Raw genomic sequence first — 60482 nt, 5'->3', positions numbered from 1 at the left:
TGAAACTCAGATACTCTGAGGACTAGGCTGGGGCACCCTGGACCTGACCATCACTAGGAGACCCCCCGGTCCTAGAGGAGCACCTGAGCAGGGGAGAGGACAGCAGACAGATTGCTGCTGGCTGAACGGGACCCAAGGCCTGAAGGGGTCAGGGTCACAGTTTGGGACTGGCAGGGGATGGAGGAGAAGGGACGGATGGGGAGAGGAAGTGTGCTGGGGGTGGCCGGAGACAGCAGCTTAGACTCTGTCATAGAGATGGAGAGCCAGACTGACCATGAAGTGGGCGACACTGGCCCAGGGAAGGGGTCATCTGTATAGTCCAGACGACCATGGAACCCAAGTCCAGCCATGAGCGCAAAGTCACAGCAGAAGCTGAAAGGATGAGGGAAGAAGCTGACCTTAGTCCTTTGTCTGCAACCATCCCCCAAAGGCACAAGAAGGCTCTGGTCCCCAGGGAAGGCATCAAGAGGCAAGATGAGCCTTCTGGCCCTGTGCTGACCCTGAGCAATGCTGGCCATCGAGTCTTCTACACATACAGAGAGTCCCCGCTCTGACCGGGGCAGGTCATGCTGACCGAGGGCCTGACAAGCAGCCTCTCCCAAGAAGCAGCCTTGCCTGCCCCCTCCCTGGCTCCTTCCAGCAGCCACAAGAGGGTTCTCAGAAAGCAGTGGGCATCAGCAAATCGGGGGCAAAGTGTGAGCAGAAAGAGTTCAAGGAAGAATCCTTCTGCTCTGACCCAGCAAGGTTTATTGAGCACTTAATATGTGCCAGGCCTGGACTGGGTACAGGGGCCACAGAAGGCAGAAAGGCAGGTCCTGAGGCTCCAGGGGAAGGGTGGTACCCAGAGATCCATGAGCCAGGCAAACCAGGGTGGCCCAGGAGCCTCGGTCAGCAGAAAGGAGGTTAGGAGGGCCAGGGAGCCGGGAGCTGCCTGAGACAGGGGGAGGGCACAGGCGGAGAGGTCTGCACGCACACTGGATTGAGGGGAGACCAGAGACCCCAAAGCCCATCTTCCACACAGCCAGGTTTCAGTGGAGACGCAGAATGAGGGCCAGGGGCCATTTTCACCTTTTAAAAACCACAGACATCCGGCATGGAACATTGGAGCCAAGCTTCTGGGAGAGACAGAAGCCCTTTGGGCGCCCCTCCTGACGTCAATCGGGTTCTCTTTTGTGTCTGCGGCTTTGACAGGACGAGGCCAGATTAGGGGGCCGAGCTGAGCGAGTGGGAGAGGAATCCGAGACCAAGCGCCACCAGTGCCTGGGACCTGCAGCCCATGCACAAAGCTCCTAGGAGTGCTGTGAGGCTCCCCTGGTGACAGTTGCAGGAGCTGGGGAGGATTTGGTTCCTGTGTGGCTGACTGTGCCTTCATGTGGCCCCAAGGCTGAGCCCCAGTATTAAAGCCATGCCCATGCAGTTCCAAGGCCACATGTTAGAGACACTGCAGAGGGTCACAATTGCCACTGGGGAGCAAGGGAGCACTGTCCAGCTAAGACTGTCGCTTGCCCATGCCACTTCCCACCCTCCAAGGAATGTAGCAGCCTCCATCCAGGCGAGCCTTTGGGGTCAGAGATCAACTGGTGTGGGCTGCAAGCAGGGACACAAATACAGGAGGGAGAGGACAGGGCCACCTTCAACACACCCTATCCACATCAGTTCCCACAAGGGCCCCATCCCCAGCACAAGCTGTGTCTTGTTTGACACCAACCTTGAACCCCACCCCAGACTAAACTCTTACTTGGACTCTGAAACACACAAATCGAAACACTAGACTAGGTCCCAGCTGAGCCCTGAGCCCAACATGACCTGAAGTCCAGCTCCACCCGTAGACTGAACTCCATCCTGGAAATACAGGCTGATCCCTGAGACTGGCACAGTGTCAGCGGTGACCCTGATCCCAGCCCCAGGCCTAGTCTGGATGTGGACCCCAAGCCCAGACTGAACCTGACCCCAAGGCAACAAGCCCTGGCCCAGCAGGTCCTGAGCACCAGTCAGATGGGGCCTGAGGTCCTTAGGACACTGCGGCCACCCAATCCTCGGACGCCAGGAGAATTCAGGACACTGGCACATTGTGTTCCCAACCCTGGCCAGCACTGCTGGGTTTACCAGAGCGGGTCACAGCCTCTGTGTGGACAGATGAAAGGGGCTGGACAGGCTTGTCCTAGAGGACATGGACCCTTCCAGACCTTGCAAGGAAAGGAGGATGGACCTCCTTGCAAGAAGGGAGGGGACAGAACCACAAAGTCCCCTCCTCCATAAGGGCACAGGCCATGTGGGGTGCAGCCACAGATGCAGGGGCAGGAGGTATGGGTGTAAGACCAGGGGACACAGAGCCTGAGGCCGCCCTCCATGGTCCTTGCCAGGGGCCTGGGTCCCAGGCAGCCTCTGTGAGAACGTGAGCTCCAGGCAGCCGCAGTGCAGTGGCGGGAAGAGATCAGCAGGAAGGAATGCGTCGCCCCGGCCAGCGGACAAGATGGGCCGCCCGAGAAGGCGCGCAAGCTAGGAGGGCTTGGAGATGGGAGCTTGGAAGGAAAACAGAGATGTGCGGTGGCAGCCGGCCAGCCAGCGCCGGCCCAGCCATTGTTCCCAGCCCCGGGGTCAGGTGCACCGGGCTGCGGCCCAATCCACCTCGGCACAGCCCCAGACTTTCTCAGACTTCCTCTCTCCTGTCCCAGACCCTCACCCTGAGGCCCTGCCTGGCCTCCATGTCCCCAGTCACCTCAATGGGTCTGTCTGCCCCTGCCCGTCGCATCTGCCCTCCTGCCCCAGATTCGAGTCCTTCTCTAAGCCTCACCCTGTCCAGGAGCCCCTGGACTCAGTGGCCTGGTGTTAGGGGCTGACCTGGTTCATATCAGTCACTCTCCAGTCACAGTCCCCAGGTCAATGTATCAGTGTCACCTGGAACTCATCAGAAAGGCAGGTTCTCCACACCTACTGGGTCAGGAACCCAGGGAATGGGCCGGCAATCGTATAGGAGTCCTCTGGGAGAATCTCAAGTCTGAGAACTGCAATCTAGGGCGTGACCCCGGGCAGCTCGGCAAACGTCACTAGAAGTGCTCACCTCACCAAATGAACAGACAAGGGGTGTGTGCATTTCACAAGGGGTGTGTGCAGGCGTGGTTTTAGCCCCAGATCCAAGAAGGATGCTTCCTTCTTGCCCATAGGGTACCCACGCCCTCAGGAGGAACAGAAGAATCCTGAGAAGGAGCAAGTGCTTGGACTGCTGGCCCTGCAAGGTCAGCCTCCTGCAGGTCAGGCCGGGGCTCAGCCATTCAAAGGGATACAGAAAGCTGATGACAGAAGAGCTCCAGGGTAACGTGGGGTGCAACCCAATGGGCTAAGACCGACAGCCAGGAGGAAGGGTAGAGCTAGGGAAGCCCTGCATCAGGCAAAGGGTTCAAGGTGCGATCCTGCAGCAGCAGAAGTGACCAGAGGCCTGGGAGCCAGGCTGAGCCTCCATCCTCAGCCCTGCATGCCGGCTCAGATGCTGATCACCTGAGCACCGCTCTGGATACCTCCAAAAATCCCCTCCCACCAGCCAGGCCAGGACCCAGAGTCTGACACAGCTGAGCCTGCCCATGGGGACACCAGCTATGGGGAGGTGACAGGAAGCTGCAGGGTGAGAGCCCAGCATGTTCTGAGTCTTGTTAATTCAGCCTAGAAGCCTCCTCTTGGATTGCTTCTGAAGCCTGATCGCCTGTTCCAAAACTGCAGAGCCGCTGGAGGGCTTCCCAGCTGCCTGGGTCTCGCCCAGCACTGACTACAGGTGACCTAACTCTGCCTCGGGTTTCCAGAACAAGTTAGAGACACGGACAAGGTCAGTCTAACCTCCTTGTCCCGACTGTCTTCGGGGCCTAGAGAGAGAGGACAAATCGTGTGGCCACATCTCCACACTAGCTCAGCACTGGCAACATGGCGTGGTCAGTGTCACTTGGTCCCAAACACTCAACATAAAAAGAGAGGCATTTTACCTACAGCCTGCTTCTCTGCAGGGTGATGTGATGCTTCAAGTCCACAAACCCAGGGTTAGCTGGGAAGAATGTGCACATCCACCATCCCAGTGCTCAGGGCCTGAGGCAGGAGAATGGACATCTCTCTCTCTCTCTCTAACTTCTAGGAGATCTCATCTCTGCCACCATCATCTCTAGAAAGGTATTGGGAAGGCGCCTCAGACGAGGGCCAAGCTCTCTCAGCTGGGTGGGAGGCTGGCCCCATACTCCTCCAACCAGAAGGAGGGGTGGGAATCTCCTGGCTTCCCCAGGGAACCTCCTGCCCTGTCCTTTGCTGGACTTGAATTCCCAGGTGAATTCATATCTGCCACTGACCACAGCCCTGTCCAGCTGCTCCCCCCAACTCTGTCCTTCTGCAGCTCCAGGGCCTCTGGGACTCTGGTCCTCTTTGGGGTCAGGAGAGAAAACACTGCTATAGCTCCTTCCCTCCCACTCAACTCCTGGCCACCTCGAGAAGTAAGACAATACAGGGAAATGTTTGTACCCAAACAGCCCTGCGCTCCAGGAACTGCACAGCCCTGCCCAGGAAAGCCAGCTCCGGGGCTCCACCCAGTAGACGGAGGCTGCAGGGGCAGCCCGGCAGGGGGTTACCAAACCCAAAGCGGTCCATGTGGGTAAGGAACAAGGCAGGGCAGTGCCTTCCTGGCTGCTTCAGAAAGATGGTCCTGTCCTCAGTAGTGAGACAGGCAAACACCACATTGTCAGTATTTATCTGAGAGCCAGGACCCTGGATTAATCTGGCCCCGAGATAACAAAAGTAGCACCTTGACTTGATTTGAAAGGGCATTCATTCACTCAGCAAGCACTCTGCACTCAGGGCTGGCTGGGCCACTGGGGTCCTTAGTCCCAGAGACTCTCAGAGTAAGGAGAAAGGGACACACAGGGAGTCGGAGGCACTGCCCTGTCCCCCCGCAGACTCCCCCAAGGAGCGCCAGCTTTGAGTTAGCCAAGCTAAGGGCTTGGATGCAGGTGCGGCAGTGGTGACACCTGTTTCCTGATGCACTGCAGCTGTGATGCCCTAACACAGACGGGTCAGTGCAGTTTGTGAAACCAGAAGTCCCTATCCCCACACTTGTTTTATTTTGCCGTACTGAGGATGAACCCAGTGCCTTTGCACAAAGCTGCACCCCAACCCCTTCCATCTTTTGACTCTCTAGGCTGCTAAGTTGCCTGGACTGCGCTAGAATGTGGCAATCCTCCTGCTTCAGCCTCCCAGAGTGCTGGGTGACAGACCTGGGTCGCTGTGCACCTGCCTGTCCCCTTTTTGGAAACTCAGATGCCCTCTGTCACCTCCCCACCCAGCTGCCCTGCCTGGTCTCTCTGATTTGTCCCTCACTGATCTCCATATGGAGCTGAGGTGACGCCAGCCAGGTGTGAGCCCACATTCAGGAAGAGCAGAAGCTCGGCCCTTCTGGCTCAGGGTGCCCACACCTCCCCTGTGACACCAAGGCGCAGCCCTGCAGATGGACCTGCGGGAGTGGGAGGGGTAGAGGGGAAGTCACTGCTGACCCTCGAATCCCACCTGGGGCCCAGTGGGGCTGGACAGTGGCCAGCCCTGCTGGCCTCAGAGGACACCGGGGCGAGACGGGCCGGGCGGAGGCTGTTGGGGCAGCTGAGGTCACAGCGGCCAGCCTGTCTGTCACGGGCCCTCACGCCCACCTCGCCAGCGCGTGCCAGACGCTGTGTGTTTTTGTCTTTTTCTCGGAGGGGGAGGGGTGCGGCTCCAGGCCCTGAGTGATGAGTTAAGTGACAGCGAATCTGAACCACATGGAGGGGAAAGTGTTTTGGTAAAAGCAGTGGGGATTTCATCAGCCCCCACCCCCCAGACAGGACAAAAATAGTCCCGGCCAAACAGACTCTGACCCACGGGCTGGCCCCATTTCACCGCCCCTCGTCCTGGAGAGAGGCTTCGGGTGGCCTCTTTCCCTCGATCTGGGTTTCGTAATCTTTCCTTGTTGTTTTGGTCGCCTGTTTGTTGACTGGCCTGATTTGTTTGGGAGAATTCATTCCCCAGTAAACTCACAGGCACTCGGCCTTGGAGGGAGAGGAGGCCAGGCAGGGAGACATGTCTCTGTGTGTGTGTGTCTCTCTCTCTATTCCTAACAGGTCCTACCGGAGCTGGGCTAAAAGTAGGGCTCAGTGGGCCTGGCCAAGGAGACAGGCACAGCCACAGCTTCGTGACCAGCCCGGGGACTGTGCTGCTTTGAGACACCTGAGGCAAGGAGTGTGCTCTACCTAGGTGAGAGCTGGGAAGTCGATCAGTGTGTCAAGTTCAGCCAATTCCTCCACAGGGGAAACTGAGGCCAGGGGCAGGTTGTGAGTGACCACCTGGCTGTACAATCAGAACTCAAACCAAGCAAGTGTTCCCTGACCCACGGGCTGGCACTGAGGTGTCCAGAAGGGGCTACAAGTTGAGACAGTGGTCAGCACCCTTCACCCCAGTGCATCCCGGGCTTGGAGAGCAGAAGCAGCAGAAGGTGGTCCCCAGCACTCCAGGCTAGCCCAGGAGGAGGCTGGGACCCCACCTTCCTGAGCCCCTCACCTTGCCCAGGGCTGGGTTGGCTGTGGGAACACTACTAGTGACCCCTGGGGACACTAATGGAGCAAGCCACAGTGAGACCATAGCCTCTGCTTCCCTTAGCAGACCTGGCCACTTGGAGCACATTGGGAAACCTCAGCCCAGGCCGGGACCCCACCATCCCACCAGGCACGGCCAGGTGACAGCCCTGGGTGAGCCAGAACTGCAGGGACACAGCGGCCAAGGCTACCTGAGGACCAGTCTCCTGTCGCCGGGACTCGGGCAGGGCACATCCTCCAGGGCTAAGACCACAGCTCCACAGCCCAGAGTCACATTCATCTCAGCCTCCAGGCCTCTGCCCAAGCTCCTCCGCCCGAGTGCCCAGGAAGGCCAAGACCTCTGGGACTGCAGGATGGGAACCACGTCACACCTTCCTGCCTTAGCTTCCCAAGCCAGACCAATTCAGGGCCCCCTGGGAAGGACGACCTGCGTAGTGTCACATCCTTGCTGTCCTCCCTAGCCCTCGGGCCACCCAAGGATATCATTCCCCTTCCCCATCCCAGCTTGCAGGGTCTCTCTGCTCTTTTTGTCATCCCAGCCCGTGCTTCAGGCCAGGCTGAAGTCAGCAACAGCTGGAGAGCAGGGATGCCATGCTGGACTCTGGGGAGCTTGAAGCTACCCCAGCTTGCAGGGAGGCAGCAGGAGCAGGGACAGGTTCTGCAGGCGTGCTGCCTGCTTCCAATCCCAGTCCTTGAACCTCAGTTTCCTCATCTGTGAAATGGGCTGCTGATGGCCACAACTGTTTGCATGCAGCAGCTGAAATGAGTTGACCCAGTGGAGCCCCCAGAGGGGCATCTGGCCCGAAGAGGCCTCCATCAATGTTCCCCTCATTTGTTATTTGTGTCTCCAGCCTACATGGTGTTGACTCACATTTTCCGCAGCAGGGAGGCAGAGAACGAGGCACGAAGCGCTGCGGTTTCTCCATCCTGCGCTCCAGGGCCCTGGGCTGGACGTTCAGTGCATAGGATTCCGTTCCACCCGGCCAGCGATGCTCTGATAAGGGCTCCACTAAGAGGTGCGGACAAACCAGGCTCCGAGAGCACAGCCCAGGCCTCATGCAGCCCCCAGGCAGAGGCCACGCGGCAAAGGCCCCAGGTCCTGGGGCTGTGGGCTGCTCCTTTCCTGTGGCCCTCTGCAGCCCTCGTGCCCAGCCACTCCTCATGCCAAGCATCTGGCCACCGGCCACCCTGCTTCAGCCTTCTTTCTTCAGAGGCTCGAGCTTCAAACTGAGGCGGTTATAGCACAGAACCCTAGAATCTTGGGAATCACAGGGCTTCAGAGTAGCACCAGGGGTCGTCCAGCAGCCGTGGGCCCCTGTGGGAAGGATCTGTGCCGCATTCCTGACACAGAGCAGCAGTGCCAGCTCGGATCTCCCCATGACAGGGAGCTTACTACCTCCGAGCATCAGTGACCTCAGACTCCCTTGGGCTTCCCCTCCTGGTCAGCCCAGTGAGGTCGTAAGGGCTCTCAGCCCACCACTGAGGAGCAAGTAAGGGCATCCCCTGTGCACTTCCTTGGTGAGCCTCTGCCCTGGGCTGGCCTCTCCCCATGTCCACCTATTCTCTCTTTTCACCCAGCTTGCAGCCTCCGAGTGACATCCAGCCCCATCCTGCCAAGCAGGTGTGGACTGGGAAGGAGGAATGGAGAGGGACACACCAGGCAGGGACAGGAGGTGGGCTCCCTGACCCCAAGGCTCCAGGGATGGGGTGCAGACTGACAATCCAGGGGGTCCCCAAGGTTCTTTCAAGTGAGGCCAATGGGATGCTCTCTGGTGGGCTGGTGTGGAGTGACAGCTGTCAGCACTTAGGGCAAGGGAACATGTGTCCAGCACAGGTCAAAGCAAAGCTGTTTCTAAGGCCATCCCAGTACGGGGGCTGAGAGCCACAGTATCCTGACAGCAGGGTGAGGCTCTGCACGCAGGACCCCTGCCTCAGGCTAGGACCCCAGGCACAGCAGCTGCCAGTGGCCGGCCAGGCTCCAGGCCTCCAGATGTGCAGCCAGCATCTCTGAGACGGGCGGAGCACAGCCAGGGGCCCAGATGGGCCGAGTTAACCCTGCCACGGCTCTTCGGGTCCAGATGCTCTGCTTCGCCGGCAAGCCGGCTTTGGTGTCCAGATGTGGACCTGGGCTAAGGGTGGAACACGCTCCAGATGTGTGCATAGTAGTGGGATGGCTGCAGAGCCCAGCTGCAGAGCTGAGGCCCAGGGGGCTCCCCTCTACTCAGACCAGAGGCCCTGGGAGCATCTCTACTCACAGCCTGCCGGCCCTTGGGCCAGGAAGGCTTTGAAATTCACCAAAACTGAGACTCAAGCCCAGTGTGGTGGTGCCTACCTGTAATCCCAGCACTCGAAAACCTGAGGCAAAAGGATCACAATTTCAAATCAGCACTGGCAATTTAGTGCCTTAGCAAAACCCTGTCTCAAAATAAAAAAAGACTAGGGGCTGGGGATTTAGCTCAGCGGCATAAGCACCTGCCTTGCAAGCAGGCGGTCGTGGGTTCGATCCCTGGTACCGATAAAAAGGAAAAAGACAAAAAAAGAAAAATAAAAAAAGACTGGGGAAGTAATTCAGTACGGAGGCCTTGGGCACGGAGGTGCCCGCCTATGATTCCAGCACTCCAGAGGCAGAGGCAGGAAGAGCTCAGTGAACTCAAAGCCAGCCTGAACTACATAGAGAGACTGTCTGAAAAAAGTGAAGGGCTCAATCTTCAGTACTGCAAAAGAATAAAACAATAGGACCCAAAAACTCAGCCTCAGGAGCCAGCAGAGCCAGGAAAGACCCTCACTCTGGAGCAGAGAAAGAGCCCTGGACACACAGCTACTCACAGGCAGAGGTTCTGAGGAGAGCGGAGGTTTGGAGTCCCCCTTCCTCACCCTCACGGGATCGAGAACCCGGATGTCGGGCCTGGTGGCTCTGCCCTGACTGCAGGTGGTGGGCACAAGGGACAGGAAGAAGCAGGATTCTGCCCCGGGGGTTCCCAAGGCTGTACTTTCAAACTGAACCCCCGGCCTCCATCCACACAGCCAGGTGGGGGTCCCCGGAAGGTGCCCAGGAACCCAGCCATAGATCGACCTTGGGCAGAGTCTGAGTCCCTGCGCTGTCCCAGGCCTCATTCCTCTGCCTGGACTCTGTGAGCCCAGAGGTCACAGCGATGGCAGAGATCACAGAACAGAGGACAAACCCACCTGACCACAGGAGCCGTAGGCCCACAGACACCCCCAGGAAACAGCAGCCCCTGAACCCTGCTGAGAAGACAGGTGACCCCAAAGGGCCACGAGGTATCTCATATTCCTTCTACCCAACCCAGGCTGAATGGGGAGGCTGAGGCAGGAAGCACTCACAGGTGACGTCAGGCAAGCACCCTGGGGAGGGCGCCACACTCATCTGCTCTAGTAGCTCCACCTGAGGCCAGGCCCAAGAGCCAGGCCTAGAAAGAGGGAGAGGAGGGTGGGGGAGGCTGGCATGGCTCTGAGCTAGCAACAGGGCAGGAGACAGGGGAGGCGGGAGGGAGGCTGGCACTCAGCCCCCATTGTCCCACATAAGACTCGGTCCCCAGGGACCACCCCACCCTCAGAGGGGGCTACACATCCCCAGACTTCCTCCTCTGTAGCGAGGCACCTGCCAGGGCCTCAGCCCTAAATTCAGAGGCCCTAAATTCCCACTGCTCTGCCCAGGGCTCCCCCACTTCAGGCTGCCCTGAGTGGCTCCCAAGGCTTGGCCATCCCTTGGGTCGGACGGGGTCGGGAGCTGGGGATCAGTAAAGGGTCAGGGACCGAGGAGGGGGCCCTCGACACCACACCGGGGCAGCCAGGCCTGTGTGTCTTGGCCGGGCGGGACCCCTGGGCCGCCAGGTATGTAACAATTCCAGCCATTTCCTGCCCTATTAATGAGAAAGGAGCTGATATAAATATACGCTCAGCATAAATAAATACAGCCAGGCTGGGCTGCATAGCAGACAGATTGCGTGGAGCTGCTGGCCGGCCTGCCAGCCCCCCACCCCCAGCAGGCCAGGCCCGTTTCTTGCTCTCAGGCCTGACATCGACAGGCTGACCGCCCCAGCCCCCTGTCCAGCCTCGGCTCCTAGAAGGTGGGAAGCCCAGGAGCGGGACCAAGGTCATCAGGGTCCCAGAGGGCCCCCCCACGCCAGCCCCAGTACACCTGGCAGCATCTCCGAGTGGTCCTAGCTGCTGTGACTGTGCCCTGTTCACAGCCAGGGAATGGAGGCTCCCAGGGTTAAGCACTGTGACCTTGACCTGTCCAGGCCACATAGCCAATAGGCTGTGGGCACAAGATCAAAGACTGAAACTTCTAGACCCCATGACCTCAGCTCTGTGCCCCATCCTTAGAGACAACTGTGGACAGATTCTATCCTTCCTCCCAAGCCCTGGTCCCAGAATGCCAAGACCCTAAATGGGGTACACCTGCCATTCCAGCACTCTGGGAAGCTGAGGCAGGAAGATCTCCAATTGGAGCCCAACCCAGGTAACTTAATGACTTAGTGAGACCCTGGCTCAAAATTTTAAAAAATTAGATGTGGGCTGTAGTTCAATGGGAAGGACCTAGGTTCAGTCCTCAGTAAGACAATAGTAAAAGGAGACAGGTGCTTGTTGAGACCCAGGAGCGTTCTCAGCTCAGCTAGTACGCCTGCACACAGCAAGCGCCAGCCCAAACTACCGCGCTCTGCCACACTCAGAGCACGGACTGCACGCCTAACTCCCCACTTGCTGAATCTCATCAGGGGTCACCCCACCTACCCCACACTACACATGCATGGAAATTGAGGCCCTCTGGGCTCACACAGGGAAACAGGGCAGAGCTGAGATCCTCCCAGGTGAGGCACATCCAGGGAGTCAGGGGTGTCTGCCTATGACGGGAAGCCAGCTTGCCTACCTGGGACACGGACCAGCAATGTCGGCCCTGACACAGTACCACAGCACCATCACTCCGCTCACCCACTGCCCACTGCACTGGCCCCGGCCCTTGGGCCTGGAGGAGAGTGGGGGTGAAGCCAGTTCTTGCAAAACCAGCAGAATCACTGGTAAAATCACTGGGGGCCTGAGGCCGAGGGTCCGCCAGTGCTCCCCAGCTGGATTCGGTCCTGGCTCACAGGGAGGAGTGAGCTTTGAGAGCAGGGAGGGGAGGGAACTTCAAGGGGAGGGGTAGAGGAATGGATGGGTGGATGGCTCTGCGGACTGGTTTGGAAGTGGGTGGGTCAGCAGGTGGGTAGCTGTGTAGGGATGACTGAGTGGCCGGCCTAGCTGCACTCGCTCAGAAGTAACCACTTGAAAGCATTTTCTACATCTGTGTAATGTGAAGCCCTGGCAACCCCAGAGGCTGGAGTCCCTGATCGCCCATCTCCCCTAAACCCTTGGGCAGCACCAGTGAGGAGAACCTGCATGGCCTGCAACAAATGTGGGGTTCTGGGAAACACTGAACCTGGAGGCCGGGGCTGCCTCTGCCCTTCACTTGCTCTGAGACCCTGGGAAAGTTCAAACCTGAAGCTCTGCCTTGTCTGTAAAATGCTGCTGATCAAGCCAGACACCTGCATTGCTAGGTTTAAACAAAATGATGGCCCAAGTGTCTGGAGTGGCTGCTCCATGTAACTTCCTTCAGAGCAGCCCTGGGGATGTATGCATAGGTACACGTACATGTGTGCACATGTGCACACACAGAGCATCCCTCTAGTCTAGCAGGAGGTGGGACTAGGAGGCCATAGACCCACCCACTGCAGGAGAGGTTGATGGCAAACATTTATTGTCCAGGATTCTCAGGTTTCTGCAGGAGGGCTTGACCCTCAAGGGTGGAGGATGACACAGGGAGCAGAGACCTAGACAAGGATCCTGAGGACCCCTGGGCCTGGACCAGCTGGGTCGTGTGTTCAAAAGCCGCCTGCAGCAGGTGGGAAGCCAGGCAGGTGGTCCACGTGATGAGGTAGGCCAGGTGCCAGCACAGACATCTCGGCAGCGCCAGGAACCCGAGCACCAGGTGGTTCCCCAGTAGGGCCTGGTAAAGGGACAATCAGGTGACCCCAAAAGCCCCAGGGCCCCAGGCCCACCCTCTGCAGCCCAGTGACTCCACCCACCCACCTGGCGGGGCAGCCAGCCCAGGAAACACTGGGCTCTCTGGAAGAGCCTCCAGGCCAGCAGCAATGACAGCAAGGCCACCAGCATCAGGCTGTGCAGACAGGACCAGAGCACGCCCCTCCAGGCGGCCACACACAGGCCCAGCCACTCACAGATGCCCAGGCACTGCAGGGCCAAGATTGGGGCCCGAGCACAGCGCAGCCCAGCCTCCCCAGCCAACCGGGGTCCCCACAGCAGCAGTGCCAGCCCCACCCGCAGAGCCTGGCCCAGGGCACAGGGAGCCTCCCCGGGGGCCTGGCGGGTGGGCACATAGCAGGGACCCCGGGCCTCCCGGGACAGCTCCACCACCCAGTCCCGGAAGAGGGCGATCTTCAGCAGCAGCAGCCGGTACAGGTACACACGGTTCTGGACCAGCTGTGGAGAAGGGGACACTGGTGTCACCCAGGGCCTCTGCCCTGGGCTCTGAAAGACATTGCCCCAGCCACAGAGCTAAGACAGAGGAGCCCTGCTGGAAGGAAAGAGACTGAGGGGTCCTGGGAGGAGGACAGGAATGGGATACAGGTAGGAACTCAAAGCCTAGCTCAAGACCTGAGACCTGGGATGAGAACGCTGGTAGAGTCCATGTGGTCCTACCAGGTCAGTTCTATAGGACAGGAAACACTCAGAGAGGTGAAGTCATTTGTCTAAAGTCACACAGCTGAAGAATGGCACAGCTGCTAGGCATGGTGGCACTTATCTGTAATCCCAGAACTCTGGAGGCTGAGGCAGGAGGATCACTGTGAGTTTGAGGCCAGCCTGAGCTACATAGTGAGTTGAAGGCCAGCCTCAACTACATCAAGACCCTGTCTTAAAAAAACAAAAACATATACTCACATTTACTTGAAGAAAAAAAAAAAAAAAAAAAAAAAGAATTGCACAGCCAAGAGCCTTCCCACGGAGCCCCAACCTCCACTTTCGTTGAGAAAGGGTCTCTCTCAGTTGCCCTGTCTGGGCTCAAACCTGTGATCCTCCTGCCTCAGCCTCCCACAGTGCTGGAGTCACAGGCGTGAAGCACCACTCCCAGCTAATCTCTCATTTCTGTCCCACAGAAACAGATCCCAATGCTGTGTCCCGTAGCTCGGTCAGCAGGGCAGAGTGATTTGGGGGAGGCTCCCAACAAGAAGTCCGTGTCTTTGAAAAGATAGCCGGGAAGGGCAAAGCTCACACCACCAAATGACTGTCCACGAGGGAAATACTGGCACTGTGTTTTGGGGTCAGATGGGTCAGTGGGATCCAACAGCTAGGAGGTGGCTTGGGGTTGGCTCCGCGCCTGGCCCCAGCATCTCGCTTACTCACCAGCGCCCAGAGCCTGGCGCCCTGCAACAGGACCTCGGGGAGGCCAGCTCTGCCCTGGGCCACAGGCTCCATGTCTGGCCTCCTGCAGCCCAGCCGGCTGGGGCCAGGTGACCTCACAGATGCCACAGGGCGGAGCCAGGTTACTGTGGGACCCAGTTGCCACAAAAGTCCCCTCTCCCTGGTTCCTCCTGGGTCCAGGCAAGACCTGGCTGAATCACTGTGGGGAGCAGGTCTGGCCTGGCTCAGAGTAGTTCAGGCTTCCTCCTCAGAGGGCCCTGGGCAGGAGTTCAGGACTAGCACTGACAGAGGAGGGGATCTGGGGGAGGCGACCTGGTTCGCAGAGGTGCAAGCAATAAAGGCACATTTGGCAGTGAATCCATGAGCAGTGTTTGGTCTGGGGCAACTGAGCTCAGTCTGGGACCCCTGGGAAACAGACAAGAGCACACCTCAAAAACACCCACCCAAGGGGTATAGGAACGGAGGCTGAGGCAGGAGGAAACCAAATATAACACTTGAAAGGCTCCCTCTTCAGAATGCAGTTGCCTCTTAGGTGGAGCTCAGACTTGGAACGGTCCTGCCTCAGCCTCCCAGAGAACTCCAATTACAGACATGCCCCGCCTCACACAGCTGCAAATCTTTAGGAAAGACAGGAAGCCAGCTGCCTTTTGCCTCCGGGGAAACTCTCTGCCTTCCAAAGTGGTTTCGCAGATAGCCCGGAAAGCCCAGGACAAACGCCATGCATCGTGTGTCATCTGCACGATGTGCAGAAATACAGACTTACGGAGCGTGCGACCCAGCGGAGGCAGAGTTGGGCAGGTGGTGCAAAGCAGACAGGCTCCTCTGGAGATCTAGGGCGGGGCGCATGGAAGTGCTGCCCCCTGGTGGCCATCGGAAGCGGAGACAGGAGGAACACAAGGAGACCCACAAAGCCCAGTCCCTAAAACTGGCTCAGGACCCAGCAACCTAGCCCAGGAGCTGCAGACCCAGGCCCCGGTCCCACCAGCCGAAATCTCAGCGTCACTGTGTCCCCTCCCCTTCTGCCTGACCTTCCGGCCCAGCCTTCTCTGAGATCAGGGGCCATGAGCCTCAGCTGCTCCTGGTTCCCGCTCAGAGCAGAAGACCTACATGGGGTGACATTGGCCCCACCAACCCGATTTGAGATCCCTCTCCTGGGAGCACCCCCGCGCCCCAGTCCAGGCCTCTCTCACACCCTTTTCTCTGTCCCCATAGCACTAAGTTAAGGGCATCGCTGCGACCTTGGAATTTCACCTTGCAGGGTGACAGAGAGGACAGACTGGGATAACTCAGTTATCACCGCTTTGCACAAAACCAGGGGCTCAGGTCCTCAGGCGCCTCCCTAGGTGGACATCAGCGCCCATACCCAGAAGCCCAAGTCTCCTCCCAGGTCCTGCCCGCCACAGGGCCCTGCAGGTACAGTACCGAAGTGTGGCCACTCGGGGGCAGCAGACACCGAGGAGAGGTGCTGTAAAGTTTTCGCGTTTTGTGCCTTGCGCCTGCGAGGGAGCCACTGAGAAATGGTAACCCTCAGATGACAAGCGCAGTAAAAAAAAAAAAAGAGAGAGAGAGAGTGAAATGGTAACAGCCCTTTAGTTCAGGGTTCGGTGTTAAAACTTCATTTTATTTGTGTCTTTTTGTTTTTGTTATCCTCTTTAATTTTTTTCTTTTTATTAGTGTTTGTGATATAGAATCAACACATTTAAGGGGCGAACTGTTACGTGTACGTTATCACATCTTGACCCTTTTTATTTTCCCTTCCTTCTCCTTCCCAGAACATTTTACTTCCAATCTTCACCAAGTTTCCCCGACAAGTACACAAAAATGATCAATGTGGCTTTATACTTAAGGAAAAAAACATATTTGTTTTTCTTTTCTTTCTTTGCTAAGGTGGCTTTGATGGCCAGGCATGGTGACACGTGCCTGTAGTCCCAGCAATCAGGAGGCTGAGTTGAGAGGATTATTATGAGTTTGATGCCAAAGTAGGCTACATAGGGAATTCAGGAACAGCCGGAGGTGGGGGAGACAGGTGACTGTTTGGCAAGAGCAAAATCCTGGGGGCTGGGGATTTAGCTCAGCGGCATAAGCACCTGCCTTGCAAGCAGGCAGTCGTGAGTTCGATCCCTGGTACCGAAAAAGACAAAAAAAAAAAAAAAAAAAGAGCAAAATCCTGAGTTCAAACCCTGATACCAAAGAAAAAAGCCTGAATTACAGTCAGATCCTGCCCCCAAAAAACCAAAAACAGAAAGAGAAAGAAAGAAAATTGCCGAGAGTAGATTTTAAATGATCTCACCTAGGTGTACACTGGCTCTTCCTGACAATGAAAACAGAAAAGGAGGAAAATCAAAGGACCTAGTGGAGCACAGAGAAGCAAACTAGGGAGCCCACAAGCTTAGGAGACCTCAGCCAACCGCATAGGATTAGTAAGAGGGGTGGAATGTGGATCGAACCCTGCTCAGACACTGCCGGCCTGGTCTGCAAACACGGAAGCTGCCCCAGGGGTCTTCGGGACAGGGAGAGCTCCACACAGCCCAGACCCCGGCAGCGAGACCCTCCGGTGCGGAAATCAGTGAGCCAGGGGAGGCGGCACGCCCTGGAATCCCAGCACTCTAGAGGCTGAGGCAGGATGGTCACCAGTTCAAGCTCAGTCTGGGTAACTTAGTGACTTAATGAGACCCTGTCTCAAAATAAAGAAGGCTGGGGGTGTGGCTCAGTGTGAAGGCTCTGGGATCTATGTCTAGTGTTGCAAAAAACGAAAGGGAGACGGGGTGGAGATTTAGCTCAGCGGCATAAGCACCAGCCTTGCAAGCGGGCGGTACAGATAAAAAGTTAAAAAAAGGTGGGGGGGAGGAAGGAAGGAAAGACGGAAGGAAGGAAATCTATTGAACAAGGGTGTCCAGGAAATGCTCATGTGAGGCTGAATTCGCCAAGGAAATCCTCGCCCTCACTCCGCAAGGTGCTGTCTGGGTTTCTGTCACTCCACGGCATCACACTGGTGGGACAGTTCCCATCCCGCCTGGCGCCAGCCCCTCTGAGAGCCCCCTGGCCACACCTCAGGAACTGACCCACTTTGGAGCAGTGTCTGGAGAACTGGAAGACCAAGTGCTAGTACACGCAGGGTCTGAAGATTCGGCAAAAAGCAGCCAAGCTCACCGTGACATGGAGATGGAGGATTATGTTCCTCCCAAAGGTGACACACAAGGGGGAAGAAAGACCCCACCCTGGCTGTGAACAGCGTCCAAAGGTCAGAGGAAGACGCCCAGGCTGAGCTATCAGTGAGGTGCCTGGATGCGGCAGAGCGGCCACTGACATGCGCAGAGCGTGCACAGGGAGCAGCTGCCCAAGGCAGAAGCCAAGTGGGAAAGAGAATGCACCGGAAGGGCGGGAACCGCTGCCTACTGTAAAGCTGTGTGGAGTGTGCACCCAGGTGACACTGTGCCAAGAATGTGGGTTCCAGTGCAGTTCAGCGTTAGCTTCATTATAAAAACTACAGATTGGGCAGGGCGAGGTGGTTCTCAGCTGTAATCCCAGCCCTTAGGAGGCTGAGGCAGGAGAGTCACCACGAGTTTGAGGCCAGCCTTGACCACATAGTGAGACCCTGTCTCATCTGGCCAGGCTTGGGACTTCATACATCAGGCCAAAGATAATGAGCTGGATCACCTCCTGTGAGCAGGAGCAGGGCTCAGCAGGGCACGGGAGAGAGCAGAGCCCTGGGCCTTGGGGACTCTGCCTCCCCCACACCTGTTGTCCCTATTACTCCGGCCCATGGGTCCCCACAGGCCCCCACTCCCCACACATGCACTCACCCTGTCCTACTTTCCCGGCCCTCGAATCCTGCCTTCCCCCCAACCCACGCCCTGTGGCAGCTGTATGTCTTGCCTGTGCTGCTGATCACAGCTTGGTGATGCTGTCAGCTCAACCCACACCCTCGGCCACAGCATGGCGACACCTGCGAGATCAGGTAATAGTGGCTACATGAACAGGTGGGCTTAGTACCACTCCAAAAACTACGTACTTTCCTTTCCTCAGCTCCTGCCCTTGCTTAGGCTGGCCAGCTGGCCCCAGGGACCTCCCATAAAAAGCACAAAAGGCTTTAGGGTTCCAAAGCTTTGGGCTGGAGGGGAATAAAGAGGGAAAAGAAAACAGCAGAAGGCTTGAGCCCCAGAGCAGGCCCAGCCGCAGGCCCAGCATGGGGACAAGGCCTGGACCCTTTGCGGGGAGAAGCCGGTGGGGTCCACATCTGGAGGAGCACAGCAGCACCAGAAACTCCAGCTCCCTCCAGGGTCCCCCATGGCAAGTTGAGTCCCCCACTGAGCACAGGAGCCGTCCCTGGAGGACCTGCACTGGGGCCACCAGTGGGTGCCTGCCCAATAAGTAGCCATTGGTCCAAAGGGCAGCAGAGACCAGGACATCTGAGCCCACCCCAGCCACTGGCTGGGTGTGGCCATGTGACCCGTGGTCACCAGGGTGATACGGAAGGCCCAGACTGGAGCTCCCCACATGGCCTTTGTCAAGGACTGTAGTAAGCCGACCCATCTTCTTGTCTATCCTCTCTCCAGTTGGGTCGGGAAGAGTGGCTCTCAGCTATGGCCCTGCTGGGCTGGTGTCCAGTTATTTGCACAAAGATTCATAGTGCACTCCCCTTCCGCCTAGGAGCCGAGGCAGACATCTTGGCTAGCCACACTGGAAATCGGGGTTTCCCGCACCATCCCAAAACTGCAGCAAATGGCCCTGGTCCAGATTACTTTGGTGCTCTGGGCACGTGGCTCAGCTGAAGCATGGCAAGGTCCTGGTTCCAGGATGATTCCCAGGAAGGAAAAAGGAAGGGCAAGGGAAGGAAGGAAGGAAGGAAGGAAGGAAGGAAGGAAGGACCAAGGCATTAATCAAACCAAATGTTGCAACCACTGTGTTAGAGAAATCTTGCCATCCCTGTGCTGAACACAGGAGCGTTTCCTTCCTTCTCGCCATGCTCCTGGGGCCATGGGGAGGACCCGGGGCACCTGCCCGCGCAGCCTGCCGTCCTCTCCAGCATAGACTGGAGTGGTTTGTGTCTCAGGTCCCAAAGTGGAGGACTCCATGTCCCTCCACCTACATCAGTCAGGAGTCGACACATAGCCACACCCTCCTGCCAGGAAGACCTCCGAGGCCCTGGGGCAGCACTGAGTTCTCAGTCTCATTTTTCTCCCTCCTCTGTAACACTGGGCAATGCTGGCCACTCCTGTCTTTTTGAACCCCTGTTCTGGGCACCCTGTCTCTCTCTCTGGTTCCCTGCTGTGCCCCAGCCTCTCATCCTCCACCTGCTCTCATAGGATGGAGGCTCAGGCGTCCCCTCCTAACTCTGTGTGGGATTTCACCTTTGCCTGGGGCCTCCATCACCGTGGTTATGCTCAGGATTCTCAACCTGTCCCCAAAGGCATGGCTCCCTCCTGGGCTTGAGTTTCCGGCTGACATTAAAGAGAGTCTAGGAGCCGGGGATTTAGCTCAGCAGCATAAGTGCCTGCCTGGCAAGCGCAAGGTCGTGAGTTCAGTCCCCAGTACCAAAGAGAGAGAGAGAGAGTCTAGGGGCAGGGTGTGGTGAGGCACCTCTGTAGTGCTAGCACTCTGCAAGACTGAGGCAGGAGGGTCACTCATTTGAGACCAGCCTGGGTAACTTAGCAACTTAGGGACATCTTGTCTCAAAATAAAAAAGGGTTGGGAATGTAGCTCAGTGGGAAGGCTAGGGGTTCAATCCCCAGTAATGGGAAAAGAGACAGAGAGGGGGAATATATCCTGGACTTCTTCACCTGAGCACTGCAGACACCTCAAATTCAACATCTCTAAGTCAGTCATATCCTCATTACCCCAACCCTGTTCCTTCTCCTGGGCTTCTTGTGTTAATCAAACTGAAAGATGACAGCTATTGTATTTAAAGAACCCCAAAAGCTCAGCAGCTTAATACGGTGAAAGTTTATTTCCTATTCTGTTCATGTCACAGTTGGCCCAGGACAGCCTGGAAGGCCGCTGCTCCACGTGTCACCCGAGTTATCCTTTCCAGTTAATAACACCTCCACCCTAAGGCTCTGCAGAAAGCTGGCACCACTGTGACAGCCCCCACACTGTGCCAAGCCTCCCAAAATAAGGTGAGCCTTACTCAGATTACATGGGCCAGCACTGCTTCTCACACGGTGGCTAAGGAGAAAGCTCCTGAGAGGTGGGCTGATGCTCACAGAGTCTGGGCCCCCACCCCCAGCAACCTGATTGGAAGATCCTCAGGGGTGGGCTGGGGGGGGGGGGCGGGGTGGATGACTGCCCCTGGAGAAACCCAAGGTGAGGCTGAGGAGGATCCTGCAAGATTAGATGGAACTGAGCACCAGCACTTCCATCTCAGTCTAGTCCACCTGCCAGCTTGCCACTCGCTACTTGTGACTCTTTAAATTATAAAAGCAAAACAAAAATTAAGAGCGCACCTTAATTCCAGCACACTGGGAGCCTGAGGCAGGAGGAGGATCAATCAGGCCAATTTAGTTAAATCACGAGACCGTATCTCAAACTTTTTTGGAAAAAAAATTTTAGTTAGGAATGTAGTTCAGTCCAAAGCCCCTAGGTTCAATAAGGGGGAGGGGGAACCATTCTTCAGACCCGCACTAGCTGCATTTCAAGCTCTCAACAGCTGCCCGGGTTCCACATTTACATCATGAAGGGGGTGGTAAATAAATCTCACAAAGCTGATACTTCCCGGGCTGGAGGAGGAACAAGAAGCTTGAGTTAATTGGCTAATGTTAGGAGCGTGGTGTCAGTGCAATCACTTTGATTGGGTGTTTTGTCTTAACGGAACAAATCATTATCAAGGGCGTCAGGGGTGTGGCCAGGCTCGCTGTGAGGTCCCACCCCGAGTTCCGCAGACCCTGACCTTTGGCTAATTAGACCCGGGGTGAGTCCTGACCTCTCTTCCCTGCAAGACCTAACCCCCTTCCGCTGCGAAGCTACCCAACCCCAATCGGAACACGACGTGAGAGCCAGTTCCTCATACCTCACCCCTGCCCGGCCCAGCCAGTCCTGCATCCCCCAGGTACAAAGGTCTAAAGCCGCCTGTCTGTGCTCGTGAACTGGGCTGGCGGTGGGGGAAGTGCTGGCTGACGTGAGTCTGGGGACAGGGAGCTGGTGTCCCCACAGAAGGATGGCTCAGGAGGGTAGAAGGCTGCCTGAGGTGCTGGAGCAGGTCGGGGCTTCACACGGCATCACCCAAAAGCTCCAGTTTAGGACCGCTGGGCTCCCATTACGACCAGGTAAACCCACCTGGGTCCTCGCTTCCGCGTGCGCAGCCTTGACTTCTCTTTCTGTAAAGTGGAAAGAGCTGGCCTGGCATCCCTGGCACTGTGAGGATGGAAGTGAGACCTGGGTGAGAATCTCCCAGTTCTGCCCCTCCCAGAGAGGACAGGACCCTCCCTCTCTGCTCCTCACAGTGGCCCTGCAACCTCCTGAGATGGCAATGAACATGCAAGGTCTGCCTGGAGGAGCGGCCACTGCACGCTGAGTGCAGACCAGGCGGGTGAGATCCCTGAGAGGCTGAGCCCCAGCAGACTGGGGATCCTGCATACCCAAGTCTCCTCTCGCTGTGTCCCTGGCAGGTCCAAACCTCTAGCACACACCCCTTGGCCCGGAGGGATTCTAGCACACACACACACACACACACACACACACACACACACACACACGGCACCCACACTCACACACACACACACACGGCACCCACACTCACACTCCGGGCACTGGTGGTGTTAGGCTCAGCACTCTGTTCCCAGGATGTGGCTGCCCAACCTCATCCTGGACTGTCTCACCCAAACCCTTCTACGCCTATCCCCACTGCCCTGATCCTGGATGTGGCCTGTGATACCCACGTGGTGGCTGCTAAGGTGAGGCCTCCCCAGGTACCCCCACCAACTCCTCAAACGCCCATTGCTCAAATTTCCTGAGCCCAGGACTCTGCCTCCCCTCTCAGACTCCTTGGTCCCAGTCACATGCATTGCAGGGCCACTGTCCTCCCAGGCTGCCAGGGACCCTACTGGGAAGGGGCAGGACCTGAGCTGTGACCCAGTGCCCTGACCCCAGCTGCAGGCTCGGGGCTTCCTGAACCTGCATGGAGTGGATGGGAGCCCAAGGATGCTGGAACAAGCCAAGGCCCTGGCTTCTACCAGCAGCCCAGCCTCTGCACCCTGGGCCAGGAGCCTCTGCCTAGCCCAGAAGGTATTTCCTCTCCCACGCTAGATACCCCAAGGCCTGCTCCATGCCCAGCTTCCCAAGAATCGAGCCCCATTCTCTTGCCACTGAATCCTTATCCACCCTGCTGAGTGTTCCATGAGCCTGTCACTGAGCTCTACAGCAGAGTCTGATGCCAGCTCATCTGCCTCCTGCCCTGGATCTGGGCCCTGAGACACAGATGCGAGCCCCACCATGGGGCACAGCCTGTAAAGTGATCTGAGGCCACGCTGCAGACCAAGCACCATACCGCAATCTCTCCCCACCACAGGGACCTCTGACACGGTGCTGATGGTGGGTGCCCTCAGTGACGGCCAGGTGCGGTGCACTGCCATTCCAGGGCTCCTCCGAGTCACCAACCCAAGTAAGGTGCATCCTGGCCCTCCATGGACACTTTTCCCTCCACACCCCATAACCAGGCCAAGCGAGGCCCAAAGTCCTGCTCAGGGTGGACCCTCCTAGCCCAGCATCCCAGCCACCATCTGCCACCACAGACGCACTGGCACAGATAGGGCAGACAGGTGCCCAGCTCACCTTGGCCATAGGCAGCTGAAAGTAACTGCCCCCTCCTTTTGGTCTCTTGTCCCCCACACCCATCAGCAGATGGGGAGGCCCCTCTCCATTCCTGTGATCCTGACCCCCACAGGATGGCAGAGCTTGGGAGGCAGGGGTGGGGAATCAGGCCCCAAAGGCCTTTGCTTCTCTCCTGGCGCGCAGTTGGCACACAGTAGAGGCTCAGTCCTGCCCCTCTGTCCTGTAATGCATCGCTTGGGGTTAGCTAAGTCTCTTTCCTGGTCCTAGTTCCCCATCTGAGGACCAGGGCTGTCCAGTGAGGTGAGGTGGTCACTTCCCGCAGCTCTGCACACTGAGCAGATGCTGTGCTCATGGTGGTCCTGCTATGTGCCGCTCTGCTGTACTCTGCTCTGGGCAGCAGGCATGGACTCTGCCCTCTGAACCCCCAGTGCCAACCACCGAGGCCTGGAAAGACCCAGCAAGCACAGGGCCAGGCCAGGGGTGAGTCTGTGAGTCCTTGAGGACTCCATGCTGGAGAATTGGGAGCAGAGGCCTTGGAGAGCCCCAAGGGGACCTCTGCACGAGAGCAGCCAAGTCACAAGGACCAGGAGGCTCTGGCCTGCGGAAGGACAGGGTCAGGAGGTCAGCAGGTGAAAACACTTCCTGTCCCCCACATTCCTGAGTCTTGCCGCAGGCCTGGCAGGGGCTGGGCTGGAGCCTGGACAGGCCCGGGCAGGCCTGCGCTGTTGGCAGTTCCAGCCTCGGTGGGGTCACCCGGGAGACACGAGCCTGGGTTAGGAAGATGGGATTCCCATCGTGTGAACTTTCAAGGGCCAGCCCTGCCGGCCCAGCCAGGATGGCCAGGGCCCCGTCCACCCACCATGAGGGACAAGAACCCCTACTGCAAGGATTCATTTCCCCCCAAACAATGCTTTGCTCCTGGCCCAAGCCCAGGAACCCTGACCAGACACAGCCATGCATTTGCCAGCTTCTCTCCAACATGGGCACCGAAGGCCACACTGGGCACACTGTTGGTGCCTGGACAAGGGAGGCAATCCTTCCTCCCTTCAGGCAGTACTTAGTGACTGTGAGCGTGTTGCACATATACATGCAAAACTCCGGTCTTCCTGAGGGACAGAATAATCCTCCACTCTCTGCCTTGCTGGGAAACTGAGGCTCAGAGAAACACAGGGACTTACAGGATCCAATGCCAGGGTGCTTCTTTCCTGTGTCTCCTGACCCAGCTATGTCCTCCAGTGGAGGAGCATGGTGAGCAGTAACAGGGAGGCCACCAGCCAACACTGGGTCAAGAATTGCTGGGGTCAAGGACATTTGGGCTTTGAAGGGTGCATAGGAAATCATTCAGATGAGGAAAGCAGTGTTCCTGGCTGAGGGGGAGGTGAAAGAAATTAACCTGGAACAAAGCTGGAAGTGTCCACAACCTTGAAACCATGGCAGGAAGGGACGGGCCTGAGACTGTGGCCCTGGCACTCCCCCAGGTCACTGCCTCCTGTCCACCCATGCAGGTGGCCTAGTGTGTCTGACCACCAGAACCAACCCATCACAACCTTCCATGCAAGGAGACCTTGGAGGCCACCCTGGACAGGGTGGAGGGGGATGGGAAATGGGAGTGCCTGGTGGCCCAGCCTGTGGACTGCTGGGAACTGGCCACCTCCACTCTCGAGGCGGTGCCTGGCACCTGTGCCGAGAATGGCTTCATCTAGGGCATCATCTACCTGTACCAGAAGAGGGGGTGAGGTCCAGTCTCCAGCCCCCGACTAGCCTGAGACCTTTGATGCCCTGCCCCTGTCCCTCTGGAATGCTCTACCTATTAAAGGAACTACAGCAAGGACAAGAATACTCCTGAGTCTGCAGTTCTCTGGCTCCAGGAAAGAGGGTCATAGGCCCCTGCATTACCAAACCGGCCCAGTCCTCCACCCAAGATGCCTGAACCCAATGCCTGAGTTTTGCAACAGTTGTTTACAGGCAGAGCTACTAATCTCCAGCCCACCTCCCCAAGCACCAGGTTTACAGATACTTGTGGGAGGAAGAAACTAGGGGATCTCTAGACAGGTGGGGTGGTACACGCTGCAATCCCAGTTATCTGGGAGGCTGAGGCAGGAGGATCACAAGTTCAAACCCAACCTAGGCAACTGAGTGAGACACTGTCTTAAATAAAATTTAAAAAGGGGGTCTGGAGATTTAGCTCAGTGGCATAAGCAACTGCCTTGCCAGCACACAGTCATGAATTTGATCCCCCGTACAAAAAAAAGGGAGGGCGGGAGTATAGCTCAGTGTGAATCCCCAATAACAGGAAGGGAGGGAGGGAGGTGGAATGGGTGGTCTGCTGCATGGACAAGGCAAGCAGAGGGAGAAAGGAAAATGTTCAGTGGTCTCATCCACCTTTGTGTGCTCTAGACTGTCTGACATTAAGGGCCGATCACCCACCCTTGGGAATCCTCACACCAGAAGTGTCAGCTGTAGTAATGCAAGCAGGATGGATTCTGTTTTCCTGAGTTTCAAAAGAAAGAACAAGAGCTTTGATTTTTACATTTCAGCCAGAGGGCTTGGGATAAAGCTCTGTGGTAGAGGCAAGCTGGAGGCCCTGGGTTCGACCCCTAGCACTGCAAAAAATAAAATAGTAGGTTATGGGATGGGGGCACATGCCTGTCATCCCAGAACTCTGGGAAGCCGAGGCAGGAGGATCATACGATCAAGCCCAGTCTGGGCAACTTTAGTGGTGAATTTAAAAAAAATTTTAAAGGATTGGGGATGTAGCTTAGTGTCCCTAGTTCAATCCCCAGTATCACAAAAGACAAACAAATAATTAAAAATTTAGAGGCCAGGGATATAGCTCAGCACAGTGTCTGCCTGGCAAGCGCCAGGTCCTGAGTTCAATATCCAGAACCAAAAAAAAAAAAAATCAGTGACTGGCTAAGGCCTTATCTTAAAAATAAAAATTAGAGAAAGGAAATGGGTCAACTGTGTTACAAAAGAAAAATGTGTTGATTCCACAGTGACCTGTGGGTTCAAAAAGAGAGGAGACAGGGTAGAAGTGCAGGACCAGAGGGTTGGCACCGTGACTTCTGCCAGGAGCTGACCCCTCACCTCTGACTCACCATGGGGACTCTGAGGCTGGGCCACACAGAGCAGGCCCTCCCAGCACTCTGGCAGAGGGAGTTCCCAGCTGCAGAGCTGGGTCAGTGGAGGCTGGGGTGCCGGTCAGCACCATGAGGACTCCTCCATCGGGGCCATTGTAAGGCTTCATGAGGGAGTGGCCCAGAGCCGGGCCTTCAGGACCAGCAAGATTCAGAGGGTGGAGAAAGAAAAGGGACATTCCAGGCTGAGGGCAGGACACCTCACAGCTGGGGCAGAGCGAGGGCGGGGGAGAGGGGGCTTGAGAGTCCCTATCTGTCCTTCCTGGAGTCCCCAACCTCCGAGGATCCTGGGTCTGGTGCTCTAGGTCTTCCCTCCCTCCAACAACCAAAGGGCTTGGACAGGGTCTTTTCAGAGGTCGATTTTCAGTTCCCTGAAACCAAGCTTGAAGGGAAGTCCTGGTAACAGCAGCCGTGCCCCAGCCCCACGCCACCCACCTCCAGGGCTGGATTGAGAGACAATACGCAGTCCTCTGTGCACAGCTTCATTTATTGTAGAAAATAATAAAATAACAGTGATGAATAGGACGTCTTAAATTACAAAAACAGAAACCAGAGGAAGGCAGGAGGCCCTGAGACCCTCCCCCAGGCTGGCCAATGTCGGGCCCTCCCCAGGTACTACCCAAACCTGTTTCTTCCACCTTCACCCCTCCCACAAACCCGTCCAGCCAGTCCAAGCGCCATTCCAAGGGCAGGTGGATGGCCCACCGTTCTCGTGGGTGGTACAGGTTTCCACCGTGGGAGATTTCCACGTCGTGATCACAGATCCACCTGGTCACCTGCCAGCCACCGTCCGTCACACCAAGACATGGAGCACCCAGGAACATGGGAGAAGCATCCAGAAAAGAACTTGAGCTACAGAGGGATGAGGGCAGAGAAGGACCGGTGTGGGTGGGGGGCCCACGGAGAGCCTGAGGTCAGGGCTGGGCTGTCCTGGCCAGCAGGAGCCAGCTCCCCACAGCACCAGCACGCTTTGCTGATTCCACCGGCCATGCAGAGCAGGTGTATGGCGGATCTCTGTCTGTCCATCCTGGCCAGGGAAAGGAGAGGCCGTGGCGAGGCAGCCAGGGGCCAGAAAGGGCCAAGGGCTGCTCTGTCCCTGCTGGCCCATGTGCCAGCAGCCAGAAGTCTGTGGCAGGGCCATCCTGGGGTCCCAGGCCGAGAGGTGGGGTTCAGGCCGAGGAAAAACAAAGCCGGAAGGGACAGCGTGAGGCGCGGCTCTACACGTAGTTGCTGTTTGCAGCAGATCGGGCTGCAGAGTACTTGGCCGAGTAGGGCTTCTCGCTGCGGGGCGGGCAGCTGCAGCACAGGAGGGCCCCGCCGAGCAGCAGCAGCCCCGAGGCGGCCCAGCCGATGTAGAGCGAGGCTCCCATCTCCCGCTTCTGTCCGGAAGCCACCAGCGGGTTGTAGAAGTCCCGGATGACGTTGTTGGCCGTCCAGGACACGGGCACCATCACCAGGAGGCCAGCCAGCAAGAACACCACGCCTGCCCCGATCATGGTCTTGGCTTTGATGGTCTCGTCCTCCAAGCAGTTGGTGCACTTGCCCCCGACCACAGACAGCAGCATCCCCACCGCCGCCACGATGATGCTGATGACCATGAGCGCCCGGGCCGCCTGCAGATCCTGCGGCAGCGCCAGCAGGGAGTCGTACACCTTGCACTGCATCTGGCCGGTGCTCTGCACCACGCAGCTCATCCACAGGCCCTCCCAGCTGGTCTGCGCAGTGACGATGTTGCTGCCGATGAAGGCCGACACGCGCCACATGGGCAGCGCACAGCTCAGGATGACGCCCAGCCAGCCCAGCACGGCCAGCGCGATGCCCAGCACCTGCAGCCCCATGGAAGCCATGGCTCAGCGGGATCAGTAGGGATCCTCGGGGTCTGTAGGGATCCTGCTCTGAGGGCTGTTGGGTTCCTTGTGCGAAGTTTGAGCTCCACCTGGGGAAGGGAAAGCCTTTCCCCAAAAGGCCAGACAGACAAAGCCAGCCGCCTGCCGCCCTCAGCAGGTGTAACCCGACCAGTTCCAGCCGCCGCTGCTGCCGCCACTGCCACCAGCTGCCACTGAGCAATCAGGACACAGGTGCAGTTATACAGCTCAGGAGGAGGGGCTGGGAGAGGAGGGACTTGATCCCTGGGGCCTCCCCCTGACCAGTTTCTCTGGATTCCTGAGCCATGGCCAACAAAGAAAGGTACAAAGGCCCCAGCCCCAGGCCCCTGAGTCACCACCTGTCTGAGAAGAAACTGCCCTCTCCCTCTGTCCCCATGCCCAAGTTGAGCTCAGCCAGGAGACAGACACTGAGTCACAGACTTGGGGCATCTGATGTTCTTAGAGACAGATAAGGAGGGGTGGCAGCCTGGCTCGGCCAACTGCGGGACCAGGGTCCTCACAGCCCAGCACGGTAGGAGGAGCAGGCGGGACCCTTGGGGGACAATCTGAGGTGGAATCCTGGAAGTGTCAAAGAGAAATTCCACCTTGATGACCTTATCACTTTCGGTCGTTATCACCTATCACACAGCATTACCTGCTATTATCATTTTGCTTTTTACTGTCATCATCTATATATCTGACCTCACCAGCAACTTTCCTGGAATTGGCCAGAGGAGATTTGGGGGATGAAGATCTGGGAGATGGAGGCGCCTGGGTCCAGCACTTGTTTGACCCCTATTTTGCTCACCTACATCCCCGGCTCATCCAGAGGAGATGGGTTTTGGGGTGATGCTCTTTGTGGCCAGGGCAGAAGAGATAGAACCCTGAACCTGCTTGGCCAGAACTGGGTGGGGTTGGCAAGCAGGGCCCAGGCCCCAGGGGATCATCCGCCCAGTGAGCAAGTATGTTCACACTGCAGAGACACAGAGTCCGATAAAGCCAGCCCAGGTGCAGGCCAGCCAGGCCCAGCACGGAGATTCATGAGACTTCAAAGGGAAAAAGAGCTCAGGTTGGGATGGCTGTGGGGCACCGGGGGAGCTGGACAGTGAAGAGGTGCTGTGTGCCAAGCTCCCCTCCAGAGGGCAATGCAGAGGGTACTCCAAAGGGTACAGTGGGCACCAAGTAAAGCAGACCAGCATGATGGGGTCCTCATCAAGTTTAGTGGATAGGAGTGAGCAAAGCTCTCTTTGGAAGACAGGAATTCAACTGGACCAGACATTGGGCTGGCAGGGGTGGGGCCAGGGTGAAAGGGTCACAAATGTCTCTCAAGGGTCCCCAGGCTGTGTCCTGGGCATGGAGGACAGACATGAGCAAGGACATCAGGTGGGAGGCTGAGGAGTTTTCCATGCACCTCCAAGGGCAATTCAGGAAACAGGAAGGAGGCAGAGAGGCCATCAGGAATCGGAGATTAGGGCTGGGGATTTAGCTCAGTGGTGTACGCGCCTGCCTTGCAAGCAATCCCGGTACCAAAAAAAAAAAAAAAGTACAAGGAATCAGGAAGGGGTGGTTCAGGGTGAGGGACCTGGAGCCAAGTGACTCAGGACCAGGCTCTCTGGCATCCCTGAGTCCCACCACTACCAAGCCCTGGGGTGACTATGAATCCAATGGCTTTTTTTTTTTCTTCTGAGACTGGACCTTGGACTCGCTAGTCATTAAGTTGTCCATTAAGTTACACTTCCCATCCTCCTGCCTCAGCCTCCCGGAGTACTGGGATCACAGCACAGCACTGTGCAACCACACCCAACTTCTGTGTCCAGCTCCGACCCAGTCAAGTGGCCCTTGAGCTTCCCCAGGGAGACCCGCAGACAGTGTTGATGGGCTTGCTCTGTGAGCATTGGGCACATGGAAGACACTGGGTCACAAAGCTAGCACAGGCTGGCCAGGACAGTCTATTACAGGTAGGGAAGGTAACACACACACGCATCTGCTTCTCCCCAGCCAGCCTGGGGCTCCCAGAGGACACAGCAAGGTCTCAATTAACTGCAGCAGGCAGACTCACACAGTAGGTGTGCAAGGGACTTCTGAGGAAGGAACGGGAGGCAGCACCCGACAGCCAGGCCCTTCCCCGCCCCCGCACACCTGCCCCACCTACCGGGACACACAAACAGGGACAGTTTCTGCTGGGCCAAGCCTCCCTTCCGGGACTTTCCTTACAAGGGCTCTGAGGAACCCTAGGATGGCCTGCGGGCTGATCACTGAAGAGATAGCACCCACCTGATCTTCAGGAAGCCTGTCCTGCCTATCACCTCATCTCAGCCTCTGGCCTCAATGCCAGTGGTAAACTGAAGCCCAACAAGAAGCCTGGTTTGCTCAGACCCTACCTGCCCCTTACCTGCAGCTTCCAGGGCCAGGACACAAATAGCCAAACACCTACCCCCACCCGGCACCCCTCCTCCACACTTCCGGCTGTGCCTTTCCTGGGACTCTGGCCAACAGCATGGGGGCGTGGCCTAGAGGGACCCCCACTCTCCTGCCTCGGGCCCAGCCCCTCAGTCCAAGCCCGGAGCTGAGGTAAGGTGGGCTGGCGCTCCATGATGCCTGCCTACTGTCTGCTTCCTCCCACCCCCTCTCCACATCCCCTCCTCCACCTGCAGCTCCCCTGCTGGGACTCCGCCCAGGAAATCGGAAATCCTCCTCCCTCCAGCTACCAGCCTCACGGGGCCCTACCTCACTGCTACTGCTGGCCATCTCTATAAACTTGAGTCACCAAGTGCAGAACTGGCACTTCCTTTATTTTACTGCTTCCCCACAGATACTGTGCAAGTTAATACCGATGGGATTGTGTCATCTGGGCTGGTTTTGGTCAATGCCCCTTCCACCAGATCAGTTCAGCCGTCCCTGCCCACTACATAAATCCACTGTCTATATCTCTCTCTCTCTCTTTTTTTTCTTTTCCCAGTGATTGAACCCAGGGACTTTCCAGTGAGCACCATCATGAGAGACCTTTTTATTTTTTATTTTAAGACAGGGTCTCATTCAATTGCTAAATTCCTCCTGCGTTGAGCTGGAATTTATGATCTTCCTGCCTCAGCCTTCCAGAAAGCTGGGGTTAGAGGTGTTCACCACGACCTGCAGCTAGTGCAGCTTGATTTTAGTTGTGTGTGGTGGAGGGATGATTTTTGGCTAACACCGGCTCATCTAGCTTTTAGGTATTGTATGCCCAGGAGACCCGGACAGGTGACAGCCACAGGAACAGGAACCACGCCTGCTCAGAGCAGGAGACACCTGCGGCCTCTGAGGGGGCACAGCCCAACACCCAACACAGGCACGGGTGCAGAAGGCTCAGGGTTCCAGGAAATTTTGTCTGCACCTCTTTCCTCGGGGTTCCTCTGGTAATGCAGAATCAGTAAATCAATAAAATAGTGAAATTAAAGAAATCAAAGGAGCTACTTTGAACAAAAATAAAGGATCTTTTCAAAAACAAACTTTTTTTTTTTTTTTTGCAAAATTCATGGAGCTCAGCACTCAAATCTCCCAGCCCTCACAGACAGGGGTTAAGATCCTCTATCTTGGGCCAGGGATTTAGCTCGGCAGTTCAAGCACTTACTTGGTAAGTGCAAGATTGTGAGTTCTATCCTCGGTACCAAAAAAAAGGAAGATGATCCTGTATCTTGTTTTCTTTTTGTTTTTGTTTGTTTTTATTTTTTGAGACCAGGTCTCCCTATGTAGCAGTCCAGGCTGAACTCAGACTCCTGGCAATCTTCTGCCTCAGCCTCCGGACCATGTATCTTTTTGAACCATAAATAACACCATTAATTATAAAATTTCACAAAATAAAGGGCCCATAAAAGGATATCTGGAAACATAAAATGAGTTTCCTCCACGTGTACCGTGTTTCCTGGTCCTTTCTGAGCCCTGATCCCTTGTTTCTCTGGGAAGAGCCTGACTCTCCCAAACAGCTTTGGGACCTCACTGGGCTGGACCCTGGACTGGGAACTGTCAAGCCCCAAGGCAGAACAGGGTGGCTTCTTTGTGTCTCTCTTTCGAGAGACCCCTGCACCCCGGGGTGGGATCCAAACTCTGCTCCTAGCAGCCATGATCACTGGACAGTAGTGACCACCTCTGGACCCATCTCCTCACCTGCAGAAGGTGACAGCCCCAACCTGGCCACCAGGCGCTCTGTGAAGAACCAGGTCCAAGGCCCCAGAGCTAGACCTGTGTGGCCACTGAGGTCCTTCCAGGACAGGGTCCAGAGGCCAGAGCCCTGGCCCTCATCCCAGCAGCCTGGCCTGCCACCCAGACTGGTGGAGCAGGTGCTGTCCCCGGGATGGGCCCCACACGATGGAGACATCAAAGCATTTCCACGGAAGGCAGAAAGGCCACCCTGCCTGCCGGCGGGAGTTTCAGGGCACAGGTACACTTCTGGCAGGGAGACAGGGCCCGAAGAAGGGCTGTATGAAGAGGTCAGGGGTAACCTGGTGCGGTGATGCAGCCCTGTCATCCCAGCCTTTGAGAGGCTGAGGAAGGAAAAGCACCATGAGTTCAAGACCAGCCGGAACTGCATTGTGAGATTCTGTCCCCACCCAAAAGAGGAGACCTGCCTTATTTCAGAGGCTCCTTCACCCGCTTCCACTCTCCCTTCTGCTCCCCAACTTCTGGGGAGGCCTTGTTTTCTCCAGGCTCTCCCAGGCTGGTGCAGGGAGAGCACATAGAGGCCACAAGATCCCTGCTAACCCTCTGGTCTGACCAAGAGGCTGTCCTTTGCAGCCCTCCCATAGTCAGTGAGCAAACCTTTTAGAAGCATCTGCTATGTAAGGGCCAAGCACCATGCTGGGTGCCTTCCTATAAAAGGAAATCATCCTGTCTTCCCAGAAAATGACACAGGGGCATTCCCTGTCACTCTAATTGTCGTTGGAGCCCAGAGAACTAGCACTGTATTCCCCTTGCCCCCTGCATTGCTCTTTGTGGATGTGCCTTTCAGGGAGGGCACACTGAGCTTGGTCTCCAGAGGCATTGTGGGGGCCTAGGGGGTGACCCTCTTCTTGGAAGATGGGCGGGGCACCTGATGATGCTGGTTCACAGAGCTGCCTTCTGCTTTTGTGACATAGGAGAAGAGCAAAAGAAACCAGCAGGCTGAGCTCAGGAGGGATTCCCGGTGCGTGGCCAGTGAGTCAGCCGTGACAGGGTCAAAGCCCAGGAATCCAAGATCGAGAGCATCTGACACCCAGCCCCCCCCCCTCCATGACTCAGGTATCAGAGCGCCCCACCCTAGCCCAGGTGCGGGAGAGCCTGGCCTGGCCACCCTGTCCCTCACATCCTTCTAGACCCCGCAAACTGGCGCAGCTAGGGGCCAGGAGGCTGGGGTAGGGCTGGTCATGGCCAGGCTCCTGGGGAGGCTGGATATATAATTGTGCAGGGTTGGGGCTGGGGATTTAGCTCAGTGGCATAAGCACCTGCCTTGCAAGCAGGCGGTCATGAGTTCAATCCCCGGTACCAATAAAAATGAAAAAGACAAAAAAAAAATTGTGCAGGGTTGGGACTTTTGAAGGCACCCTAGTCCCAGCGCACCACATTAACATCCCTCCCTGGCAGCCCTCTCCAACTCGGCCAGCTGGCACCCTGCCGTGCGTCTTCCCCCTCCTTCCATCCCTGAAGCCCCTCCTGTGCCACACACAGTGCCTACCTTGCCCCAGGGTGTGTCCCGGGCCCCCGAGTTTCTCCTGTCAGGGTCAGCTCATGCACTGCCATCAAGCAGGCGGCAGGGACTCCCCCCAGTGCCATGCTCCCCTCTGACTTGCCAGGACACCAGGAAGCCCCTCCCTTGGCCATGAGCCCCAGGAGCCCTGGAAACCGCTGGGCTTGAGTCCTAGTGGCCCCTTTGATCTGCTAGTGCTCTTTGAAGCCACTTTGAGGAATCAGGACTGCTCTTTGGCCATCAATTAAAAACAACCACCTGTCACTGGGTGGTGGCACATGTAAACCTATAATCCCAGCACTCTGGGAGGCTGAGGCAGAGAAATCTCCATGAATTTGAGACCATCCTAGGCAATTTAGCAACTTAGTGAGATCCTGTCTCAAAATAAAAAATATAAAAGGACTAGAGATGCACTCAATGCAAAGGCCCTGAGTTCATGCCCTTATACTATAAAAAAAGAAGTAAAAATCTACCTCTGCCTAACTTCTGCCTGACCTGCTTATTTACTGGTTATGGGTCATGGAAGTTCCAAGGGGCAGCGTCATCACAGGAGCACACAGACAGTGGTACTTTCCCCGAGGACCCGGAGGGGCTGCCTGGATCCCTCAGGGTGATCACCCAGATGATGCTGGACCCGCTGGGGAGTCTCAGCTGCTCCACCTCCCAGCTCACATCTAGGCTGTGAGCGCCTGAGGTTGGGAAGAGCGGCTTGTTTTTCTCCGAGGACCCATGAACAGCTTTGGGGGACAACAGAATGTTCATCCACAACCAGCTACAGAATGGGATTCTAGTAACAGAAAGAATAAAGCCAGGCACAATGCCAAACACTTGTACCCGCAGCTATTCAGGAGGCTGAGGCAGGAGCATCACAACTTGAAGTCCAGCCTGTGCAACTTAGTGAGTTAGCAAAACCCTGTCTCCAAATAAAAAGTAAAAGACGCTGGGCGAGTTACTCAGCACAGAGGCCTGGGGTTCAAACCTCAGTACTGGGGGGGGGGGTGCCGAGGGAAAATCTGAGAAACTGTTCCAGCAAGAAGAGCCCAGGCAACCTGAGGACAGAATGTGAACAGGGTCCTGCATAAGATCTTGGCATGGTCCTGAGTTCTGGGGTGTAGCTTAGGGGGACAGCACCTGCTTGGCATGTGTAAGGCCCTGGCTTTCACCTCCAGTAAAAGAAAAAAATGTCTGTTAAGCCAAGTGAGGTCACCTGCACCATAGTCCCAGTTATTCAAGAGGCTGAGGCAGGTGAATCAGGTTTGAAGTCCACCTATGCATCATAACAAGATCTCACCTCAAACATAAAAATAAAAAATGTTTAGTTCTACTTTTAAAAGAACAGGTCAGAGGAAGACAGCAGAGAGAAAGAGCCTCTCTGAGGTTTGGTGTCCAGACACTGGAATACAGCAACATGAGGAAGAGGAGAAGGAAGTGGTTCCTCGGGAGCAAGGCTGTGAATCGAGAATTAAACCCACAAGGAAAACCAAGAGTCAGCCCTCAACAAGGGAGGTGGCAGCCAGCCTTTCTCCCTGGCCCTGACTCACCGCGTGGGAGGGCAGCTCAGACCTGCAAAGCACCTCTTCTATGTCTCTGTTTTTCCCCTTAACTCCTTATAAATTTTCTCCCCTGGGGGTGAAGTTGCCATACTGAGGGCATAATTGCTATGTACAATTTTCTGATTTGTTTTAGGGTTTGTTATATAACTACAAATCTAGTCCATATGGTTAAAGGTGGCAAATTAATAATTACCTCAGTTTGTCATTTTCTAGGCTGCATTGGACACTATTGTTCTATTGTTTTGGCTGTGGTACTACTTTGCCCACGGGGACACGGTTGTTCTAATCAGGTATTCTTCCTGGCAAGCCAGGAGTGAGATGGCCTAAGGATCATAAAACTACTGTAGACCAGTGCCAAAAGCCAGGAGTTAGGCGACCTGGGCAGGAGTTTCTCCTCCCAGGTAAATTAAAGAGGTAACATCTTGTAACAAACTCAAATCCCAAAAGCCAGCTACATTTCGAAGACATCACTGAGAAGCAGTCGTTTCCTAAGGGTTCTCAGTACTAACAATAATCTACCCGCCATAAGCAAGTACGTGCATCAGCTCAGGAATTAAACTTTAAGAAAAGGAAAAGACCAACATGCGACCCCAGATGTCCAGTTCAACAAAGACAAACCCAGAGGACAGTGAGAGGGACAATACAAAAATCCACACTGGGGCTCTTCCTAAAGTGGTGACAACAGAAGTAACAAAGCAGATGAAGGAGGCTCTAAAATAAATCAAACCGGAAATAATTTCTCAGAGAACTACGGGAATGGTGACCGTAATGCAAGACAGGGTGAGAGACTCGAGCCAGTGCAGGTACCAGGGATTGAACTCATGACTGCCTGCTTGCAAGGCAGGCGCTTATGCTGCTGAGCTAAAGCCCCAGCCCCTGCCAGTGCAGATTTAAAAAACTAGACCTTAGGGAAATGATGGAAACCATGAATGCCCAGCATAGGAAAGAAATGAAGTCCATGAAACAGATTCCAACAGCTCTCCAGGAGGTTAAAAATTCCACTGAAAGTGTACACAGCACAATGACTCCATGTGAGGAGAGAATAACAGATCTAAAAGACAGGATGGCAGTTAGCAACTGTGAAAAGATTTCTTTAAAATAGCAAGGGAGCACGGAAAACCAATCCAACAGCTGCTAGATGATGCAAAGAATAACATAAGATTGATTGGAGTCAGTGAAAAAGCAGGAGAAACTGCAAATGACATTTTTTTTTTTAAAGTCATGGCAGAAAACTTTGCAAACTGGAAAGAATTTGACATACAGATAAGTGAGACATAGAGAACTCCAATTAACCATGATCCCCCTACTTAAATAGATAGATAGATAGATAGATAGATAGATAGATATGTGTGTGTGTGTGTGTGTGTATAGAGAAAGAGACAGAGAGACAGAGAAAGAGAGAGCACACAAGGCACATTATAGTCAAGATTTCAGAAATTCAACAGGAACAGAGTATTGAAAGCTGTTAGAAAAAAGAAACAAACCACCGGTAAAGGTGTGGGAAGAGCTGAAGCTGAAGATTGATTACGTCTGGGGCCAGAGCAAGGAGTCTGAAGAACAGAGAACCCCTGAGGCGAATCACGTGGCTACACTGCTGTAATCTCAAGGACACAGGGTGCCCAGACGAGCCATGGGGATAAGCTCGCAGGCAGAGAGGTCTCATGTGACACTCAGCCTCCCACTGTATAAATAAGCCGCTGCAGCCGTTGGAGCTCTTGTTTCTTCCTCTCGCCCCTTCTCTTTCTCTTCCGGCTTTGTGCTTCCCATCAGGAGAGGAGGGGGGCTGCACAGGGCCTCAGCTTTCTGTATTCCAGTTCTTCCTTTTTCTCCTTCCTCTCGCCATCCTCACCCTGGAAACATCGAGAGCTGTGTGGGACACAGCATCAAGGAAAGCCCATCAGGATCACAGCAGATTTCTTAACACAAACCCTCAAATCAAGGAGATCTTGTAATCCACAAACGAGCCCCCAAACTCAAGTTCAAAAAATGAGGCAAAAACATATTTTTAAAAGCAGCGCTGATTTATTTTATCCTGGGCCCAGCGACACAGTGCAGTTGGAGATTGCAAAAGCTGTGTGTTGTTCCTCTATACTTGCAGCCTTTTTGTACATATCAGTTTACAAAGTAAGAGGTTATGGGCGTGGATCAGGAAATCTGCTAATGAGGAAGACCTTTGTTTCCCTTAGTAGAGGATAGAGTAGTCTGGCAGTAATTAACAATTCTTTGTCAGTTTATTTTAGCACCACATCTGTTATTTGAATAGGGCAACAATGGTTAACATATCAATTAGGTTAGGTTCCCAGGGATTCACAAATCTTTACAGAGGAGAGCATTGATTAACATATCAATTAGGTGGGGGGGGGACCCGCATACAGAACAGTACAGCCACATTACAGGTGTTTTGGTATAATACAAATATAACGAAGCTCTTTTTGCTAGTGTACAACAGGAGAGTGAAGTATTTCAAACCCCAAAAGAAAACAATTTACAAAAAGAAGAAGAAAGAAAGAAAACAACCTCCAGCTGGGCATGGTGGCACATACCTGTAAATTTCAGCACTCCAGAGACTGAGGCAGGAAGATCTCCTGAGTTTAAGGCTAACTTGAGCTACATAGTGAGACCCTTTCTCAAAAAAGGATAAATATGGGGCTGGGAATTTAGCTCAGCGGCATAAGCGCCTGCCTTGCAAGTGTGCGGTTCTGAGTTCGATCGATCCCTGGTACCGATAAAAACGAAAACGAAAAAGATAAATATATGTTCACCAAATATCAGTGGACCCAACTACATAAAACAAATATTAAGGGACATGAAAAATCAAATAAGCACTAATACAATTGTAATGGGTGACCTCAATACCCCACTGTCACAAATAAACAGATGAACTAGACAAAAAAAGTCAAATATCAGAACTGAATCAAACTTTTGAGCAAATGGACATAGCAGATGTCTGAATAGTGCTCCACCCCACAACATCAGAATACACATCCTTCTCTGTGCACATAGGACATCCTCCAAAACAGAATACACACTTGCTCATAGAATGTGCTTAAGTAAATGCAAAGAAATTGAAATTATCCCATGCATACTCATCAGACCACAGTGCAATGAAATTGGAAATCAGTGGCAAAAGAACTTCATAAACACATGGAAATTAAATGACACCCTCCTGAACAATCGATGGTTCACAGATGATATTAGAGTTATGTTTCTACAATCAAATGATAATGCTACTACAACATACTGGACCTTATGGGACATGATGAAAGATGGCCCTACAGAAAAAATTTAGAGTGATGAATTCCCACATCAGTAAAACAGGAAGCTCAAACAACCTAATGTTGAACCTCAAGCTTCTCAGAAGTCAAGTTCAAAGCATATGAGAAAGGAAATTCGACAGTTCAGAGCAGAAATCAATGCAACAGCGACTAAGTAAACAAAACAAATCAATAACAAAGAGTTGGTTCTTTGATAGATTAAGTAAAATTCACAAACTCTTAGCCACTCATCAAAGAAAAGAGGAAAGGCATAAACGCCTGCCTTGCAAGTGCGGGGTCGTGAGTCCCATCCCTGGTACCGATTAAAAAAAAAAAAAAGAAGAAGAAGAAAGACTTAAATCCTTGCAATTAGGATTAAAAAGAGTGAGATCACAACTAATACTGCAAAAATCCAGCAGATCACCAATACTTGCCTCAAGAACCTGTATTTTGGAGATTTAGCTTAGCGGCATAAGTGCCTGCCTTGCAAGCAGGCAGTCGTGAGTTCGATCCCCAGTACCGATAAAAATGAAACACACACACACACACACACACACACACACACACACACACACAAAAGAACCTGTATTCTGATAAGGTGGAAAACAGAGAAATGGACAAATTCTTAGATGCATATAATTACCAAAGCTGAATCAAGAAGATGTACAATTTCTAAATAAATCAATATCAATCAAAAAAAATCAAAGATGTAATTAAGAACCTACCAACAGACCAGGGATATAGCTCAGCAGCACAACACCTACCTGGCAAGCACAAGGTCATGAGTTCAATTTCTACTACAAATAAATAAATAAATACCAACAAAGAAAAGTCCAGGTCCTGATGAATTCATGCTGAATTCTAAAAGAAATTTAGAGAAGAGCTAACACAACTACTTCTCAAACTCTTTAATGAAATTAAATCAATACTCCCAAATTCATTCTTGGAAGCATTACCATCATACCAAAACCAGAGAAAGATCCAACCAAAAAAGAGAACTACAGTAACTTTTTTGATTTCCTATTAACTTGATTTGAAGCCCTGTATTGCTCTCACCATCTTGTTTTGACTGATTTTACTCTATTCTGTTTTGTTTGATAGTATCAAGTTTGAAGGTATAGGCAACTACTTTGAAGGCAATAAGATTCACTATGATGCCCATTATGGTTTGACTATTATCTTCTTTTGAAATCCTGTAATGTCTCCAATGTTTAGGTTTTATTGATTTTGTTCTGTACTGTTTTGTTCAATTTTATTATACGTGGTGATATAGGCAATTCTTTTTAAGGTAGCAAGAGGCATTATGGTAACCTTTGTTGATCACCTTGTATTCTGTTTTTACATCATGTACTATGTCCATCCTTTGTTTTGACTGACTGTGCTTTGTTTTGTCACATTTGGTTTTATCCTCTTCCAAAAAAAAAAAAAAAGGTAGTAAGAACTGTGGGAGTAATAAAACCCAAAATGTGTAATTGTTATTGTAAAAAAAAGAGGAAAAGAACGTGCTCTAAAGGATACAACTGCAAGTGTGTTTAGGTGTGTAAGATAGATGACCATATTACTAAGTTTTTGTTGGATCATTGAACACAACTGTTTGCAGTCTCACTGTTTGAATGTCCACTTTTTATGCTTTAATTTTGTAACTTGAGTAGTTATTTCTAAGATGACAATATGTAATCTATTAGCTAGTGATTTCTTACTATTTATTTTCTTGAAATTCTGTATTACTTGTACCCTTTTACTGTTTTGGCTTTTGTTTTTCTTTAAATAAAAAATTTTTAAGAAGAGAGCTATAAGCCAATTTCCCTAATGAACATAGATGCAAAAATCCTCAATAAGATATTGGCAAAGAAAAATGCAGCAAATCATCAAGAAGATTATACACCATGACCAAGTGGGATTCATCCCAGAGATGCAGATATGGTTCAATACATGTAATCCACCATATCAACAGAGCCAATGACAAAAACCACATGATCATCTCAACGGAGAGGGAAAAAGTGTTTCATAAGGTCTAACACATGTTCATGATAAAAACACCACAGAAAATTGGATAGAGGGTCTTTATCTCAATGTGATAAAAGTTGTCTATGACAAACCAACAACCAACATCATATTGAATGGGCAAATACAAAGTTTTCATTCTAAAATCAGAAACAAGGGGCTGGGGATTTAGCTCAGCGGCATAAGTGCCTGCCTTGTAAGCAGGCAGTCGTGAGTTCGATCCCCGGTACCGATAAAAAGGAAAAAGACAAAAAAATTAAAAAATTAAAAAATAAAATCAGAAACAAGATAAGGATGTCCACCGTCACTACTCTTATTCAATGTAGTTCTGAAAACATTAACTATAGCAATTAGACAAGAGAAAGAATTAAAAGGAATAAGGATAGGAAAGGAAGTTAAATTATCCTTATTTGTGGACGACACAATATTCTATATAGAGGATCCCAAAAGCTCCACCAAAAGTCTCCTGGAATTAATAACCAAATTCAATAGTGTAATAGGATACAAAGTCAACACTTAAAACTCAATTGCATTCCTGTACATGAATAACAAACTCACTGAGAGAGAAATCACAGAAATGCCTTTTACAACAGCATCCAAAACATGAAGCACCAGAATCAATCTAATGAAGGCAGTGAAAGACCTTTACTTTTTTTTTTTTTTGGTGCCAGGAATTGAACTCACGACCTTGCACTCGCCAGGCAGGCACTTATGCCACTGATCTAAACTCACTGCAAATCTTTACATTTAAAACTACAGTATTCTGAAAAGAGAGATCAAAGAGGCCATCAGAAAATGGAAAGATATCCCTTGTTCTTGGGTAAGAAGAACCAATATAGTGAAAATGGCCACATGTTCAAAATTGTTATACAGATTTAATGTAATCCTGATCAAAATGCCACTAGCATAGCTCACAAAATTAGAAAAAACAATCCTAAAATTCATGTGGAACCAGAAGAGACCTAGAATAGCAAACACAAATCTGGGCAATAAAGGCAACACAGAGGGCATCACAATACCTGGCTTGAAATTATACTACAGGGGCCAGGGATTCAGCTCAGCGATAGAAATGCCTGCCTGGTGAGTGTGAGGTCATGAGTTTCAATCCCTGGTACAAAACAAACAAATATATATATATATATATATATATATATATATATATATATATAAAATACAAAGCTATATCATGCAATAAAAAACAGCATGGTACTGTAAAAAAACAAACAACAACAAAAAAAAAACCCAGACCTGAGGATCAATGGAACAGATTAGAAGATGTAGAAACAACTTTAGACATAGTCACTTTTTTTTCTTTTCTTTTTTTTTTTTTTTTTGTACCAGGGATTGAACTCATGACCTGGAGCCTGCTTATGCTGCTGAGGTAAATCCCCAATACTCCCCGATTTTTGTTATTGTTGTTTGTTTTTTGAGACAGGATTTCACTACACAATTCAGCTAGCTACCCTGGAACTCACAGAGATCTTGCCTCAAACTTCTGAGTGCTGGGATTAAGCATACACCAAAACACTTGATCTGAGCTACTTTATCTTCGACAAAGGGGCCAAACACCCTTTCACTGGAAGAATGACAGCCTTTTTAATAAATGATGCTAGCAGCCAGGCATGGTGGTGCATGCTTGTAATACCAGCAGTTGGAGGGGGCTGAAGCCAATTTGGGCTACAAAGTGAGCTGAAGACCAGCTTGAACTCATAATGAAACCCCGTCTCAAAAAGACCAAAAATTAAATAAATAAATGGTGCTGGGAAAACCGGTTTTCCACATGCCAAAAGTTAAACCTAGAGCCATATCTTTCATCATGCACGAAACTAAAATTGAAATGGATCAAAGATCTGAATATAAAAAAAGGAAACACTAAATCTGCTAGAACATAGAATAGATAGAACTCTTGAAGATAGTAGTGGAGACAAAGACTTTATGAACAAAACTCCAATTCCACAGGAACTATCACAAAGAATCAAAAACTGGGATTTCATCTTACTAAAATGCTTTTGCACAGCAAAGGAAATCACCAACAAAGTGAAGACACAACTCATAGTGTGGGAAAAAAGTTTTGCCAGCTGTTCCTCAAAGGACTACTATCTAGAATATATAAAGAACTCAAAAAAAAAAAAAAAAGATCCCTTAAATTTAAAGATCTGGTCCAAAAAACAGTCATCTGAAATGCATGGACATGTCTCACATGAAGAATTATAGAAACTGCAAATAAATATATGAAAAAATGTTCAACATCACTGGCCATTCAAGAGATGCAAAGTGAAACAAAGCCAAGATTCCATCTCATGACGCCCAGAGACGCCACCACCATGGCGGGGGAGCATCGGTGAGCCGCCACCCCGAAACTCTCCACCACCCTGGGAACCTTGGATTGGAGGAACCCAGTTCCCAGCCCCATCCCCTGAGCTGAGGTACAGGCAGCCAGTACAGGAAGTGCCTGGGGCTCAGCTACTGCTGATTCAGGGAACCACAGGGACATATCAAGATGAAGCAGCAAGGTGCAGCCCCAGACCCCCAGCCCACCCAGAACAAGTCCCGGGGACATAGCCACCAAAGAAATTAGAAGTCACACATCTGAAATTTCTGAAATGATAGAAACTGAGGTAAAGATACAATTTAGGACTTGAATCATTTGATCAACTTTGCATCCTATTATATCTGATAGTCTGAGCAACTTTTTTTAATTTTTTGAGCAACTATTTAGAGGACGACAATGTGCCATATAGTAACTACTGTCCTACTGTCTTGTTTTGGAAATCCAAGCTCGTTCTCATTGTTTGGTTTTGTTTTTTTCTCTTTAAAATAAAAAGGGGTAGAGATATATATCTCAGCAGCACATGTACCTGCCTGGCAAGTGTGAGGTTGAGTTCAAGCCCTGTTACCAAATAATAGAATAGGTTAAAACAAAATGAAATGGGCTGGAGATTTAGCTCAACCGCATAAGCACCTGCCTGGCAAGTGTGAGGTTGTGAGTTCAATCCTTGGTACCAAAAATAAATAAATAAATAAATGAAATGAAATCATAATTAGTTTTTTGTATATATATGGTACTGGACATTGAACTAGGAGTCTTCACACTGAGCTATATTCTCAGAACACCTGGCAAGTGCTCTACCACTGAGCTATAACCTACCCCCGCCCCTTTATTTTTTTATTTTGAGACAGGGTCTTGCTAAGTCACTGTTTCCCATGGTGGGCTTCAATTTGACACACTCTTGTCTCAGCCTCCCAGATACTGGGATTACAGCCTGCCCCACCACTCCCAGCTTGTGAGTAGCACTGTGTGGATGCCAGGATCAGACAGGAAACCATACACAGCCTCTATAACACCCGGAGCCTGTGACTCAGCCCAGGTCACACAGCAAGTGGAGCCAGGATGTGAACCCAGCACTGATGGCAACCAAACGTGGACCTATACCACAGTTCAGGTCTGCACCAGTTCACTCCCAGGACAACACTGAGCTCCGGGCTGGCTTGGGATGGGGAGAAACTCAGAAGTTACAAAGGGCAGGGCATGGTGGTGCATAGCTGTAAACCCAACACTCAAGAGGCTGAGGCAGGAGGATCGCTGAGAGTTTGAAGCCAGCCTAGACTACTATGAGTTCAAGGCTAGCCTGAACTACATAGTGAGACCCCTCTTTTGAAAAACAGCAAAAGAGACTACAAAGGGACTTGAGCATGGCACTGCAGCCCCGTAACCCCTGCACTCTGGATGTTAAGGCAGGAGAACCACAAGTTGGAGCAACCTGTGCAGTTTAGGGACTGGGCGAAAGACCCAGTCTCAAAAGATCAAAAGGGCTGGGAGGTAGCTGGGGGCGGTGCTCATTCCTGGTGCCTGTGGCCAGTTCCGTAGCAAGCAGCTCGGAGAGGTCCCTAGGCGCACCCCTCCCAGTCCCCCAACTCCTTGCCCAGAGGTAGTAGGGGCGCAGGCCCAGGGGAGGGTCCCAGAAGTAGTGCGGCAAAAGCCAAGTGCCGCGCTTGGTCCCCAAAACCGGCAGCGCCAGGCCGGCGGCGGGTTGTGCTGCAGCCCCCTCTCGTGTTTGCTTGGGCGAACTGCAGCTCTGAGTGCACCCGCTGCTTGGAGGAAATTTAGAAAGTGGCGCCAAGGCCAATGCTAAAGGCAGGTGGAGGATGTGGAGCGACAGTTATAACCCGCTGCCGGAAGTGGTCCTTGTGGGCTGTTCGAACCGTGAGTCATTTATAAATTATTTTTACAAATTATACATGAAAAGTAAAAGCTGCATTCTGGGAAGCTGAGGCAGAAGGACTGCAAGTTCAAGTCCAGCCTGGGCAAGTGACTGAGTAAGACCTTCTCTTAAAATAAAAAATAAAAAATATAAACAAAGAGCTGGGCATGTAGCTCAGCATGCCCGCCCAGGTTCAATTCCCAATACTATATATATATATTTTTTTTTTTTTTTAATCTTTTTTGTCTTTTTTTTTTTTAATCGGTACCAGGGTTCGAACTCATGACCACATACTTACAAGGCAAGTGCTTATGCCGCTGAGCTAAATCCCCAGCCCCCTTTTTTTTTTTTTTTAGATAGAGTCCCATTATGTGATTCGACCTGGTCTTGAACTCACTATGCAGCCCAGGCTGGTCTCAAACTCACGGCAAACTCAGCCTCCTGAGTGCTGAGATTACAGGCATGTGCGACCAGGCCCGGTCCCAGTACTTTAAGTTAAAAAAACAAAAAGCAGGAAAAGCTGAGCAGTGGCCATGGTCCTTCCACTATGGCTGCAGGCTGCTTAGTTGAGGTCCCTGGTGTGGCGCTCCCTTGTATCCGCAGGAGGGATAGCAGGTGTGGCCAAGGTGGTGACAGAGGCCAGGTGCCCCCACCTACCCAGGGCAGTCCTGGGAAGAGTGATGGGGAGGGGGTGCCCCCTGGCAGGGGGGCCCCAGCATGGAGGCGAGAGTCCCTTCAGTGCTGGCCCACCCCCTGGAGGTGAGACAGGGCTCTGGGAGCAAAGCCCAAGCACACACTCTTTTTTCTGGGGGGCTGCAGCCTCGAGGAACTGCTGGGCCTGGGGAGGATGTGGGTGTCAGAGAGGAGGAGGCATCAAGCCCTGCGGTGGCCTGGACTCAACCTCTCTCTTCTCTGCCCTGCCCTGGGTTTTGGAGGGGCAGGTGCGTGGGGGCTCAGGAAGTGGGGAAAAGCTCGGGGTGCCACTCCTAGTCCCGCTCTGGGCCCAGGCCTGGCCGCGAAGGGAAGAGCTCGGCACTGGCCGGGCCTCCTTATGGCTTGGGGGAAACTGAGCCCTAGGTCCTGACTCACCCGTCCCTTCTCTGCTTGGTGACACCTAAGGGGCTGGGAACGACCCCAAAGCAGCCAGCCCACCCCGCCAGTCTCCTCTAACACCTTCTTACTGTCCCTCCCGGAAGACGGACAAACGGACGAGCCAGCAGCCAGGGACACCCGCCCCGACGCGAAGCACACTCCCTCTGCAACCCGACTCCCCACCTGTCTCCAGACCGAGGTGGCGCGCACCTGCCGCGCCACCCCCAGGGGACAAGGTGGGGGACAGCCACCAGGAGGGCCCCCCTCCCCGCCCTGCGCGCAAGAACCTGTTCCCCGGGCCATGCCCGCCACGGCAGGCTCTGCCACCCAGATGGCCCCAGGGACCCAGGCGGCTGCAGGAGAAGGAAGGAGCCCCAGGCGGCCAAGGTGAGGGGCCTCAGCCACTCCCGCAGGGGACGAAAAGCAAACAGTGAGGCAGGATCCCTCGGCCCCTCCCGGCCCCTGCTGCCCCGGCCCTGCGGAAGCCACGCCTCACATTTCTATTTGTCAATTTAAAAATTCAAACTTCAAGGAAAAAAAACCCTGGATTTAATCCTTGCTGTTTGCCTCGCCTTGCCCAAGTTACCTAGCAACCCTGTTGTGTTTCTGCTCTGTAACATAAGCACACACCTGTCATCCCGGAGGTCCAGGAGGCTGAGGCTGGAGAATCACAAGTCTGAGCGCAACTCAGGCAACCAACATAGAGACTTCACCATGAGTGAGTGGTGAGCATTTCTCCAGCCACTGAGGCAAGAGGAGAAAATAGTCAAAATCCTAATAGTTCACAGTAAAATACTTCGACAATGAAAGCCCAATAAAAGATGTTTTATGCTTCTAATTAAAAACAAAAGTCCTTTTTTCAAAGAAGATGATTTCTTTGAAGGTGAGGGACAAGAAAGGAGAGAGAGAGACACGGCAGACAGCTACTCTGGACAAAGAAGGAGTATTCAAAAGGGAAATAACTCGGCAAAAAGAAACCTTGGTGCCTAAAAGCCTACAGGTCGGGAAGACAGATTCCCCCTGGAGAATGATCTCAGCAGGGGTGGTGGTGGGAACCTCTAATCCTAAACTCTGGGAGGCTGAGGCGGAGGATGGCAAGTGTGAGCCCAGTCTGAACAATTTAGGGCAATTCTGTCTTGTAAGCGAACACATAAATAAAGGGCTGGGGATGTAGTTCATTGTGAAGACCTTGTGTTCATCCCTCAGTATTGGAAAAATAAAATCTCTGCAGGAAGCCAGAGCACCGGCCATTAGTGGCATCTGCCTGAGGCTCTGAGCACCTGTGTCTTTAGTTCCAGGCACACGGCCACCGGCCACCGTGGGTCTGCTCTCCAGCAGCCAGGGTTTGACTGACAGCCTCACACAGTCTCAAGGCCTCTCAGCCTGTCCGCAGAGATCTCTAGGGTGGGGTCTGTCCCCTTGAAAGGGTCTGGATGGATGAGATGGCACCTAGCTGTAATCCCAGGAGGAGAGCAGCTGGCGCAGCCTGCAGCCTAGCAGATTAGCAAGACTGTCTCAAAAATAAATCTTTTAAAACCCCTGGGGCTTGAGCCAGCTCACACCTGTAATCCCAGCACTCGGGAGGCTGAGGTGGGAGGATCGTTTTGAGTTCGAGACCAGCCTGGGCTACAAAGTGAGCTCAAGGTCAGCTGAACTGCATAGAGAGACCCTGTCTCAAAAATAAAATAAAATAAAAAAATCCTGGGGCTGGAGCTCAGTGTGATGGCCTGGGTTTCATCCCCAGTCCCACAGAATAAATAAATAAGTGTTAAAACAAGCCCTGTGAAACCTCAGTGACTGGTGAGCTGCTACTGAAGATCGGCACACATTGATGGATAAAGCCACAGAAAGGCTCCACCCTGCCATGGAAGGGCCGGTGTACAAGGTCTTAACGGACATATTTGGCAATTTCTGAGCAGGCAGTGCAGCTACCCTGTGACTCACTTCTGGAGAAACCCTCAGGTGGGAGCACCTGGAGAACAGGAAGCTGCCTCTCACCATGAGTTATTTTATTTTATTTTATTTTTGTCTTTTTCGTTTTTATTGGTACCAGGGATCGAACTCACGACTGCCTGCTTGCAAGGCAGGTGCTTATGCCGCTGAGCTAAATCCCCAGCCCTCTCACTATGAGTTTTCATAGTAAAGCAATTGGAAGAAGACTAGGTGGTAATATAGTCACAGCGTGGAACACTATACAGTGATCAAGAAGGGATGCACTGCCCACACACAGGACAACAGGAGTGAATCTCACAGACATTATATAGAGTGAAGCCAAATACAGATGTGTACACAGTGGATGATCCCATCTATTTATTTTATTTTGTTTTTGAGGCAGGATCTCACTATGTAGTTCAGGCTGGCCTTGAACTCACTTATGTAGCCCAGGCTGACTCCGAACTCACAGGGACCCTTCTGCCCTGGCCTGTTGAACACTGGGATTACAGACATATACCACTATGTCAAGCCTTAAATGTATTTAATGTGCCAAAAACAAAACTATATGGTAAGGGACCAGGATATAGCTCAGCGACACAAGCATCTGCCTGGCAAGTGCAAGGTCCTGAGTTCGATTTTCAGCCCGCACACACACCAAAAAACCCTACGTGGTAAAAGACACCATAAAAACAGTCCAAGCAGGGGCGAGCGCAGCCTGGAAGAAAATGTTTGCAAGCTCCATAACTTATGACTAACAGCCAGCAGATAGAAATTCCGTAAATCAATGACAAAAGGGCAAAGGACCAACAGGAAGATCAACTCTGACCAGAGCCCACGAGAGAGAGCTGTGAAACGGGAGCGGAGGGTGCTCAGGACCCCAGAGCGCCAGCTTCCGGGCAGGGCCAGCCCTGGGGCACCACTTCCCAGGAACTCGGTGGCTCATGGCGTGGGAGGCGTCCTGTCCCAGGAACGGGTGACCCTGCGGATCTGCAGTTACCAAACCAGAAGCCACCAGACGGGACCGGCACCGGCACCGGCACCGGCACCGGCACCGGCACCGGCACCGCGCTTCTGCCGCCCAGGACACGAGGCCAATCCTGGGTGTTCGTGGCGCGGGTGGGGAAAGAGTCTCAGATCGGGGCGCCGCCCCCCAAATCTCACCACAGCCAGTCTCAAAGCCAGGAGCTGTGGGTTCTAGCGAGTGTCTGATCCAGTTCAATCCGGTCCAAGCCAGTGCCTGGGACCAGCATCGCTCCCATAGGTGGGTGACTGGGGTCCCAAGACCCTTTCCCCTCCACGTGACACACCTGCCGCCAGCCCCAGGATTTTACCTGCCCTTCTGATCAGCCAGGGAAAGTGGAGCTCCTATAAGCCACCTCGAGGGCCAGGTAATTGGCCTCTGCAAGAACACAAGACGGGGAGACACTAACCACCGGTCACCCGTTTAATAGGAAGGATTTGACAAAGGAAGAGATGTGCAGAGGAGGTGTTGGGGGCACACCGAGTGCAGTCCTCCAAGACTCCCTGGGTTTAGAACCCCGAACTGAGGCCTACCCTTGCCCTTTAGATTTGTTTGTTGTATACTGAGATTTCAACCCAGGGCCTTTGCACTGACCTGTATCCCAAGCCCCCAAACCCTTTTATTTTCTTTTTAATTTTAAGACAATGTCTTGCTAAAACGCTGAATTGCCTGGCCAGCTCAAACTTGCATCTTCCTGCCTCAGCCTCCCTGAGCGCTGGAATTACAGGTATGCACCACCCCTCTGGCCAAATGGACAAGCATGGAGGAAAGGGTAGGAATGTGATGGGTGGGGAGGGTCCCTTCTGAGGCTGACATTCCAGTGATAACCTTCTGAATGGGAAGCCCCCCCCCCCCAGGCCTATGTTCTGATTCCTCCCAACCTCTGTATGCGCCTCCTCCCTCCTGGGATTGTTCTTGAAAGAGGGTCTTATCATCCACCGTGAGGCAAGGTAGAGTTGCAGGTTTCCAAGTCAGAAAGGCAGGGGAAGGCTAGGGTTTCCATTACCTTTTTTGGAAAAGAGCAGTTCTAGTTTCTATGGGCTGTTTGGAAAGGAAGTTACAAGCCAGAAACCACGGATAAGAACTAATATAGAAACCAGGTGTGGTGTCACACACCTGTAAACCCAGCACCGAGAGGCGGAGGTGGGAGGGTCATGGAGGAGTTCGAGGCCGCCCCAGACTACACAGCCAATTGCAGGCCAGCCTACACTGCATCAAAATAAAGAGATAAAAACAAAGCAATAAAACAGAAAGAAAGCCAAAATATAAATATCACCAGGCATGCAAGTGCATACCTGTAATTCCAGCCCTCAGGAAGCTGAGGCAGGAGGATTGCTACAAGTTTGAGGACAGCCTGAGCTATACATCGAGACCCTGTCTCAAAACAAACAAACAAAAAATAGATATTATAATGTCAGATATGCACACTAGGTGACTATTTATACAACAAATTGTAGGGTTGGGGATTTAGCTCATCAACATAAGTGCCGGCCTGGCAAGCATGAGGTCGTGAATTCAATATCTGGTACCAAAAAAAAAAAAAAGAGCCTTTATATGCTGGCCACCCCCACCCGCTAGTGGGTGCTGCTGCAGTCGTGGTGCCTGTAGGAAGCCAAATAAAACTTGTGGATGATGCCACAGAGGTAGGTGAAGGATTTCAATGAATCCAAGCATCAGATGATGTTGTGGGGGGACCCTAGGGAGAGAGCGTGGGCCTTTAGACTTCAGGGGGCGATGATTCTAAAATAAGATGATTCTAAAATAATGCAGAAGAGCTGGAATCCACCCTGGAGGAGGTGGAGGGTTTCCTTCCTTTTGGAGACCCACGGAGTGACTGGCCCAGTTGTGTGTCCAGCCTTTCCACGATTGCTGGTGCTTCTGCATCTCAAAGAATTTTACCTAGAAGGAAGAATGTCACTTATGAGCCAGCAGCAACAGAAAGATTCCACACAAAGCCAGGAAAAAGAACGAAACTGGGAGCCTTTATTTGGAAGAGCTAAAGAGTGCCGGCACCTCGGAAGCTTGTGGAGGAGCAGACCTGAAGGCCAGGAAGGCCGCGGAGCACCGTATGAAAAGGAGATTTGGGGTTTTGTTTGTTTTGGGTTTTGGTTTTTTGAGACAGAGTCTGACAATGTAGTTCAGGCTGACCTTGAACTGACAGCAGTCCTCCTGCCTCAGCCTCCCAGAGTGCTGAGACTAGAGGTGTGCGCCACCACACCTGGCTTGAAAAGGAGTTTGGAGTTGGAGCAGATGAAATTAAATGGAGCAACATGGACTCAGGAGCAGACAGAATGCTATGGACAGTGCTGAGGCCAACAGCGACCTTTACTACCCAGCATGGGGCAAACCTTTCCAGACAGATGACGCCAGAAAGAATCCTGAAAAGCCAAAGAACAATGGGAAATGGCTGACTTATTGGGACAACAAATGGAGCAGAGGGAGAGAAGTTTCCAGGACCTCAAGTGGATGAAACTATATGGAATGCCAATCCTTTCCTGCTTTCTTTGTTGTTGTTGTTTTTGTCTTGTCTGTTTTTGTTTTGTTTTTGTCTTTTTTGAGACAGGTCTCCCTGTGCATGGCGGGCTGGACTCAAACAGACAATCCTCCTGTTTTGGCCTCCGAGTGCTGGGATTATAAGCGTGCCTTCCACACCCTTCCATGAAAGGCAATTCTGAGGAAGAAGTAGAAGATGTACTCAAAGGAGCACTTTCTAAAAACAGAAGACAAAGATGCAGAAGCCAGCCCAGAATTCTGACAACTGCAGCGGAGTTGGAAGTGGAGAAGGAGCTCGTGGTCCTGAAGACCCTAATTTAAATTAAGACATTGCCAAAGACTCAAGAGGCGGTGCTCCAGAGAGGTCAGGCCGAGAGACCCCGGGCCAGGTAAGGATCCAAGAAGGAAAGATGAAAGCATCCTGGCACCCAGAGGAGAGGATGCCAGACGCACCAAAGGCTGCTAGAATACCTGCCGGCTGCCAAATGACGGTGTTGTTTGTTTGTTTGGGTTTTGTTTTGTTTTTCTGGGGTGGAATTGAATTGGGTTGGGTTTTTTGGGACAAGGTTTTGCTGTACACAGTCCAGGTTGCTACAGCCCAAGTCCTTGAACTTACAGTGATCCTCCTGGTCTTGGCCTGCTGAGTACAAGAATTACAGGCTTGCACTACCACACCCGGCTTATCAGTGTAATTTTTAACCAAAGCAAGAAAAAGAAATGTAAAGATGGATAGAAATTCTGTCGAACAGATTATATAATGCAAGATGTAATGAACAGATACTCTGAAGAAGAGACACTAAGAAACCCAATGCTAATTCTATAGCATTATGATATAAAATCTAGCAATACTATATTATTCACTGATCAGAGTGATATTAGTCTAGTCTCTTATGTTCAATATCAGCATATGTAAAGATAAGGACAGCTACTATGAAGAGATTGAGAAATGCGATGGTAGTTATTATTGTCTTCCTCAGTGTCAGATCTTGAAGACCTAAAAAGCCTTCATCATCCTGTAATGATTTGATTAGTTCTATAATATGCAATATGTATATAATGTGGGTGAAGATGGGGACAACTATTTGGAAGAAACTAGAGACAATTAGATAGACAGTGAAGATCTCCAGTGGACTTACTTTGAAATCTGTATTTCTTGGAAGTGTTTTTTTTTTTTTAACTGTTTTGTTCTGTTTTGATATTACCTCTTTAAGATATAAAACAAGTATGTAGGACTGATAATCATATTACTGAGATTTTGTTAGATCACTGAACAGAACTGTTGGCAAGTGTCCCTATTTGAATGTCATTTTACATACTTTAATATTGTAACTTGAACAGCTATTTCTAAGATGACAATATGTAATTTATCAACTGGAGATTTCTTACCATTTATTTTTCTGTAATTCTGTATTATTTCTACCCTTTTTTATCTCCATGTATTTTTTTGTTTCTTTCTCTTTAAATTAAAAAAAAAAAAAAGAAATTCTGTCAATATGGGTTTTTTTTCGTACTGTGTCCAGATTTTGAAACCAAAAACTTAACTGACATCCTCTAAAGGGTTAAAACTTCAGCGATCTGAGATGTATTCACTCTGGGGACTGAAGCAAGAGGCTTGTAGAGGGTTTGAGGCCAGCCTGGGCTACATAGTGAGATACTGTGTCAAAAACACAAAAAACAAGTAAAACAAATTCCAAAGTGAAAACAGTTCATAAATGACTGAATCCTACTTTTGCCATATGAAATGATTTGAATATCTCAAACCAGGAAAATATTGTTAAGTGTGTATCTTGGTTTCTTGCATGGACAGAGATGTACAGGGAAATTTTTTAAAATTTTTGAGACAGGTCTCACTGTGTAGCCCAGGCTGACCTTGAACTCACAGCAATTCTCACGCATCAGTTTCCCAAACACTGAGATCATAGGTGTGTGCCATGCCTACCTTCTAAATTATTTTAACACATTAAAGAAAAAATAATTCTAGGACTTATTAATAGCATTGTGGCAAACATCTGTAATCCCAGTACCCAGGAGGCTGAGGCAGGAGAAGTGCCTCAAGTTTGAGACCAGCCTGGCCTATATAACGCGAACTGTTTCAAAGAAAAACACAGCTGTGTGGGTGTAGCAGTGTTAGAGAACTTGCCTCACATGAGCAAAGCCTCAGATCCATCCACAGCACAGAGGTGGAGGAACAGAGACACAGGGAGGAAGAAAAGCAATATTGAACAATCTATCGTAGTAGTTTATGATATTTTGGGGTTTTCGGTGCCAGGGATTGAACTCATGACCTCATGCTTGCCAGGCAGGTGCTTAGGCTGCTAAGCTAAACCCCCAGCCCCAAGCTTATGATTTAATGGCCTCCTGAAGGGTAGTACTGGCAGAAACCCAAATGAGTGAAGAAAACCCAAATCCGGAGTAAGCCTCTGTGTGAAGAGGGTACAGCAGGCCCTGAGGAGGGTGCCATACACTGGCAGCCACCTTGGCAGCAGTGAGGCCTACATGGTCTCTGCTTGACCAAGCTTTAGTCAGGCTTCTGGGCCTTCTTCTAGGCCCATCTGTGAACTTCCTCATAAAATGCAGTGTCAGCAAAGAGCCCCCCTGGTCAGTGTGGCAGGACTAGGCCAAACGGCACCCATCCTGGGTATCTGATTGCCCCAGTTCTGGTCCAGCTCCCCACCTGATTGTCCCCTAGGCCATAACCAGTGTCATGGAATAGTTTTGTTGTTGTTGCTGTTTTTCTTGTAGTTCTAGAAATAGCACCCAGGACCTGGTACATGTTAGGCAAACATTTGCCACAGAGCTAAAGCCCCAAATAATTTTTTTTCTTTTCTTTTTTTTCCCTTTTGTCAGTACTAGGGATTGAACTCAGGGCACTAAACCACATCTCTGGCCCTTTTATATATACATTTGTTTGGTTTATTTTGGTTTAATTTTTGAGACAGGGTTTCAAATGTAGTTTAGCTCGTCTTGATCTTACTACGTAGCCCAGGCTGGCCTTGAACGTGTGGCAATCCTCCTGCCTCAGCCTCCTGAGTGCTGAGCTCACAGGTGTATACCACTATGCCCAGCTTATGTTTTATGTTGAAACTGAGTCACTGTATTGCTCAGTTTCCCGGGGTCGGTTTGAACTTGCAATCCTCCTGCCTCAGCCTCCAGATATCGAAGGGTTCTCTCCACACACACTTTTTAGCCTCACCAGCATTTTTTGGTACCTGATTTCTTTTTTTTTGTCTTTTTCCGTTTCATCGGTACCAGGGGTTGAACTCTCACGACTGCCTGCTTGCAAGGCAGGCGCTTATGCCGCTGAGCTAAATCCCCAGCCCCCGTTACCTGATTTCTTAATGCTGACCATTCTTTGTAGAATAAGACGGAATCTCTGTGTTATTTTAATTTGTGTTTCTCTATCAGCCAGAGACACTGAACATTTTTTTTCATGGATTTATTCCTTGGCTCGAATTATTCTTTACCAACTTCCTCATCACCTGTGGCTATCGTGGTCACTGCTCGCACACAGCAGCGGCAGGAGTAGCAGGGAAGAAGGGCAGCTGCCTGTGCCCCTCCTGGCCCACAAGATCACCTTAGCCCCCTGGGCATGGTTGGCTTGGGGCTAGGGCCAGTGACAGGTGCAGGGCTGCTGACCCGAGATGGCTTTGGCAGAGATAAGGCAGAGGCCATGAATAGCTGGGTAACCAACCACTGATAGGGCCCTATCTTAAATCAACTCCCTCTGCTGGGCCTCCACAACTGCTTTGTTTAACTGTGTGCTCTTTGGATGACAATATGATAAGGAGGTTTAAATAAACTCTGAAGTCTACAAAGTCTACTGCTGTCTGTTCCCTGGGAAAGGAAGCTGGGGATGGGACCCTTCCCTGGCTGGCCCCTCCCCACTGTCAGCCCCAGCCTCAATCCAAGCCTTGGGATCCTTTCTTTTACTTCTCTTTCCTTTTCTTTTTTTTTTCTTTCTTTTCCTTTCCTTTCCTTTCCTTTTTCTGCCTCTGTCTCTCTCTCTCTCTCTGTCTCTGTCTCTCTGTCTCTCTGTCTCTCTCTCTCTCTCTTTCTCTCTGTCCCTCTTCTTTCTTCCTTTCCAGTACTGGGAATTGACCCCAGAACTTTTGCACTGACCTACATCTCCAGCCTTTTTTATTGTTTATTTTGAGATAGGATCTCACTAAGTTGCTCAATTAGGCCAGGCATGGTGGTGCATGCCTGTAATCCCAGCACTCAAGAGGCTGAGGCAGGAGGATCACTGGGAATTCAAGACCAGTCTGGGCTTCCCAGTGAGCTCAATGCCATCAGGAACTGCATAGTGAGACCCTGTCTCAAAAAGACCAAAAAAAAAAGTTACTCATTGCCCAGGCTTGAATTTACAATCCTCCTGCCTCCACCTCCCTGAGCCTTTGCACTGGGTTTTTTGTGTTATTGTTTTTGTTTTTGTTTTCTTTTTTAATATTCTTGTTATTGCCAGCAAAGAATCCAGAACCAAAGCACTAAACTAAAAAGGGCCAGCCAGGGTCTCCACCTCAGATGATCACAGGAGCCAAGCAAGTAACTTGAATGTAGAAAAGGAGGCAGATAGGACGTGACAGGTGGGTGAGGTATTGTCATACAGTAGGACACACACACAGTATTTGGTCTCTGTCACTCAATCCTGAGTCAGAGCTCCGGACACCTTCACAGGAGGGGATGCTGGGAGAATCCCTGGTTCCTAAGCAAGAGCTCCTAGGGCCAGAAATTTAGCTCAGCAGCATAAGCGCCTGCCTGGCAAGCGCAAGGTTGTGAGTTCAATGCCCGGTACCAAAAACAAAAGAAAAGAAAAGAAAAGAAAGAGCTCCTAAGTCCCTCACAGCGCCTGGGTGACGGTGCCATCTTTGTTGTAATGAGGAGATCTCAGCGGGCTCCTGGGTAGCCTAGGGATGGAGGCCGGTTGCCAGGGAAACCACCCAGTGCCCAGAGGGGTGGAGCTTTCAGCCCCATCTCTTCAACCTTCTGGAAGAAAAGAGGCTGGAGGCCCAGCTGACAGTATCTATCACTCCTCTATAGAACCCAGCAGCTTCTGGAAGTTTCTGGATTACTGAGCACCCGGAAATCCTTGGAGGGCACTGCTTCCAGAGCAGGGACCAGGGTTCCCCTCCCCTCTGCACAGCCCACCCCAGCTCCTCCACCGAGGATCCCCTGACATCCTGCGGGACAAGTGTGCAGCGCTGCTGTCACAAACACATCCACGAAGGTCACAGCTGGGGACTTGGGAGTGGCACCCAGCGAGAGGACACCTTGGATGTGAGCCCTCAGCCTGGGGGACGTGGCTCTGTGCCCACAGGGGGTCCTCCGGTGCTGGCTGCAGGCTGGCAGTTGGTGGGAAAATCCCCGCGATGGCAGTGACAGGGAAGTGGCCTCTGCTGGGCGTGGAGAGCGAGCATGAGAAGAGTTTGGAGATGTCCATCTCAGCTCCGGGGACTTCTGACAGGAAGGAGGGCCAGGCTAGGGGGAAAAAGGACTCCGGGCTCCATGTATGGTACCACGTGAAGGAAGGAGGCAGAGAAGCCGGGGATGGCTGGGCCCATGGACACTTGTCACCCCTCACTGATGGCAGCAGCATGGCACAGAGCAGCTGAGAGGGTGAGGGCCTCATGGTATAGGTGGCCGCCCGAATGCAGTGTGAGCCTCAAGCCCCAGAGGTGGCGTCACAGTGCTGGCCATCCTGTGGGCCACCTTGGCTCCTCGTGGCACACAGGGAGGTCCCTGGATTTTCCGTGGGACAAAAGCAGCTGAGCCACAGAAGTGGCCACAGATCCAAAGAAGTCCCAACGCCCAAAGCATGTGGCACATAGCTGTCATCCCCACATTCTGGGAGGCTGAGGCAGGAGGATGGCAAGTTTGAGCTCAGCCCAGGCAACTTAGAAATTTACAGTCTCAAGGTTAAAATAAAAAGGGCTGCGGATGGAGCTCAGTGGGAGGCCCTGGGTGCAGTCTGCAGTCCCTGGACAAAAGAAGAGCCCTGTGGGCATGTCTGTGGGTGATTCCAGAGACCCTGGACCAGGAGGACTCTAACTTCATTGGCCCAGTCCAGGGATGTCCAGGGTGACAGCAGGATTTGATGACATTCCTAGGAAGTGAGGGAGACTAGAGGTCTGGCTTCAGAGACTGTGTCTGGTCCTTGCCCCTTCAGATGAGGGCTCTTGCTCTCCGGAGTTGGTGACCATGAGGTGAGTGCCTTCCTCCTCCGTGCCCTTCTGCCGTAGTACGCCAGGCTCACCGCAGCCCTGAGCTTGTGCTGCCAGCCAAGGATGGAACCTCCGAGCTCAAATAAACCTCCCTCTGTAAGCCGTTTCCCAGGTTTTTAGTCACAGTGATGAAAAGCTGAATACAAGTGTTATCATCGCAGGTGTGGTGGTGCACATCTGTAATGCCAGTACTTGTGATGCTGAGGCAGGAGGATCGACAGGAGTGTGCAGCCAGCCTGGGCTACATAGTGAGTCCAGGGCCAGCTGAGCTGCATAGGAAGACCCTGTCTCAGAAAACCAAAAACAAAGACAAGTGTTATCAAAGTATATGTCTGATATGGGATTAATGTCCAGGCCACAAAGAGACCTTGTAACACACACACACACACACACACACACACACACACTTCACTTCAAAAAGTGGACAGAGGACTTGAATAGGCATTTCGCCAGAGAAGATACACAAGCAGTCAGTAAGCACGTGTACCGGGTAATTTGGACTCCTTGTGACTTTTTTGGTTTTGCTTTGCTTTTTCAAAACAAGGTCTTGCTCTATAGTTCAGACTGGGAAGAGCCAAAGCCCGTGCTGTTTGGTTGGCTGTGCAGGGTAACACTGTGCAGTATAGTAACCACTGTGGGTTTCCTACTGCCTTGCTTTTGCCAATATCTTTCTCACTGTTTTGTTTTCTTTTATTCCCTTTAAAATAAAAAAGTAAAAAAGGGAAAGGGGTCAGGCAAGACTTGCTGTACAACTACAGCAGTCAAACTTTATCATTTGTGGAGAGGAGACAGATAACTCGGTGGAATACAGCCAGGAACCCTGAAATAGATGCACACCCATGCATGCAATTGACTTGCTTCCCTGCAGTTCCAGGGATCAAATGCAGGATCCTCTCAAGGAGCTGTAGCCCTAGCTCTTTTATATTATTTATTTTGAGGCATGGCCCTGCTAAACTGCCCAGGCTGGGTACAAACTTGTGATCCTCTTGTCTCAGCTTCCCAGAGTGTTGGGATTATAGCTAAGAACAACCACACCCAGCGCCTGGTTTTATTTTCTAGACATTTTAAAGTTTATAAGTTCAAGGTTCCTCTCCAGTTCATCTTTATGTAAGGTCAAAGTTCTTCCACACCTCACCTTCCTTTTTCTCTTCCTCTTCTTCAGTTTCTCCTTCTTCACTTTTGATAGGGAGAGTCACCTGCCCTTGGTATCATTTGTGGGAATGGCAGCCTTTCTCCGCGGAACTCCTATCTGCATCTTTGTCAAAAGTTAGATGAAAAAAGCTGGGCATGGTGGCACACACCTGTAACCGCAGCCCTTGCGAGGTTGAGGCAGGAAGATTGGCACTGATAGATCTGCCAGGCTGAGGCTTAGCCACCTCTAACCTGACATCGCCCAACTTGGTACTGGGCCCAGAGAAGCAACTTATCTCTCGGAGAATAAAACTTCTGTGTTTTCTTTCTAGTTCCAGAAATAAATCTCCCACTCTGTTTTTACGGTGCACCCAGCCCTCTCCAATCCCAAGACTCCAAAACCACCCAAACACTCCACCCTCAGCCCCCAGCAAATCTTTCTCTCTCCTGTTTTGCACACGCAGATGCACCTTTAAATCAGCTGTTGATATGTCATTGTGCCACCTCCCAAACTCCTCTCCAGGCAGACCTAATAAAAATACTTCCGCTTCTTTTTCTCACCCAAAGGTGCCTGCTGTCTCCTCTGCAGCCTTCCCGTGCCTGTAATAAAGCCCTCTTTGCTACTTTCTCTCTGTATCACACTAAAATCTTACTAGCCAGGAGTTCAAAGTTAGCCTGGGCTACATAGTGAGTCTGAAGCCAGTGTGAACTGCATAGTAAGACAGTCTCAAAAACAAAAAAGCAAAGCAAAAACAAAAAAAGAAGTAGTCAAGTTTGAGCCCCACTGGGCAGTTTAGTGACTTAGCATGACCCTTGATTTATTTATTGATTGATTTTGTCTTTTGGGGACAGTGTCTCATTATGCAGTTGAGGCTGACCTTAAACTCGCTTTGCAGCCCAGACTGGCCTCAAACTCGCAATGATCCTCCTGCCTCAACCTCCCAAGTGCTGGAGTTATAGGCATGCACCACCACACCTGGTTCTGTCTAGGAATTTTAAAAGGGAATGTAGTTCAGTTTAAAAAAAAAAAAGGCTATCCAAGAATGAGACCCTAACCCTTGAACTCACGGTGATCTTTACTGCTTCAGCCTCCCAAATGCTAGAATTATACCCATGTGCCACCAGACCCAGCCTAAGTTTTTAGCCACTTTATTTATAACAGCCTCAACTTAGACACCAACAGATAACCTTTGTCCAAAATGTTTATCTGTAACAGAAGGGATGAGCTAGTGATAGCAACGGTAATCAGGATGAATCCCTATCAAATCAGGTGAACAAAGTCAACCCCAAGGCACGAGAGATGTGTGATTCTGTTTACATTGCGTGTTTGGAATAACAGAAGTATAGAAACTAAGACAGATTAGTGGCTGCCAAGTACCAGGGGCAGAGGTTAAGAGGGAAATTGGTGTAGCAAAGTCAATATCCAGAACTGTGATATTACACCAAATTATGATCACCCCAGCTGAGCAGAAGGACCCATGCCTGTGTTAGCTGCTCCCTCCAGAGGCTGAGGCAGGAGGGTCAAAAGTTCAAGGCCAAACTGGGTGTGGTGGCTCACACCTGTAATCTGAGAATTTGGGAGGCTGAGGCAGGAAGATCATTGCAAATTCGAGACCAGCCTGTGCTACAAATTGAGCTCAAGGCCAGCCCAAACTGGATAGCAAGACCCTGTCTCAAGAAGACAAAAAAAGTGGGGGAGGTTTTAGCTCTGGTGTAAGCACCTACCTGCTGAGCACAGGGTCATGAGATCGATACTTGGTACAAAAAAAAGTTCTTTATGGTAACCATTGTTGATCACCTTGTATTATGTTTTTACGTTATCTATTATGTCCACCCTTTTGATTTGACCGATTCTGTTCTGTTATGTCACATTTGGTTTTACTCTCTTCCAAAAAAGTAATAAGAACTGTGGGAGTAATAAAACCCAAAATGTGTAATAGTCATTGTACAAAAGAGAGGAAAAGAAAGTGCTCTAAACAATATAACTGCATGTATATTTAAGTGTATAAGATAGACAATGATATTACTGAGTTTTGTTGGCTCATTGAACAGAACTGTTTGCAGTCTCACTGTTTGAATGTCCACTTTATAT

General features: G+C 52.0%; 3 protein-coding genes and 1 long non-coding RNA gene across 5 annotated transcripts; 1 reads left to right on the top strand and 3 right to left on the bottom strand.

Moving 5' to 3' along the window:
* Positions 1-12325: 12325 nt before the first annotated feature.
* Tmem270 (transmembrane protein 270) lies at positions 12326-15197 on the bottom strand. 2 transcript variants are annotated; one of them, XM_063234312.1, is made up of 3 exons: positions 14788-15197; positions 12675-13085; positions 12326-12591 (listed from the first exon to the last, which is right to left on the bottom strand). In XM_063234312.1, the coding sequence occupies exons 1-3, from the start codon at positions 14893-14895 to the stop codon at positions 12340-12342; spliced, it is 771 nt and encodes a 256-aa protein (XP_063090382.1). In that variant the 5' UTR covers positions 14896-15197; the 3' UTR covers positions 12326-12339. The 2 variants fall into 2 exon arrangements, with proteins under 2 accessions (XP_063090382.1, XP_063090383.1); XM_063234313.1 differs by lacking the exon at positions 14788-15197 and adding an exon at positions 14007-14759.
* Positions 15198-20586: 5389 nt separating this feature from the next.
* Mettl27 (methyltransferase like 27) lies at positions 20587-24526 on the top strand. Its single transcript, XM_063233615.1, is given in 8 exon segments — positions 20587-21533; positions 21803-21846; positions 21849-21913; positions 22110-22179; positions 22182-22244; positions 22528-22620; positions 24296-24333; positions 24335-24526. Coding segments are annotated over 8 exon segments (921 nt in total). The 5' UTR covers positions 20587-21177.
* A 1870-nt stretch (positions 24527-26396) lies between these two features.
* Cldn4 (claudin 4) lies at positions 26397-27994 on the bottom strand. Its single transcript, XM_013152798.3, has one exon. The coding sequence runs from the start codon at positions 27772-27774 to the stop codon at positions 27145-27147; it is 630 nt and encodes a 209-aa protein (XP_013008252.1). The 5' UTR covers positions 27775-27994; the 3' UTR covers positions 26397-27144.
* A 7504-nt stretch (positions 27995-35498) lies between these two features.
* Positions 35499-49606, bottom strand: LOC134472373 (uncharacterized). The gene is made up of 3 exons (XR_010042178.1): positions 49555-49606; positions 46223-46336; positions 35499-36906 (listed from the first exon to the last, which is right to left on the bottom strand). It is a non-coding gene; the product is annotated as an uncharacterized LOC134472373 (long non-coding RNA).
* Positions 49607-60482: the final 10876 nt, after the last annotated feature.

The sequence above is a fragment of the Cavia porcellus genome, unplaced genomic scaffold, assembly GCF_034190915.1.
Source record: "Cavia porcellus strain 051 isolate PalLab524CR breed Dunkin Hartley unplaced genomic scaffold, mCavPor4.1 scaffold_23, whole genome shotgun sequence".
Taxonomy (NCBI): Eukaryota; Metazoa; Chordata; class Mammalia; order Rodentia; family Caviidae; genus Cavia; species Cavia porcellus.
Note: the sequence above shows the minus strand (reverse complement) of the source record. Positions and strands in the feature narration are given on the sequence as shown.

What these genes read in the sequence shown, in the direction of transcription:
- Cldn4 (XM_013152798.3), bottom strand. Translation starts at nt 27,774, where the DNA reads ATGGCTTCCATGGGGCTGCAGGTGCTGGGCATCGCGCTGGCCGTGCTG.
- Tmem270 (XM_063234312.1), bottom strand. Translation starts at nt 14,895, where the DNA reads ATGGCCACCAGGGGGCAGCACTTCCATGCGCCCCGCCCTAGATCTCCA. An exon ending in TCCGCTGGGTCGCACGCTCC is followed by an intron (nt 13,086 to 14,787) that starts GTAAGTCTGTAT and finishes CCTTCTCCACAG; the next exon opens with CTGGTCCAGAACCGTGTGTA. An exon ending in TGGGCTGGCTGCCCCGCCAG is followed by an intron (nt 12,592 to 12,674) that starts GTGGGTGGGTGG and finishes TCCCTTTACCAG; the next exon opens with GCCCTACTGGGGAACCACCT.